Source organism: Somniosus microcephalus, chromosome 4 (assembly GCF_052327205.1).
Source record: "Somniosus microcephalus isolate GS21.2 chromosome 4, FLI_Smic_1.0, whole genome shotgun sequence".
In the NCBI taxonomy this organism is placed as follows: Eukaryota; Metazoa; Chordata; class Chondrichthyes; order Squaliformes; family Somniosidae; genus Somniosus; species Somniosus microcephalus.
The window spans coordinates 155,921,392-155,984,511 of NC_140990.1; the positions used below are offsets into that span (position 1 = coordinate 155,921,392).

A 63,120-nucleotide genomic window follows, 5' to 3' on the forward strand; every position below is an offset into this window, starting at 1 on the left:
CAATTCAGGTTTTTACCCAATAAGAAATATCTAGATTTATGTATATAGATACAGGAGGCAATCTGACATTGCCTGTATAGTTAGGAAAGGTGATCTGACCAGGTGTACAGTTAGCCCTAGCCCCTAGCCTTAGCCCCTAATCCTAACCACTAACCCAAACCCTAGTCCCTAACCTCAGGCCCTAATCTTAAACACAAGCTCAACCAAAACCCCAATCCCAACTACTACCCCAAACCCCAAACCTAATCCTAACTACTACCCCAAACCCCAACCCTAATCCTAACTACACCCACCGCAACCCCAACCTTAATCTGAACTACCCGGACCCTGACCTGTACCTGGACCTTAACCCGAAACCCTCACACTACAATAACCCAACCATGATCCTTATCCGAACCTAAGCCAGACTTAACCACTTGCAAGAATTGAACATATGCCTCAAACCCCAACTCTTAAAGCCAACTCACAAACCGCAAATAAACAGCACCCTCGAAGCAAACAACCCCATTACTATAACCAAGAACAGAAAATGCTGGAAATACTCAGCAGCTCAGGCAGCATCTGCGGAGAGAGAAACAGAGTTAACGGGGGAAAAATTGGGTTGGTTAGCACCTCTTGTTAGTGCCCCTGGGGGTGTGCTAATGGGGTGCAAATCTCCTAGCACACGGGCGCGGCACCGCTAACACCTCCCATGAAATTCAGTGGGAGGGTAGTGGCGGCAGTAGCCGGTAGTGCCCCGCGCCGCTGCGCTGCTGGCAATGATGTCATCGCCATGCGCAACGACCCGCTTGCGCCCCGGCCGCAAATGTCCCTTGCACCCACTGAACTATCGCTGCACGATAGGTCCGACAGGATCAAGGGGGCGGTTTGGCAACGGCGGCGGCACAAGTTAAAGGGCAGGTGTCAGGCGGCCATTTTTATTTTGGCCGACTGCCAGCACCTGCCCCCTGCTACTCCTCTTGAGTGCCGGGCTGTTTCCACGGCACCCCGCTCCCCGGTGGTCTGGAAGGGCCTCAGTGTGCGCAGCGCTAGGCCCCTCCCCTTGAATCAGGGGAGGAGACCTGCAATGACGTGCCGCTAAGTGACGCCGCACCGCGAAATTTAGTAGTAGCGCCCGAAGCAGGAGATGGAGCGCTACTACTGAATTTACGATGGAGGGACGCTAACTTTTTCAGCACCCATTTTGGGACACTAACTTTTCCAGCACCCATTTTGGGACACTAACTTTTCCGGCGATGTTAGCGCCCCAAAATAGGCGCCACCCAATTTTTCTCCCAACGTTTCAGGTCGATGACCGTTTGTCAGAACTGGAAAAAGTTAGAGATATCACAGATTTTAAGCAAGTGCAGGGGCCGGGAAACACTAACCTGATACATGCCCCTTACCCCAACCCCTAATACTGAAATCTAATCTCACTAACGGCTAATGAAACCCACACCACTGACACAAACTGCAGCTCTTGAGCAAATGACCCTAACACAGTGAGGCATAGTTCTGACCTTGGCCCAGACTCTGACTCTATCCCAAAACTCTAACCCTAAAAAACCCCCAACACTAAACTCCCCCAAGCCTAATCCTAACATGAACCTTGACCCTAATCCTAACACATCCCAACCCCAAAAACCCCCAACCCTAATTATGGCCTTAACCAACAATCCTACCTCAAGTTCTAACCCCAAGCACTAGCACAGGAGCTAACCGGAACTTCAAAAGCCATATTCTAAACTTGAACTAAGCCTGAACCCCAAAATCCCACTCCTAAACCTGACCCCCTAAAGTATAACCTGGAGAATACACTTCTAAACACCAAAATCCCACTGCTGAATCTAACCCCCTAAAGTATAACCCTGAGCCATAAACCTCTAAACTCCAAAACCCAAACTACTAAATTTACCATCTACCCCAGCCCCAGAATATGCCCTTAACCCTAATTCCTAATGCTAAAACCCACCCAGAAAGGGTCTAACCTAACCTCCAGCTTTTCAATAAACTGCTTCCCCTGAGCAAACAGCTTGTATACAGGAGCCATATGGCCAGGACCAACCCCGCGGAACATAAATCCAGACAGAGATTAAAGCAACCAGATATTGGCAACAACAGGACAAGAAGTAATAATAAACATGAGCCAAATAGAAGCAACTTTCTCCAGTGCAACAGAAACTCCACCAATAAATGAGAGCATGATCACAGGAAGGGACCACTGCCCTCTTGCCGCAACCTGACCCTAACCATAGCCCTAATGCCAACACCTTGAAAGGGAATGCAGTAGATGCAATGTATATGAATTTTTATCAGGTATTAGATAAGATATCTGACAGGTGACTTGTTACAAAAATGTTGGTATAGGGTATGAGAGGAAATATAACAGGGTGGTGAGAAAGTTGGTTGAAGGGCATGAATCTAAGGATTAGGGTAATTGGGTATTGCTCAGATTGGAGAAGGCTTGGAAGTGGGGTAACCCAGGGGACAGTGCTGGGGCCACTTTCATTCTCAAATATATAGATGATGACTTGGACTTAGGTATAGGAAGCACAATTTTGAAATTCCCTAATGACAAAAGTTGGATGGTTTGTCTTCTTCTTAGGCAGTCCCTTGGAACTGAGGATGACTTGCTTCCACATTAAAAATGAGTTCTCAGGTGACTGATGAGTCCAATGCAGGACCTACAGTCTCTGTCACAGGTGGGGCAGATGGTGGTTGAAGGGTGGGGTGCTTGGGTTGACGTGCACTCCTTGCGCTGCTTGCACTTGGCTTCCGCTTGCTCCCGGCGAAGAGACTCGCGGCGCCTTCCCGGATGCTTCTCCTCCACTTTGAGCGGTCTTGGGCCAGGGATTCCCAGGTGTCAGTGGGGATGATGCACTTTTTCAAGGAGGCTTTGAGGGTGTCCTTGAAGCGTTCCCTCTGCCCACCTGGGGCTCTCTTGCCATGTTGGAGCTCCGAGTAGAGCGCGTGTTTTTGGAGTCTCGTATCGAGCATGCAGACGATGTGACCCGTCCATTGGAGCTGATCGAGCGTGGTCAAAGCTTCGATGCTGGGGATGTTGGCCTGAGCGAGAACACTGATGTTGGTGCGCCTATCCTGCCAATGGATTTGTAGGATCTTGCGGAGGCTTGTAAAAGATTTTTGGAAGGGAAACAAGTTAGTGGAATGGGCAGACAGGTGGCAGATGCAATTTAATGTGGATAAGTGTGAGGTAACACATTTTAGGCGAAAACATAGAGTTCAAGAGTAAAGAAGTAATGATGAATTTATACAAAACATTGGCCAGACCACAGTTAGTGCACTGTGTGCAGTCTTGGCTGCCCCGTTACAGAAAGGACATCAAAGCCATAGAGAGTGTCGAGTATAGATTCACCAGCATGATACCAGGGACTATTTCCACTGAGAAAACCAAATGTAGATTTAACTGATTATTTTTCATCAAATTGCGAAAGAATAAATAGGGAAAAGTTATTTCTTCTGGTTGGGAGTAAATGATGAGGGGGTCATCAATTTAAAATTGTCACGAAGCGTGAGGAGAGGGGTTAGGAAACATTTCTTTACAGTGAATTGTTGGGGCATGGAATGCTTTGCCACAGGGAGTGCTTGAGGTAGAGACCATTATATACTTGTAGCAGAGGAAGATACAGGACTATGGGGAGAGTAGAATGGGAGACAACTTGTGAATTGCTCTGGTAAAAAGCACAATGAGCTGAATGGACTCCTTCTGTGTAGTAACATTCAATGGTTTGAAGGGACATATTTCAACGTAAATCTTTCAGTGCTGCACTTTTAAGCGGCTGCAGGCTCTGAAATCCTGAGTCAGGACGCAAGTTTTGGTATCACAAGTGGTGCCTTCCACATGATTGGCACTGTCTGTCAGCATGATTTAAGTTACACAGGCCTTGGACGCTCTAACTGGCTCCACCCACTTGTTGGCAGCCAGGTGCAAATTTTGCTGGCACATTTTTACACTTGGCCTTTTGCAATTGGTTGAGATCAGCTAAGTGAGCAGCGGTAGGAACGCAAACTACAACTTCTGAGCCAGATGGGCTAGAGTTATTCTGGGCAGTGATTGAAGGGCACCCATAGAAGCATTGCACAGGGAGACCACTGGATCCAAACAGGTTGGAAATATTTCACCACAGCCCAGATCAGAATGTGGCCCTCTACATCCCACCAGCTTTAACAGCAGCCGGACTGAAGGAACGGACTATCCAGTAAGTTAATCAATTTATTCCACGGCACAGTGAGTGCTCGATATCTGACAAACTTTCCTCGAGTTCAAAACATATTGGGGCATAAATGGTGCCCCGAGTATGTGTATGTTGGTGCCCTCTGCCTGTGAGTCTGTGTCAGTGAGTGGAAGTCTGTGCCTTGTGTCAGTGAGTGTGAGTCTGTGCCCTGTGTCTGTGAGTGTGAGTCTGTGCCTTGTGTCAGTGAGTGAGTCTGTCCCTTGTGTCAGTGAGTGTGAGTCTGTCCCTTGTGTCAGTGAGTGTGAGTCTGTGCCTTGTGTCAGTGAGTGTGAGTCTGTGCCCTGTGTCTGTGAGTGTGAGTCTGTGCCTTGTGTCAGTGAGTGAGTCTGTGCTCTGTCAGTGAGTGTGAGTCTGTGTCAGTGAGTGTGAGTCTGTGCCCTGTGTCAGTGAGTGAGAGTCTGTGCCTTGTGTCAGTGAGTGAGAGTCTGTGCCTTGTGTCCGTGAGTGTGAGTCTGTGCCCTGTGTCTGTGAGTGTGAGTCTGTGCCTTGTGTCAGTGAGTGAGTCTGTGTTAGTGAGTGTGAGTCTGTGCCCTGTGTCAGTGAGTGAGAGTCTGTGCCTTGTGTCAGTGAGTGTGAGTCTGTGCCCTGTGTCAGTGAGTGTGAGTCTGTGCCTTGTGGCAGTGAGTGAGTCTGTGCCCTGTGCCAGTGAGTGTGTGCCCTGTGTCAGTGAGTGTGAGTGTGTGCCCTGTGTCAGTGAGTGTCAGTCTGTGCCCTGTGTCAGTGAGTGTCAGTCTGTGCCCTGTGTCAGTGAGTGTGAGTCTGTGCCATGTGTCAGTGAGTGTGAGTCTGTGCCTTGTGCCAGTGAGTGTGAGTCTGTGCCTTGTGTCAGTGTGAGTCTGTGCCCTGTGTCAGTGAGTGTGAGCTTGTGTCAGTGAGTGTGAGTCTGTGCCATGTGTCAGTGAGTGTGAGTCTGTGCCTTGTGTCAGTGAGTGTCAGTCTGTGTCAGTGAGTGTGAGTCTGTGCCTTGTGTCAGTGAGTGTCAGTCTGTGCCCTGTGTCAGTGAGTGTGAGTCTGTGCCTTGTGTCAGTGAGTGTGAGTATGTGCCATGTGTCAGTGAGTGTGAGTCTGTGCCTTGTGTCAGTGAGTGTGAGTCTGTGCCTTGTGTCAGTGAGTGTGAGTCTGTGCCTTGTGTCAGTGAGTGTGAGTCTGTGCCCTGTGTCTGTGAGTGTGAGTCTGTGCCTTGTGTCAGTGAGTGAGTCTGTGCTCTGTCAGTGAGTGTGAGTCTGTGTCAGTGAGTGTGAGTCTGTGCCCTGTGTCAGTGAGTGAGAGTCTGTGCCTTGTGTCAGTGAGTGAGAGTCTGTGCCCTGTGTCAGTGAGTGTGAGTCTGTGCCCTGTGTCAGTGAGTGTGAGTCTGTGCTCTGTTTCAGTGAGTGTGAGTCTGTGCCCTGTCTGTGAGTGAGTCTGTGCCTTGTGTCAGTGAGTGTGAGTCTGTGCTCTGTTTCAGTGAGTGTGAGTCTGTGCCTTGTGTCAGTGAGTGTGAGTCTGTGTCAGTGAGTGTGAGTCTGTGCCCTGTGTCAGTGAGTGAGTCTTTCCCTTGCGTCAGTGAGTGTGAGTCTGTGCCCAGTGTCAGTGAGTGTGAGTCTGTGCCCTGTGTCAGTGAGTGTGAGTCTGTGTTCTGTGTCAGTGAGTGTGAGTCTTTGTTCTCTCAGTGAGTGTGAGTCTGTGTCAGTGAGTGTGAATCTGTGCCCTGTGTCAGTGAGTGAGAGTCTGTGCCTTGTGTCAGTGAGTGTGAGTCTGTGCCTTGTGTCAGTGAGTGTGAGTCTGTGCCCTGTGTCTGTGAGTGTGAGTCTGTGCCTTGTGTCAGTGAGTGAGTCTGTGCTCTGTCAGTGAGTGTGAGTCTGTGTCAGTGAGTGTGAGTCTGTGCCCTGTGTCAGTGAGTGAGAGTCTGTGCCTTGTGTCAGTGAGTGAGAGTCTGTGCCCTGTGCCAGTGAGTGTGAGTCTGTGCCCTGTGTCAGTGAGTGTGAGTCTGTGCCTTGTGTCAGTGAGTGTGAGTCTGTGCCCTGTGTCAGTGAGTGTGAGTCTGTGCCTTGTGTCAGTGAGTGAGTCTGTGCTCTGTGCCAGTGAGTGTGTGCCCTGTGTCAGTGAGTGTGTGCCCTGTGTCAGTGAGTGTCAGTCTGTGCCCTGTGTCAGTGAGTGTCAGTCTGTGCCCTGTGTCAGTGAGTGTGAGTCTGTGCCATGTGTCAGTGAGTGTGAGTCTGTGCCTTGTGCCAGTGAGTGTGAGTCTGTGCCTTGTGTCAGTGTGAGTCTGTGCCCTGTGTCAGTGAGTGTGAGCTTGTGTCAGTGAGTGTGAGTCTGTGCCATGTGTCAGTGAGTGAGTCTGTGCCTTGTGTCAGTGAGTGTCAGTCTGTGTCAGTGAGTGTGAGTCTGTGCCTTGTGTCAGTGAGTGTCAGTCTGTGCCCTGTGTCAGTGAGTGTGAGTCTGTGCCTTGTGTCAGTGAGTGTGAGTATGTGCCATGTGTCAGTGAGTGTGAGTCTGTGCCTTGTGTCAGTGAGTGTGAGTCTGTGCCTTGTGTCAGTGAGTGTGAGTCTGTGCCTTGTGTCAGTGAGTGTGAGTCTGTGCCCTGTGTCTGTGAGTGTGAGTCTGTGCCTTGTGTCAGTGAGTGAGTCTGTGCTCTGTCAGTGAGTGTGAGTCTGTGTCAGTGAGTGTGAGTCTGTGCCCTGTGTCAGTGAGTGAGAGTCTGTGCCTTGTGTCAGTGAGTGTCAGTCTGTGTCAGTGAGTGTGAGTCTGTGCCTTGTGTCAGTGAGTGTCAGTCTGTGCCCTGTGTCAGTGAGTGTGAGTCTGTGCCTTGTGTCAGTGAGTGTGAGTATGTGCCATGTGTCAGTGAGTGTGAGTCTGTGCCTTGTGTCAGTGAGTGTGAGTCTGTGCCTTGTGTCAGTGAGTGTGAGTCTGTGCCTTGTGTCAGTGAGTGTGAGTCTGTGCCCTGTGTCTGTGAGTGTGAGTCTGTGCCTTGTGTCAGTGAGTGAGTCTGTGCTCTGTCAGTGAGTGTGAGTCTGTGTCAGTGAGTGTGAGTCTGTGCCCTGTGTCAGTGAGTGAGAGTCTGTGCCTTGTGTCAGTGAGAGTCTGTGCCCTGTGTCAGTGAGTGTGAGTCTGTGCCCTGTGTCAGTGAGTGTGTGTCTGTGCTCTGTTTCAGTGAGTGTGAGTCTGTGCCCTGTCTGTGAGTGAGTCTGTGCCTTGTGTCAGTGAGTGTGAGTCTGTGCTCTGTTTCAGTGAGTGTGAGTCTGTGCCTTGTGTCAGTGAGTGTGAGTCTGTGTCAGTGAGTGTGAGTCTGTGCCCTGTGTCAGTGAGTGAGTCTTTCCCTTGTGTCAGTGAGTGTGAGTCTGTGCCCAGTGTCAGTGAGTGTGAGTCTGTGCCCTGTGTCAGTGAGTGTGAGTCTGTGTTCTGTGTCAGTGAGTGTGAGTCTTTGTTCTCTCAGTGTGTGTGAGTCTGTGTCAGTGAGTGTGAGTCTGTGCCCTGTGTCAGTGAGTGTGAGTCTGTGCCTTGTGTCAGTGAGTGTGCACACGTCTGTCCTGTAGTTTCCCATCCCTTGCATCATCCTGGTGAATTACACAATGTAGAAATGTATCATTTTCATTTTACTGCAAGTTCCTATTCATAAAAATCAAAATACCACTGGGCTATTATGATCTTTGAACCTGCATTCGCCTTTCTAGGAATTATGTCACTGGATCTTAGTTTAGCTTGACTAAATTGTCAATAGCGAGTTGCTGACGTAGACACTGAGCACCGCTGTAAAGTCTGTGGGTTGTGCAGTTAATAAATACACAGACTTCAGAAGTAACAAACAAACAGGTCTTTACTATTCGAAGGTCCGGGCGAATCTGCCCCAGAAATCCTGCTACAACACTTATATACTGGTGTGGTCACTATCGGTATTACAGTATACAGAAGCCAAACAAATAGTGCCACACCTAAAGTAGTTCCCTTAAAGGTGAACGGTTACACTCAATAGTTCCCTTAAAGGTAGACGGGTACATACACTACAATCCTCCCTTTTTAGCTTATTACTTACAGAGTCCCCGTTAAACATACATATCTTCAACTTCCTATAAAACAAATTACAGCTATAATCTCGGTGGAGTCAATGTCATATAAAACAATTTACAAATATAATCTCGGTGGAAACAGTTCACAGGTTCCGTCTCTGCGGAAACAGTTCATAGATTCAGTCTCTGATCTTGACTCGTTCCGAACAACATTTCTTTGGGGTAGCCGGTTCACCTGGCTAGCGTGACTCCTCCATAGCCTTTTTCTTGACGTAGCAGCTTGAACTTTCGTCCTGTTGAACCAGCAGTGCGGACTTTGACAACCAACTGGCTGTCTTGACATTTACCAGTTTTTCAACTAATTTAGCTCCTTTCGTAATGTCCCGCCTGGAATGGTAGAAGTGCTAATATTTTAGACAGTTATTATCTTCTGCTTCTTCTTTTTCTTTTCTGCCTTTTTGAAACTCTCGGAGCTCCTTTCTCGGCTGCCAGCTGTAGCGCCACCAACTCTCTATGTTCCTTAGACCTTAAGTGCTTCATCCGGATTTCAGCACTTTGAGAGTTTTCATCACAAGCTGGGCAGACCACATCCTCATAATATTCAGTGTCACTCAACAGGTCATGGTAATATTCAGGTTCGTCCTGAGTTAGGCCAGCGAGAGAGACTTCTTCTTCCTCCTCACCCGTCTGGACGTTAGCTGACGGTGGTTCCTTCCCTAAACATCTTTCTTGAAAAGCCTTCTTCATGCATTCATATTCATCCCGCTCTTCCTGGGTTATCTGCCATTCCTTCACGACGGACCTCATTTGTGAGTTCAATACCTTCCTTTCCACCGGTAATTGCGTTATCAGGCTATTTAACCCTTCTACTGAAGTAACGGTTTCCACCTTCTTCTGTTCACCTTGACATGATTCAACGTACTTTTGGCATCCTTGTAAAATTTGTGTTGCCACCTCAGCTATCTCCGTGACTTTTGAGAGCTCCGAACTCGTTCCCCCTGAAGATTGAAGCTCGTGTTCAGATTGTTCCCCTTGTAGAGTCTTGTCCTTCAGCATATGAAGGAGTTGGCCGACCGTTAACTCTTCCCTGGGAACACGGTGGATCAGAGTCTTCTCCATTTCATCCACCTCTTTCTCCAATACTTCCACCTTACGTTCCTCTTGAACTTTGGCTTTCAGCGCTCGGAAAAGTTGCGCCCTGATGCTCTCTAGTTCATGTTCAGGGACCATTCTTACAGTGTCCTGTTCTTCCACTGCAAGGATTCCCAGTTGAATCTGTTCTTCAAGTTGTTGAACCTCAGACATTGCCGCCTCATATTTGTCTTGGGTGTCCTTCAATGTTTTTATAAGTTCTTGGACATCCTGTCTTTCATGCTCTGCCATGATTTTCACCTCTAATTGCTCATCTATGGATGGAGCTTCTATCGATGAGTCTGTCTTAGCCTTGAGCTCATCAAGAATTTCCTGCAGCCTTTGGACTTCTTGCTCATGTTCAACCTTTAGTTGTTCATATGCTTCCACTGAAACTAGCTTTTCGGAGGCTGCCGAGTTAACCCCCTTCTGAATTGTAGCCTGGGCCTGTTCATACTGTTCTTTCAACTTCTCACACTCTGCTTGTAAGGAGTCGTAAAGAAGAACTGGAATAAAATCCTGGCTCCCTGAAGATTCCTCTTCCTTTGGTTCATTCTGTAAATATTCTAGTTCCTGAACAGCATCAGGGGAATGTGATTGGTATTTGACCATGATGGCTCTATGGTCGCTCTCTGCTTGAGCTAGCTGTCTCTGTAGTCTTTCCAGGTTCCCCCATTCGGTGTCCCAGAACTTTTCCATATTTTTCATCTCCTGTACGAGACGATCACTCAACTGTTCTAATTGTTGTCGTACTTTGACATAAGTTTGCGTCCGAGCTCGGTGTTCTTCCGTCATGGATGAATCCTTTGCTTGAACAGGCTCAGAATTCTCTGTCAACCTGGAGTTCTGCTCTGCAGCTTTATTCTTCTTGGTACCATAAGTCCTTCTGCCTGTCTTCATTTTCGACTTGGTCTTATCATCATCCATTTCAGAATCTGAGCTAATAGCTCCCTCATTATGGCTTTTAGGTAATGCCATTCCATGTCTATTTTCTTAATCCACTCCCGTCCTAGAAGTGGTGGTCCTCCCTCAGGTAATACGTACAAGCTCATTCTTGGGTGTTCTTTACCCCTATCTCTCACCTTGACTCTTATTTTCCCCACGGGGTATACGTTATGCCCCGTGTATGTCTGTAATACGAACTTGGTATTTCTTAAAGGTGTTAAGTATGTGTATTGTATTGAACAATTAACACAAAGACTTAAACGTATAACTCAAACAGGTTGGAGGTAGGGACTATACATAGGTCTTTACTTCATGCCCACAGGCGGGAACTGAGGGGAGATCAGTACCCACAGTACTATTTATACCCCTATGGCCAGGAGTGGTACTGCGTATCACTACGCCCAACAAGTAGTGCAGTCCTGTCCATAGGTTCAAAGTAGCACACATATTACATACACAACATTCCTCCCTTCCTAGCTTTACAGTCATCTCCCCATTTAACATAACGTAATAACATATATACATATATAACTTCAGGTTTACATAACAGAATAACATAGATACATAGATAACTTCATGTCAAAACAGATCACAGATTCAGTCTCTGCGGAAAACAGTTCACAGATTCAATCTCTGTGGTGGAGTCGGTTCACGTTGCTGGAGTGACTCATTCAATAGTCCTTCCATGGATTTAACAGTTTGAACTTCCGAACTGAATTGGCTCCGTTCGGAGGGACCACGTGTGTGATCTGGTAGAGGTAATAATGGTTCAGATGGGTCATCTTCTGTTTCGACTTTTCCTTTTCTGCTTCTTGGAGACTCTCTGGGCTCCACTGTCAGCTGTCAGCTGCATGCGCAGTTCCTCCTTCTCTCCCTCCTTTTTCCGTAGTAGAGCCACCTTCTCCCGATGTTCCGTAGACTTTCGGTGCTCCTCCATGATTTCTGTATGGTGGGAGTCGAAGTTACAAGTTGGGCAGGACAGGACATAGTAATATTCGGTGTCGTCCTGATCTAGGCCAGCGAGAGGGTCTTCTATTTCCTCCATACCCAGCTGGGCGTTAGCCAGCTTTTGTTCCGAGTCCAGACATCTTTCCTGAAGAGACTTCTTCATGCGTACCTCTTCATCCAGCTTTTTCTGGGCTTTCAGCAAGTCATTTACTAATGACCTCATTTGAGATTTTACTACTTCAACTTCTTTTGGAGATTGATTGATCGGACTATTCAATCCCTCTACCGGAGCAGCTGTTTCAGCGGTCTGTTGTTCTACGTTGACGTGAGTCAGCGTACATTTGGCATCCAAGGGCTGCTCTGTTGCAGTCATCTCAGTCTGTGTTGCCACCTCAGCTCTTCCAATAACCTTTGAGAGCTCCGAACCCCTTTCGTTTGAATATTGAAGTTCGTGTTCAAGTTTTTCCCATTTCAGAGTCCTGTCCTTCAGCATATGCAGGAGTTGGCTGACCGTTAACTCCTCTGACATCAGACGTTTTGTGTGCTCCTGCTCCATTTTCTCCATCAGCTGCTTCTGTTGTCTTTCCAGATTCTCCAACTCTATATCAAAGAACTCTTTCGTTGCATTCAACTCTTGCTCACAACGGCGAAGCATTTGTTCTAATTGCTGTTGTAGTTTGAAATGGAGTTGAGTTCGAGCCCGGTGTCCCTCAGAAATGGGCACATCAGTAGACTTGCCAGACTCAGAATCCACAGTTAAACTATGTTGTTGTTGCTCAGTGGAATTCTGTGCTGAAACTTTGTCTTTTGCACCTGAGTTGGGCTTACCATCATCCGTTCCAGAGTCTGGGCCGACTATCTTCACCGAGTTCTCACTCGTAGGAAATGCCAGTCCATATTCATTTTCCTAATCCACTCCCGTCCTAGTAGTGGAGGACCTCCTTCAGATATCACATATAAGTCCATTATTTGACTGTCTTCGCCCTTGTGGACCACTGCAACCTCTATTTTCCCGATGGGGTACACTCTTTGCCCCGTGTATGTTTTCAATATAATCCCCGTATCCTGTAGGGGAATATGTTGGAATAACTTTCCGTAATCTTTCTTATTTATGACCGTCAATGCCGATCCAGTGTCCAATTCCAGTTTTACTTGGACTCCTTCTATCTGAAGAGTGACCCAAATTGTCTGGAGGTCTGCACCCTTACCAGCGTTGAGTACTCTTAAGCTAGCCAGTTCATTACAGCTTAAGCTAGCCAGTTCATTACTGCTAGCGTCTGAATCGGACTCCTGTTCGGTCACCTTGTGTACCTTTGCGTATTTTCCTTGCGGTGACTTCTTGTTGCTGGTCTTCTTCCCTGACCTGCATACTCTAGCTATATGTCCAAGCCTACCACAAGTTCTACATTCTTGGTTTTTAAACCAACACTGGTTCTGATCATGCGTTGTCTTTCCACAACGATAACATTTGCCAGAACTCACACCCAATTTGTGTGCACTGAGCTCCGGTGACCGTAGCTGCATTACTGCCGTGCCTCTCGCTGCGGCTTCGTGTGCTGCTGCCATAGTGACCGCCTTCTCGAGCGTCAGCTCATTCTCCTCGAGCAGTCGCTTTTGTGTATCCTGTTTAAATAAACCACACACAAATTTGTCTCGAAGTGCCTCTGTCAGTCCCGTTCCAAACTGGCAATATTTCGCTAATTTACGCAATTCCAGCAAATAATCAGCATTGCTTTCATGCTGTAGCTGCCTTCTGTCATAAAATTTAAATCGTTCCGCTAGCATCAGCGGCGTGGGGTTTAGATGATCTTTCAGGACAGTAACAATCTCATCGAACATCTTATCCGCCGGTTCATCTGGTGATAACAGGTGTTTCAATTGCCCGTATGTCTTCGCACCCATTAAATTTAATAATGTTAGAGCTTTATCTTGGTCACGAATTTTATTGGCCTTACAATAATTTTTTACTCTTTCAACATATATGGCCCAATCTTCGAGGTCACTATCAAAGGTGCTAATATTCCCGTGTTTAGGCATTGTAGATTTGCAATTTCTCAGATTTTATTTTGTTTACTTGTTATCAAAGATGGCGGCTTCCCGCTCTTGCCGTCGTCCTCCGCCCACAAAATGGCGGTTTTCCCACGCTTGGCGGTCTTCACCCGTCCCCCGACGCCGTCTCCCTTCAGCCCCCGAGTGCGGCCCTTATCTTTGGTTCCGATCGCTGGCCCACGCTGCGCCTCGCACTTGAAGCGGCTCCCGGCCTCTGGCTCACCCGCTCGCGCGGCTCTTGCTTGCTCGCTCCCTCCCGGGCTCTGGCTTACCCGCTCGCGCGTTTCACCGCGGCTCTTATCAGGGATTGCGATCGCCCTTATCTTCTCCAACTTCCCCAGCCCTGTCTTTGCAGCCAACACTGCACGGCTTACCCCACCACCTAGGTTGAACAAGGAAACTGCAGAAAGACTTCTGTCAGTCGCTGGAAGCTGTCAGGATGTTTGCTGCACTCCAGTGCTCAGTCGCTGATGGAGGCTTCAGAGTCCTAAAGCCTGTCGCTTCTAGTGGGGTGGTGATGTTTGAAACCTCTCTTCAACTGCCGCAGGGTAAGAACCTGACTCGTCGCCAGTGTTAAACATAGAAACATAGAGATAGGAACAGGAGTAGGCCATTTGGCCCTTCGAGCCTGCTCCGCCATTCAATGAGATCATGGCTGATCTTCGTCTGAGATCATAGCTGATCTTACCAGTTCAGTACCCCGTCCCCGCCTTTTCTCCGTAACCCTTAATCCCCTTAGCCTTCAGAAATATATCCAATTCTCTCTTGAAAATATTTATTGAATTAGCCTTCACAGCCCTCTGTGGCAGGGAATTCCACAGGCTCACCACTCTTTGAGTGAAGAAATTCTTCCTCATCTCTGTTTTAAATGATTTGCCCGCTATTTTTAGACTGTGGCCCCTGGTTCTGTGCTCCCCGGCCATTGGAAACATTCTCTCTGAATTCAGCCTGTCCAGGCCTGCCATAATTTTATATGTTTCGATGAGATCCCCTCTCAATCTTCTAAACTCCAGTGAGTACAAGCCCAAACTATTTAATCTCTCTTCGTAGGTATGTGTATTGTATTGAACAATTAACACAAAGACTTAAACGTATAACTCAAACAGGTCTTTACTGGTTGGAGGTAGGGACTATACATAGGTCTTTACTTCATGCCCACAGGCGGGAACTGAGGGGAGATCAGTACCCACAGTACTATTTATACCCCTATGGCCAGGAGTGGTACTGCGTATCACTACGCCCAACAAGTAGTGCAGTCCTGTCCATAGGTTCAAAGTAGCACACATATTACATACACAACAAAAGGTATGTGAGAGAATAGCCGGTGGTAGTCCCTTCGGTTGATGACTGATAGAGCTGATCCAGTGTCCAGCTCCATTCTTATTTGGACTCCAGCTATTTTTAGTATGACCCAGATGGCCTGTAGATCCGTTTCTTTACCCACATTGTGGATTCTCAGACTACCCAGCTCCTGGTTGTTTGGGTCTGAGTCTGAATTCTGTTCGTCTGAACTCTTCTCAGCCACCTTGTGTACCTTGTTGTACTTTTCTGGTGGTGGCTTCCTTTGATTATTGATCTTTTTCCCGGACCGGCATACCTTCGCGATGTGACCCAGTTTGCCACATTTCCTACACTCTTGGTTCTTAAACCAGCATTGATTCTGGTCATGCGTTGTCTTCCCACAACGGTAGCATTTTGTTGTGCTTGAAGTAATTTGGTCCACCCCGAGTGCCGCCGCCTTTAGTTGCATTTCCGCTGTTCCTTTCGCTGCGGCTTCGTGCGATGCAGCTATAAGGACAGCCCTGTCCAGTGTGAGGTCATTCTCTTCCAGTAGTCGCTTCTGCGTCCCTTCTTTGGACAATCCGCATACGAACTTGTCCCGCAGCGCTTCTGTCAGATTCCCTCCGAACTGGCAGTATTTCGCTAGCCTATGCAGTTCGACCAAGTATTCCGCATTGCTTTCGTCTTTCTTCTGCGTTCTTGCATAGAATTTGAATCGTTCAGCCAGCATCAGCGGTGTGGGGTTCAAGTGGTCCTTCAGCACAGCCACAATCTCTTCGAAGGTCTGATCCGCTGGTTTATTTGGTGCTATTAGATGCTTCAAGAGCCCGTATGTTTTTGCCCCCATCGAGTTTAGCAATGTTATCGCCTTGTCGTCTTCCTCTATTTTGTTCGCTTCGCAATAGATCTCTATGCGTTCCACATACGTGGCCCAGTCTTCTATTTCAGAATTAAATTTGTTAATATTCCCTCGCTTAGGCATCTTTCTTCCCTTGGGAGCAGCACCAGTATTTCTTATTTATTTATTTGTTTCTAAGATGGCGGTTTTCCCGCGAAATCGGCGGTTTCCCGCTCTTTCCTTCTCTCCCCGCCCACTTCAATGGCGGTATGTCAATCAAGATGGCGGTTTTCCCGCGAAAATGGCGGTTTCCCGCTCTTCCTTTCTCGCCCCGCCCACTTCAATGGCGGTTTCCCGCTTCTGGCGTCTTCTCCGCCTAATGGCGGCTTCCCGCGTTTCTTCCCGGTGGAAGGGGTACGCTTCCCCCTCAGCGGACAGGTTCAGCCGCTGGCTGGCTACCGCACAGCTCCCCTTACTCGGCTATGTCTTTTCCTCCCGCCCGCATGGCTCTACCGGCGCTGGGTACACCCCGTTAGCGGAGGACAGTTCAGCCGCTGGACTGGCTCTCCCGCAGTCTCTCTCTCCGTACCCGGCTCTGTCTCTCTCACCCGCACGTTCGGTGCTACCAGCCCTGGGTACCCCATTGGTGGAGAACAGCTCACCGCTGGACTGGCTCTCGCGCAGTCTCTCACCCCGTTTTCGGCTGTGTCTCTCACCCACTCCCGCACGTTCGGTTTTGCCGGCTCTGAGTACCCCGTTGGTGGAGAACAGCTCAGCCGCTGGACCGGCTCCTCGCAGTCTCTCTCTCCGCACCCGGCTCTCACCCGCACGGTTCCCGTTCGCCTCCCCAGCCCTCTCGCAGACCGGTGTTTCCCTCCCCGGCTGCGGCTGGGTTTCTCTTCCCGCGCCTACTAGCAGGCTCAGCGCTTCGTGGCTGCGGTCGCTGCCCCGATTGTCCCGCCGATCGCGGTCCGGCTGTCACCCGACGCCGTTGGACCCGACTTTTGGCCGGCACAGCTCCCCCTCGACCGAGGTCGAGTGCTCTGCCCTTATCCTCCGGATGCTTCTACACCTTCCCCTACTCACAGTCTCTTCGGCCGCCTTGTTTCTTGCTGGTCGGCTCACTCCGCACCGTGGCAGAAGGGTAGTCAGTGCCTGTTGCTGATACAGCTTTTGTTGTTAGTCTTCCTGCTTTCTGTTGCTGCAGCCTCGTGTTTTCTTTTGGTAGCACGACGAGGGCGGTTGTCTCTCTTCGACGCTCTTCGTTGCTTATGGTAATCTTGCCGCAGGGTACGATCGGACTCGTCGCCACTGTAAAGTCTGTGGGTTGTGCAGTTAATAAATACACAGACTTCAGAAGTAACAAACAAACAGGTCTTTACTATTTGAAGGTCCGGGCGAATCTGCCCCAGAAATCCTGCTACAACACTTATATACTGGTGTGGTCACTATCGGTATTACAGTATACAGAAGCCAAACAAATAGTGCCACATCTAAAGTAGTTCCCTTAAAGGTGAATGGTTACATTCAATAGTTCCCTTAAAGGTAGACGGGTACATACACTACAACCGCCATTTGTGAAAGGCCTTGTTGGTGGACAGCCGAGCCACCTGCGGGTTAGGTTGATTGGCTATGATAAATTGACCCTTAGTGTTAGGGGGATTATATACGTGGGGTTACGGGGATCGGGTGGAATATGTGTCGGTGCAGGCTCGATGGGCCGAAATGGCCTCTATCTGCACTGTGGGGTTTCTGTGATTCTGTGATTCTGTGAGTATGTTTATTACGCAAATCAGGATCCTGTGGCGTACTTGGGCCACCGATTGCTATTTTGGGAGACAACTGGGCAAAGCAGGCCCCACGTACACTTTGCACGGTGTTCCTGGTGGTGCAGAAAAAGATTCAAAAAGGTAAGTTTAAAATATTTTTGTGGGGCAAGGAGGAGCAGGAATGCTCCCCCAAGAAAAATAATATAGGGCGCCGCTGCCCCTGGCTTCGTCTCCACGATCGCGACCCCCCGTCCCAAATAAGGCCAACCTTGCTGCTTGCCAGGCGGCTTATGGGCTGTCCAATTTTGCACCAGCCTAAATCCAGTGAGCTACATCAGAACTCTCGCTTGTGCCAGTTCTATTTAAATGCCGAGCCTCAAAATCTTTGGCCTCTTCGCTCCTGGCATGGGCGGCTTGCCAGTCTGGTCCACCAGTTGGTACTTAAAAATTAAAATCAACCCCTCTCTCTCTCTCTCTCTCTCTCTCTCTCTCTCTCTCTCTCTCTCTCAAACAGCCATTGTTTTCGGTCCCCGCCACAAACTCCGTTCCCTAGCCATTGACTCCACCCCTCTCCCTAACATCTGTCTGAGGCTGAACCACACTGGTCGCAATCTTGGTGTCATATTTGACCCTGAAATGAGCTTCCGACCACATATCCGCCTGTTTCCACCTCCGTAACATCGCCCATCTCCACCCTTGTCTCAGCTCATCTGCTGCTGAAACCCTCATCCATGCCTTTGTTACCTCTAGACTTGACTATTCCAATGCACTCCTGGCTGGCCTCCCACATTCCACTCTACGTAAACTTGATGTTATCCAAAACTCGCCTGACATGTCCTAACTCGCACCAAGTCCCGTTCGCCCATCTCCCCTGTGCTCGCTGACCTACATTGGATCCCGGTTAAGCAGCGCCTGGGTTTCAAAATTCTCATCCTTGTTTTCAAATCCCTCCATGGCCTCGCCCCTTCCTATCTCTGTAATCTCCTCCAGCCCCACAACCCCCCGAGATATCTGTGCTCCTCTAATTCTGCCCTCTTGAGCATCCCTGATTATAATCACTCAACCATTGGTGGCCGTGCCTTCTGTTGCCTCGGCCCTAAGCTCTGGAATTCCCTGCCTAAACCTCTCTGCCTCGCTACCTCTCTTTCCTCCTTTAAGACGCTCCTTAAAACCTACCTCTTTGACCAAACTTTTGGTCACCTGCCCTAATATCTCCTTAAGTGGATCGGTGTCAAATTTTTGGTCTTAAAATACTCCTGTGCAGCGCCTTGGGATGTTTTACTATGTTAAAGGAGCTATATAAATACACGTCGTTGTTGAGATACTGCGCTCCTCCAATTCTGACCTCTTGAGGATCCCTTATTATAATCGCTCCACCATTGGTGGCCGTGCCTTCAGCTGCCAAGGCCTTAAGCTCGGGAATTCCCTACCTCAACCCCTCCGCCTCTCTTTCCTCCTTTAAGAGGTTCCTTTAAACCTACCTCTTTGACCAAGCTTTTGCTCATCTGCCCTAATTTATCCTTATGTGGCTTGGTGTCAAATTTTGTCTGATAACGCTCCTGTGAAGTGCCTTGGGATGTTTTACTATGTTAAAGGCGCTATATAACTATATAAGTTGTTTTACTCTCTCACTGTCACTTGCTCACACTCATTCAGTTGTTCTAATTTTGCAATTTACCTTTAGATGAACATAATAAAGTTTGGGTAAATTATTGGACTAAATCAGCTCAAGGAAACCACAACTTACGAAGGGAATCCAAGCAATGTCCACTCATCTCTGACAATGCAGCACTCCCTCAGTACTGGACTGAAACACCAGCGTCAATTATGTGCTCAAATCCTGTGGAGTGGGGATGGAACCCATTACTACTGACTCTGAAGAGAAAGTTGCAACTGATCTCAGATGACAGATGTAGGATAAACTTAGGAGCCTGATAGACAGCAACAGGTGAATGCTCAAATTACAGCACATAGCAAACAACATCACAAGTTACATTCAGATGAGAGCAGCCACTGTAGCTCATCAACTCATATATTTAGCACTATCTTTACTGTTTTTTTAGTCTAGGGTTGAGAAAGTCTGCCATGCAGTGCCCATTTTTTGGGCACTCAGTAGACTCATAAGCCTCCCATATGGCGGCAGGAAGCACAGGCTCACTAGGAGCAGAAAGTGTGCCGCCCACCATATTGGTAAAGGCCAATAAATCGGCATGCAGTGCCCACGCCTGAAACAAGCGTTAAGCACTTTGGGGGCAATATGTGGCATTGCATTCGGGCGCTAAAGATCCTCCGAGGTGGCCAAGTTGAGGTCTTTACCTGAAACGTCGGTTTAGCCCACGTTTAACACAAGACGCCATCTTGGTAAAGGAGTTGAACCGAGTGCTAGGAACGGCCGCCCGGAGGGTCGTTAAGGGGCTGATTGCCACTTAAAATGTCTACTAGTGCTCACTAAGGAGACTGCATGGCATTTTGGTGGCTCGTGCTTGTCCTGATGCCCTCTCATAACAACGACCAGTTGTTTGGGAGTAAACACAGCACTGATGTGGATTTCAAGTACTATTTAAAGTGATACTCACCATATTATGTTCACTTGCTGCTGGAGCTGTGAAAAGGAGCTCTGAAACACATTGGGAGACTTTCTGGGACACGTCGTCAAGACTTCACCAACACTTGAGCAACATTTATTCCGCAAATTCTCTGAAGACTTCACCTAAAAAAAGTAAGTTCTGTGCTACTCCAGCTTATAAGAGTCACCAGGAAAAAGGGAGTGGTTGGTCATCAGCATCTTGATGGGGTTCCCCTTGGTTTGGATGAGGAATGGGAGGAGGAGATGAGGCCAGGCAGAGCAGGAGAGAGGAACAGGAGGGCAAGGTGGCCTCCTTCCTCCTGCAGGTAAAGGACATCCCTCCTGCTCTGGACCTCCTCCACCAGGACCTCCAGTGCCGTGTCCGAGAATCTGTGCGCCCTCTCCCTTGGCCCCTGAGCCATCCTGCAATGCGCTGCTGTGTGTCAGCCAGCACACTCCACTCCTTCAGTGGAAGTGGGTGCGAGGAGCCCACATATACAGCTCCACGAAAATTGCGTTTAATCAGCACTTGCGTGCTAACCCTGCGGGTTTCTGGATGTAGAGGCACTGGAGAAGGTGCAAAAAGATTTACTAGAATTATACCAGAACTAAAAGGTTATATCCTTCAGGAAATATTGAACAGGCTAGAAAAGAGTATACTGGCGGGTGACCTGATAGAGGTCTTTACTATTATGAAATTGTTTGATAGGGTAGACGTAGAGAAGATGCTTTCACGTAGAGAAGATGCTTTCACTTGTGTGGAGACCAAAACTAGGGGCCATAAATACAAGATAGTCACAAATAAATAAAATAGGGAATTCAGGAGAAACTTCTTTACTCAAACAGTGGTAAGGTGGAACTTACTACCACAGGGAGTAGTTGAGGTGAATAGCATCGATACATTTAAGGGGAAGCTAGATAGACACATGAGGGTCGAAAGGAATGGAAGATTATGTTGATGGGGTGAGATAAAGAGGGTGGGAGGAGGCTCGCGTGGAGAATATACACCGGCATGGACCAGGTGGGCCGAATGGCCTGTTTCTGTGCTGCAAAATCTATGTAATTCTATGAATTTTATATATTATTAAAACTCTTGAATATGCAAGATCTTCTATCCTGTCCAAATCTTGCTACTGTGTCAATATTTGATGTCGACATTCATAGTGGAGAAGCTGCATAGGAACATGTCAAGATTTTAACCATTAATATTTGTTGATGAACCAATTCTACCTGCCATTTTTATCACTAACTGAAAATTGGCCAAAATAATAGATCAAAAAATTACATGTTTTGCAATAGCAGGATTACATTTACCAATTCAGTGGTATTTTAAATGTTTTAATATTGTAATTAAAGTTCTTTACTTCAAGGCCTCAGCCTCTTTCTAAAGCCTGAACTATGACAGCATAGTTTCACCTGACACCACATTCTGAGCGTGTGCAGTTTGCAGACTTTCCCAGCATGTGATTTGTGGAGGGGTCCAAAGATGCGTCCCCTCAGCCTGCAAGAATTTAAAAGTTGCTTTGCCTATTCCAAAAGAATTTCCCCCAAAAATCTGGAAATTGAATGGGCAAAGTTGTTATTTCAGGCAAGGTTGATATTTATATTAAAATGTATTAGCAACAGGAAATGGAGGTCATAGCACCTGCTGGGGACAGCAACCACTGAATCATCAAGTTCATCATGATCTGAGGTTCAGAAATACCAAAAACCAGGAGTCATGCATATATAAAATTAAAAGGGCCAAATTCAAAGAAATTAGGGAACAACTAAAGCAAGTGGATTTTTACACTTTAGTGGAGGGGGATGGGCTGAATGGCTTCCTTCTGTGCTGGATCATTCTATGAAATGGATCACCTTTAAAGGAATGATGCTGCACCTGCAGGGCAGAGTCATCAGTAATCTCAGGCTAAATAAGCAAAACCATAAATGGATTAACAAACAAATTAAAAGATTGAAATAAAGAAGAAAAATTAGCTGAACAAATCTTGCAGGGAGAAAGGGGGAGAGAGGCCACTGAAATCATTACAGGAACATTTAAAAACCCTGATCAGAGGGGTACTGAGAGACATAGAAGGAAATTTGGCAGCGGGGATAAAATCCAACAGTGAAAAATTCTTTCAGTAACATAATGAGGCGAGGGCCGTCAGGGAAGTGGTGAGAAACTTAGAAGATGCAAAAGGGAAATAGTAATGGTTTTTATAATCAAATATATACAACAATTAAAGATAGGTTATGATATCTTAGAGATGAAAACACGATTCTAGTTGTGGAGGATCAAGATATGACAGAGATACTAAATAAATACAATGGCCCCACATTCTCTGAGGCAAAGCAACAAGCACTGCCCACCATTAGTTAGACTTCCCCATTTAATCTCCATGATACTTTGCACTGCAAGTTGCTGGAAGTGGGAGCTGGAAGCAGCATGGTGTCCTCTATAAGGACTGGACCCGAGTGAACAGGGCAAGCAACTGTGTAACTCTTTAAGCAATCAGATGAAACGAGAGGGCTGACCTATGATGAGAGATTGTGTAGAATGGGCCTATACTCTCTGGAGTTTAGAAGAATGAGAGGTGATCTCATACAAGATTCTGCGGGGGATTGACAGGGTAGATGCTGAAAGGTTGTTTCCCCTGGCTGGAGAGTCTAGAACTAGGGGTCACAGTCTCAGGATAAGGGGTCGGCCAATTAAGACTGAGATGAGGAGGAATTTCTTCACTCAGAGGGTGGTGAATCTTTGGAATTTTCTGCCCCAAAGGGCTGTGGAGGCTCAGTCATTGGGTATATTCAAGGCTGAGATAGATAGATTTTTGGACTCTAAGGGAATCAAGGGATATGGGGATAGTTCAGGAAAGTGGAGATGAGGTCGAAGATCAGCCATGATCTTATTGAATGCAGAGCAGGCTCGAAGGGCCGAATGGCCGACTCCTGCTCCTATTTCTTATGTTCTACTTGAGAAATAAACAGTGGAAGGACTGAGGTAGAAGTATAAATTAGAGTGGGTGATTTCAATGTCAAATCAGGTACGGAAAGAGAAATAAAGAGAGGGAAAGAAAAATTGGATTAAGAGAAAAAGAAAAATGACAGAAAGGAAAAGTAAAAAAAATAATTTTAAATTTCACATTTAAAAAATCTCCAACAATAATTAAATCCTGAAGGAATGAGAATCCACACTTGTAATAGTTAATTTTCAGTGCCATTGAAGTTGATTGGCAGTCATTAACACTTAGCACATCATTAAAAAAATCCCAGTCAGATAATCCAGGCTCCAAAACAGGCTCATTGCGTCACTTCAGACCAGCTCTAACTTTCTGTGGCGAGTTTAGTTTAGTTTACCGCACAATTACTGCAACATCACACCGTTCAATGCATTTCAATGGGGAGACAGACAGCGAGATGTCCTTTTCACGAAACTAATGGCGGAGTGGCACAACTCGGACAGCATATTTTGGTTTCCGCATTTAATCGCTCATCTGCCCTTCGCCTGAAGTTGCTGTGGCGTTAGTGTATAAATAACAGCTCGCACTATTAGCGTCACTGTTATTTTGACAACAGATTATGGGCCAGTACTTCAGTCTTCACAAACAGTGGTGGGTGTGAGAATGTAGGAGGAAGACACAGAGCAATTGTTCAATCCTCCTCAAATATGCAAATTGTGCTGTGGGACTGGAGAGTTGCTGATGTAACACCGTTGTTCAAAAAGGAAGAGAGATTAAACGAATAACTATAGAATCCATAAGTCGAGATAAAAATAATGAGCATTTAGAAATACATGGGTTAATCAAGGACAGACAGCATGGATTTTTTAAAAGTAAATTATCTGTGACACACGCAATAGATTTCTTTGAAGAAGTGACCAATTAAATAGAAAAAGGGAACGCAGTAGATGCAGTGTGCATCTTTATTTCAGAAGGTGTTTAATAAGGTTTCTCATGAGAGGCTTTCTGGAAAAATTCAAGCAGATGATATCAGAGGAAATGTAGCAACATATATAGAAAGTTGGTTTGATGGATAAGATAGAAAGAGTTAGGGTAAATGAATGTTGCTTAGGCTGTAGAAGGGTTGCCTCCGTCGCCTCCAGTCCAGATCCAAGGTCGTCCCATCCTCTGTCGTCGAATTACAGTATGCAGACGATGCTTGCGTCTGCGCTCACTCGGAGGTCAAACTCCAAACCATCGTCAACACCTTCACCGAAGCGTACGAGAGCATGGGCCTTACACCAAATATCCGTAAGACAAAGGTCCTCTACCAACCTACCCCCACCACACAGTGCTGCCCCCGGATTATCAAAATCCACAACAAGGCCTTGGACAACGTGAACCACTTTCCATACCTCTGGAGCCTACTGTCAACAAGGGTAGACGTCGACGATGAAGTCCAACACTGCCTTCAGTGGCCCAAGACCGCACACAGTGGAGGAGAAGCATCCGGGAAGGCGCCGAACACCTCGAGTCTCTTCGTCGGGAGCAAGTGGAAGCCAAGCGCAAGGAGCGCACGTCAACCCAAGCACCCCACCCACCTGCCCCTTCAACCACCGTCTGCCCCACCTGTGACAGAGACTGTAGGTCCCGCATTGGATTAATCAGCCACCTGCGAGCTCATTTTTAATGTGGAAGCAAGTCATCCTCGGTTCTGAGGGACTGCCTAAGAAGAAGAAGAAGAGAAGGGTTGGAAATGGTGTGGCCCAGGGGTCTGGGCAAGATGCACAAGGAATGGGTGTATACATTAAATGGAAAGCTACTGAAGGGTGTGGATGAACAGAGCGCTCTAGGGGTTCAAATACATAATTCTCTGAAAGTGTGAGTACAGGTCGATAAACCCATTAGAAAGGTCAATTTAATTGAGTTTTATAAATAGGGTTGTAGTGTACAAGAGTAAAGTGGTAATGATAAGTTCATACAAAATATTGGTTAGGCTACTGTGTACAGTTTTGGGAACTCCATTATAGAAAGGAGATTAAAACCACAGAAAGCATACAACATAGATTCTCCAGGGATGGGAAACTATAGCTATGAGGAGAGATGGGAGATCCTGAGGCTATTTCCACTGGAGCAGGGAACGTCAAGAGGAGATTTAATAGAGGTTTTTAAAATTATGAAGAGTTTTCATTGAGCAAATAGGGAAAGTCAATTTCCTCTGATTGGGGAGTCAGTGAGGTGGGATGATCAATTTACAATGATCTCTAAGGTAGTGAGGAGAGGGGTCAGGACACATGTCTCATACAGAAAGTTCTGGAACATGGACTATTTTGCCACAGTGAGTGGTTGAGGTGGTAGCCATTGCATCTTTTAAGGAAAAATTGGATAAATATTTGAAGCAGTGAAAGGTACTGGGCCATGTGTTATTCAGTGGGGTTAGTTTTGGATTGCTCTAGCAAAGAGCTGGCACAGACACAATGGGCCAAATGGCCTCCTCCATTGTTCTACAAAATGTCACAAAATGTCACTGCATGAAATCATCGTACATACATTACAATATATAAAATATCAGTGCGTGTTATCATTGCCCATACATTGCCGTATATAAACAGTCGCTGTGTGAAATGACTGCATTTTAAATTATTCTTTACAAATTATTACTGTGTTGATTCATTGCACATTCTTTCATATAAACTCACTTTGTGTCATCATAGTCCATTGTATATAATGTCAGCTGTGGCTCAGTGGGCAGCACTCTCACCTCTGAGTCAGAAGGTTGTGGGTTCGAAGTCCCACTCCAGAGACTTGACTACATGAAGCTAGACTGACACTCCAGTGCATTGCTGAGGGAGTGCTGCACTGTCGGAGGTGCTGTCTTTCAGATGAGACATTAAATTGAGGCCCCATCTGCTCTCAGGTGGACATAAAAGATCCTATGACACTATTTCAAAGAGTAGGGGAGTTATCCCTGGTGTCCTGGCCACTATTTATCCCTCAACCAACCTAACAAAAACAGATTGGCCCAGAAATTCGGGTCCCAACGCATGAGTACGGACGGAGTACTCACGCGTGGACCCGATGGAAGTGCCGGAATCTTGCATGCACTACGCATGCGTGGGAAACCGGCACTTCCGATCCTCTGAACCCAGGGGTTCAGAGGTCGAACGCGTGCGCGCGGGAATCTGCGCGTGCGCGTTGAACTTCCTTTTTTTTTTACAGGTTTTAACGTGAGGGTAAGTCTGTACATTTTAGAAATGTAAAAAGCAGCCATAAGGACTTCATTATCATAAGTTAAGTGGTCAATTATTTAAAATTAAAACATTTTTTCCACAGGTTTATTACTTTTAAATACTTTAAAGAAGGTAAGTTTATTTTTAGCCCCGTTTTTTTATAAAATTATTTTTTTCAAAAATTTAAATTTTTGTTTAAAATAGTTATTTAATGTCATTTATAGTTTATTTACAAAGTGTGATTTAAAAATGTTTTTATTTGAAGGTAAAGTACAGTTTTACAGCCTCAGCATTTATACGTTTTGACAGGTCTATCTGTCAAGACTTATGAATGGAGCATTCCCTGCTCCGATTGGCTGCCTGTTGCTCACGTGATCCCAGGGGACGCTTCGCACTAACTACGCCCCTGGGACACGCCAGCATAGCGCGCCGGCCTCTGGGACAGGCCTCGGAGAGGAATTCCACGCAGGCATGGTGCTTGCCGTTACTTATGTGTAAATGGTACAGCAACTTCAGGCGAGGGGCAGATGTGTGGTTAAATGTGATTATCTAAAAGTTGATGTCCGAGTTAGGCTGCTCACGAAAAGGGCATCTCGCTTTCTGCCTGGCGTGAAGTTGCTGTATTTGCATGGTAGATACGAACTAAGCACGCCACCGTATGTTAAGTCTTGTCCAATTCAGTCTAAGTACCCTTTTAACAATGTGATAAGTGTTAATTACTGTTAAATAACCTCTGCACTGAAAATTAAATAACCTCTGCACTGAAAATTAATTATTACAAGTGTGGGGTCTCATTCCTTCAGGTTTTAATTGTTGTTGGAGAGTTTAAAAATGTCAATTTTTTTTTTTTTTTAACTTTTTGTCAATTTTATGCCCTCTCTCTTGACCCATTCTTTCTTTCACTCTCTTTGGCCGGAAGTTTCTGCACCTGGGCGGCCGGGTGTGGGCAGTCGCCATGGCAGGCCGTGACCCCGTTCTTCATACCATGTTGCTCCTCAGATCGACTTTCCTTTAATGGCACCGAAGAAGCCCGCCCTGCACGTTACCCAGCCCAATTAACTGGTGCGAGTCGGATGACGTCAGCGATGATGCACTTTCAGCCGGGATATTTAAAGGGGCCGTGGCCACATTGCATTTGAAGGTTCATCTAGGGGTGTGCAGGCAGCACACTGCACAATTGGACTGCTGCAAAGAGCGCCAAACATCACTACGCCGAGACAGAGGGCTGCACCCAGGTTCTCCGATGACTCCCTCCATATCCTTGTGGAGGGAGTGAGAGCATGCAGGAAGATCCTCTTCCCTTCCAATGGGCGGAAGAGAGCTGCCCAGGAGACAAAATGAGCCTGGCTCCAAATTGCAGAGGAGGTGAACAGCAGGGATGTGTTCAGGAGGACCTGGGTGTAGTACCACAAATGTTTCAATGATCTCACTAGATCAGGAAAGGTGAGTACAAAGCCACACTCAACTTCATCCTGCTGTGCCTCTCATCACATCCTCATCACTCTGCCTTCCCAACCCTACTCCTACACATTCTTACTCACACCAACATACCTTGCACATCCACCCATCCCTCTCTCTCTATCTACATTATCACATCCCCATCTCATTAGCCACCCTTCAAACTCAGCTTCATCCTAATGCAACCACACCAACTAACAACACACAAGGAGCCCACTTGGCATTGCCACCCCACTCCATCATAGTCTCCCTCTAAAGATGTAACCCATCCATTCCTTACACTCGTTCCATCACTGTCATTCAACCTTCTCTTCTTTCTCTCCTTGCAGGAAAAGAGAGCGCACAATAAGAGGGAGAGGGAGAGAACTGGAGGTGGGCCTCCATCATTGGCCAGCCTAACATCAGCAGAGGAGGCTGCGTTAGAAGTATCGGGAGTGGCCGAGCAGCTGGAGGTGGGAGATGAGAGCAGGGGACACCTCAGCAACCTGGTGACAGAATTACATATCATACAGCTACATGGCATACATCAGACACTCATATGGGGACTGATGTCATCAGTCACTGAATGGTCATCATGTGCATAATGGTATCTATACCCACTCTTCATATGGTATATCTAACTCATCTCTTTACTCTCCCACAGGTCCAGCAAGAGCCCCCTCCCCCACTGTCCAGGAGGAAGAGCAAGATGACTCCTCAGAGGAGCCTCCAGCCTCTGAGGGCGCAGCGTTACCAGACATAAGCGCACCCAGCACCAGTGCAGGCACGCACACCTCGGTGGGTGCCACGTGAGATAGATTTGTGTTGTCAATGGGTCCGTTACAAGTCAGAAGTGAGCAAGAGCAGATGGTGGAAACTGGGATAGCAGTGGAGACTCCTCACCGGAGGGTGCAGGATGCTCCTAGCTCTGCTCAGCTGCATGCAGACGCTGAGCCTCAGGGGCCATCCAGAAAGAGGGCGATCCTGGAGGTACAGGAAGAAGTGCAGGAGGCTCTGACAGGTTTTGCGAACGCGATGTCTGCAAATGTTCAGAGAATGGAGGAGTCCATCTCCAACATGAACACCACCGTGTCGCAGGCGATGGCGACTGTAGGCTCTTCCATGGAAAAGATGGCCACCTGCATGGAGCAGTTAATGCGCCACTCACAGGAGCACATGGTCTCTATGGAGAATAGGTGGCAGAGGCTCATAGACCACTTGTCTAGGAGGGAATGTCCGCGTAGACGTGGGTCCTCATGGCCCCATTGCTGTGCAGCAAGGTGCTCTCCAGCTCTTTGCTAGCAAGGAAGTGTGGGTGGCTCATGAGGGGGATGACGGTGAGAGGGGACATGGAAGTGGGGGCTCCTCTCAAACACTTACACTTCTCCCCTGTTGCCACCCCCTCAGTCAGAGCCCCAGATGGCTGCTTGGATCACGATGGCTGAGTCTGCCCCTGCACAGTTGCAGGAGGAGCAGATTTAGGCGGGGCCATCACAGGTTCCAAAACCCAGAGGACTTCCGCCAAGAGTGTCTAAGCAGTCACAGCAGGGAAGTGAGCAGGCTGCCTCTACCTCTGCTGAAGCCACAGGGGTAGCACCTCGTAGAAGCATGCGGAAAAGCAAGGTGACACACAAGTAGATACACAAAGGTAGTGACTTGGGCGTTTTATTCAATGATTCTGTAAGTGTTCCATTACTGTGATGTCACAGATAAAAATAATTATTTTCACCATTTTCCGGTCATGGACAAATGTGTGTGCACCTTTGGAAGTGGCTTAGTGAGTTGCAGTGAATGGTGAGACATAGCGTTACCTCCAGCAATGATGGTCAGTGTGAAAGGAATGGCTTGGTCACTGTAGGGATACTTTATGGTGTTGGCGTGGGGTGAACATAAGAACATAAGAAATAGGAGCAGGAGTAGGCCATACGGCCCCTCGGGCCTGCTCCGCCATTCAATAGGATCATGGCTGATCTGAACCTAGACTCACGTCCACTTCCCTGCCCTCTCCCCGTAACCCCTAATTCCCTTATCTGCTAGGAAAATGTCTATCTCCATTTTAAATTTATTTAATGTTGCAGCTTCCACAGCTCTCTGGGGTAGCAAATTCCATAAATTTACTACCCTCTGAGTGAAGAAGTTTCTCCTCATCTCAGTTTTGAAACGGCAGCCCCTTATTCTAAGATTATGCCCCCTAGTTCTAGTCTCACCCATCAGTGGAAACATCTTCACCGCATCCACCCGATCAATAAGATCGCCTCTCATTCTTCTGAACTCCAATGAGTAGAGTCCCAACCTACTCAACCTTTCCTCATACGTCAACCCCCTCATCTCTGGAATCAACCGAGTGAACCTTCTCTGAACCGCCTCGAGAGCAAGTATATCTTTTCTTAAATATGGAAACCAAAACTGCACGCAGTATTCCAGGTGTGGCCTCACCAATACCCTGTATAACTGCAGCAAGACTTCCCTGTTTTTATACTCCATCCCCCTTGCAATAAAAGCCAAGATCCCATTGGCGTTCCTGATCACCTGCTGCACCTGCATACTAACTTTTTGTGTTTCATGCACCAGGACCCCCAGATCCCTTTGTACTGTAGCACTTTGCAGTTTCTCTCCATTTAGATAACCTGACACAGTATGTGGCAGCCTTAACTGTACTGCATAAAGTTAAATAAATCTGGCCATGATGAGGCCATCCCTGGCCTCCCGGGCAGCAATGTGCTTGCGTGCTGGTGGGATCTGGCCCGCAGCTTCCTCCAGCTCCAGCTCCTCCTCATCTCCAGCTGATGCTCCTCCTCCTCTGGCTCTGAAGAGGCTGTGCACTCAGAGCCTTGCTTCTCATACAGCGCTAATTCTAACTGCTGCACTATGTTGTGCAGGGCACAGCAGACCACGACGATTCTGGAGACCCTGGCTGGTGCATACTGAAGGGATCCTCCTGATCTTTCAAGGCATCTGAAGTGCATTTTCAGCATGCCTATTGTCTGCTCAATGACACGTGGTGGAAATGTGGCTTTCATTGTATCTCTCCTGGGCCTCATTGCTTGGCTTTCTCAAGGGTGTCATGAGCCATGCCTTTAGTGGATAGCCCTTGTCTCCAAGCTGCCAGCCGAAAGTCTGTATGGTGGTGGGAAGAGCTGAGGGAGGGTAGACTGGCGAAGGACGAAAGAGTCATGGCAGCTGCCAGGGAATTTGGCACATACATACATGATGATCTTCCTATGCTTGCAGACCAGCTGCACATTGAGGGAATGGAAACCCTTGCGGTTGACAAAGAATCCTGGGTTATGATGGGGTGCCCTGATGGCCACATGTGTGCAGTTGATGCTGCCCTGCACCCGTGGGAAGCCAGCCAGAGTGGCAAAGCTGAATGCCCGCTCAGTAACACTGGCTTCATCAGTGGCAAAGTTGATATAATTGGCTGACTTGTCAAAGAGGGCATCGGTGATCTGTGTGATGCATCTGTGGGCGGCCGACTGCGAGATGCCACAAATGTCTGCTGCAGATCCCTGGAAGGAGCCTGAGGCGAAGAAGTTGAGGGCGGTGGTGACTTTGACAGCCACTGGTAAGGCGTGTCCAACTGCTCCTCTGGGCTACAGGTCTTTCTCCAGCAATCTGCAAATGTCTGTGATAGCCTGAGCCTCCTTTGGCACTGCTGCTCCGTCATGTTGAGGAAGCTCATCCTCTGCCTGTATACCCTGTGTTGGGGTTATCGCCTCCGGCGCAGTGCAGCCCTGTGCTGATGCCCTCTGTTGTGTGGAGCATCAGGGCATTGAGAAGAAGGTTGGTGGTGTTGTTGTTGGTTTTGCTGGTATGCCTGGTGCTGCTGGTGTTGGGGCTCATCGTGGTCCAATAAACAGCACCCATGCTGATGTACTAGATGGCAGGCCAAGTAGAGATGACAGAAGCAATCTGTCAATGGTGTGATAGGTTCTACCAAGGAGGTGAGACTGGATGGCGACGTTGCTGTAAACACTTGCAACCTCTGGAAAGCTAAATCTGTGCTGACCATGCACTCTCACACACTCGCACTCTCACACACACACACACACACACACACACACACACACTAGTTGAAGGAAGCATCAGTGGACAGCAATAAGGAACAGAAACCCTCGCACAGACTAAATGTAGGATTCCATTACTGCCCTTGGTGAGATCGGCTAACTCAGCATAAACTGGGGATGGAATCTGGTATCTTTCGCAATGCATGGTGTAAGGTGCCATGGGAAAGTTCTAGCTCCTCTTCCTCAGTGGAGGTGATTCTGTCCGCATTGAGGTAATAGACCGAAAATCACAGTGCACTACTTATCACCCCATTCCATCAACCTCTGCCCCCCTGGGAGCAGGTCGGGATACAGGAATACAGTACCCCTGCCTGAAACAGGCAGGAGACTACTTGAATATGCAAATTGGGATCCTACGTCCCTTTTCAATTTTAATGTTGCTCTGGATCACACACGCCGCTCATTCCATCCAGTGGAACTGTGAGTTGATGGGCATGTATGCACAACACTGCCAATGGTAACTAAACAAAGAAAATGACTCTTTAATGGTGACCACCATCACCCCCCACCCCTCTACCTCGTCACCTCCCACCCACCCTCACCGCCCCAGCCCTCCACCCCACCCCCACACCCCCCACTCCCCACTCCCCCCACACCCCAATCCACTGCAGTTGGGATGTTCAGAGTCTGAAGAAAATATTGCTTCCGAGAGAGAAAAATCGCCTCTCTAACACCAAGATAACTAAGAGCTGATAATGATCTTTGATTTTAATCTCATTCTATTACAGGCATCAAAGAAAGGTTTCTTCTGACCTGATTTGTGAAAGAAACACAAAAGTTGCAAGAAAGATTCCAAGAGATCAAAATGAGGTGTCTGAATTTCATTCTGATTTTTATCCTGAGTTATTATTGTAAGTATGGAAATCCACTTCATTAAAAAATGAAACTACAGGTTTTAATAATCTGTTTTCTACCTTTCCTGTTTGGTAATTGTTTTATCATCTCACCACTTCTGCCATTTTTCTTCCTGCATTGCTCAGTATTTGCCCTTGAGTACACAGGCAGCGATGCTGCTACCCTAGCAGTTCACAAGTTGGTATCACATTTACTGGCTTTACTGGAACAAGGGCAAATGCCTCACTTAAAATGAAAGGGACACCAGATTCCAGACAGAAGGTGTGGCCAAGGACCACAGGAACAGGAGGAGGCCATTCAGCCCCTCCAGCCTGTTCCGCTATTCAATTAGATCATAGCTGATCTGCATCTTAACTCCATCTATCCACCTTGCTTCTGTAACTCTTAATAGCCTTGCCTAACAAAAATCTATCAATCTCAGGTTTGACATTTTTAACTGACCCCCAGCCTCAACAGCTTTTTGGGGGAGAGTTCCAGATTTCCACTACTCTTTGTGTGAAGAAGTGCTTCCTGACATCACCCCTGAACGGCCTGGTTCTAATTTTAAGGTTAATCCCCCTTGCTCTGGACTCCCTCACCAGAGGAAATAGTTTCTCTCTATCTACCTGATCAACTCCTTTAATCATCTTAAACACCTGAATTCGATCACCCCTTAATCTTCTATACTCAAGGGAACACAAGTCCCAAGGAGGATAGGAACAGACTTCAGGAGGACAAAGACAGATTGGTGAAATGGGCAGGGCACATGGCAGATGAAATTCAACGCAGAGAAATATGAAGTGATTCATTTTGGTAGGAAGAATGAGGAGATTTACGTACACGAGCCTTTGAAGGTGGCAGGACAAGTTGAAAAGGCTGTTAAAAAGGCACAGGGGAGCCGTTGATTTAGAAATAGAGTACACAAGCAAGGAAGTTATGCTAAACCTTTATAAATCACTGGTTAGGCCCCAGCTGGAATATTGTGGCCAATTCTGGGCACCACACTGTAGGAAGGATGTCGAGGCCTTGGAGAGGATGCAGAGATTTATTGGAATGGTACCGGGGATGAGGGACTTCAGTTACTTGGAGGGACTGGAGCAACTGCTGCACTCCTTAGAGCAGGAAGGTTAAGGGCAGATTTGAAAGACATGTTCAAAATCCTGAAGGTTTTTTATAGAGTAAATAAGGAGAAACTGTTTCTAGTGGCAGAAGGGTCGGTAGCTGGAGGATTCAGATTTAAGGTAATTGGCAAAAAAAAATCTAAAGGCGACATGAGGGAAACATTTCTTTTACGCAGCGAGTTGTTATGTTCTGGAATGTGCTGCCTGAAAGGGTGGTGGAAGCAGATTCAATAATAACTTTCAAAGGGAATTGCATAAATATTTGAAGGGGAAAGATTGCAGGGCTGTGGGGGAAGGGCAGGGAGTGGGACTAATTGGATAGATCTTGCAGAGAGCCGGCACAGGCACGTTGGGTCGAATGGCTTTCTTTCGTGATGTATCATTCTATGAATCTATGATTCTACAATGTAGGCAAGCAAACCTTTAGCACAATCCCAGTGCACAAGCATAGACTGGGACACGACTAAAAAAAACTTTGTTGAGGACAAATGAATGAAAGGCAATCTCGGCTCTTTAGTCTCAAAAAGAAACACCTAAGAAGAGAACTTTAGAGGTATGTATAAGTAAAAGTATAGAGGAAACAAATCCAGAACAAGACTATCAGCATCATCAGGGCAGCTGGACAGGAGAACATGGGGACAGAGATGTAAAGGACAAGCTTAGAACAGACTAATTTCTTGACACAAGGAGGATTTACAGTTTTATAAGGGTTATACTTGGATGGATGGTGGAGGCCAGGGCGCTGGACTCATTGTAGAAGCAGCTGGATGCAGTAATAAAGGGACAGTAGGGTTCATATTCACAGAGGATGAGATCAAATAGGCCAGGCCTTTTGCATTGGAACCAGTCTTGATGTGATGTGGTGCGGTGTGTTGTGATCTATTTGTATTTTATTCTCAGATTGCTGCTTTGTTTTTTTCCAAGGGGCAAATGCCTTTTTGCAGAGTTCAGAGCATCACCTGTGCCGTGTTTCAGAAAAAACAGACAACATCCAAATGGATATGGCTATAAGCTCAGCCGATTACTATTTCTCTCATAGCCCCGAATCTGACAGGATAGCAGTAGACTACGTTGAAGTGGAACGCAAGAATAACGCAACTTACTATAACCAAGCTTGGCTCCGAGCCTACCATGAATGGCAGCAGAGAAAGTGGGAAGTCAAGGTCCCAGATGGTCTATTGGAGGAGCACGTCATAGCAATTCTGTGCTACACCTTAGACCGCCCACCTCTATACAGATATTTCAATAAAGCTATTAGAAACTATGGCGCAAATGATGAAATATATTCAGAATGTTTCCACTACAAAAGTCTGCACTATCTTTTATCTGTAGCTCTGAGTCTATTACACAATAGCTCTTGGAGTCCTGATGCAGGAACACAGGTCTACAGAGGAATGGATAGAAGGGTTCTGGTCAGCGAAGGAGCAAATGTCCGCTTCGGGCAGTTTGCTTCAACATCTTTGAACGCGATGCAGTCAGTCTCAGCATTCACAGATGAGGAAAATGATAGTAACACACTCTTTAACATCACTACCTCCCATGGTGTCGCCATCCAAAACCTTTCCTTCTTTCGTAAGGAAGAAGAAGTGCTCATCCCACCTCATGAGGTGTTTAATGTTACCAAGGTAGTCGATTGGGATGACAATGTTGGGGTACGAGGTGTCAACATCGTCCTTTCATCAATTGGGCGGAAACAAACTGAGGTGAAGCTGCAGTCGGATGGTCCTGGACATCTTCGGGTGGTGAGGAAGCTGGAGCCAGTATCTCCATGGTGGTTCTCCATTCTGGCCATTTTGGTAATTCTGCTGCTCGCTGCTTGTGTCTTCTTTCTGAAGAAACAGAAATACATCTAAGTTCACGGTTGATCAGAATCTACAGTATTTCAACACTAGAGATGCTGCCCTCGCATGACAAGATGATGCCTCTTGGTTCCACTTATTTCCCGACCTTAGGCAGAGTAAATTTGGCATCCATTGGCTGTTTTTGGATTTGTTCAATTTAGGATTCTACCCATTCTGACACTTTTCATTGCAAAGTGTCCTGATAAATATCATTGAAAATGAACAGAGGATGCAACCGATCCATTTATGACTTTGAGTAAAAATATATTGAATAAGCCGATAATCATTACGTTGGTTGAGACACAAAGACAAATGATAGAAAAAGCCATGGACAGCCCAGACAGAGCCAGACATAGCTATAGACAGAGCCATGGACAGCCCAGACAGAGCCAAACATAGCTATAGACAGAGCCATGGACAGCCCAGACATAGCTATAGACAGAGCCATGGACAGCCCAGACAGAGCCACACCATAGCTATAGACAGAGCCATGGACAGCCCAGAGAGAGCCAGACATAGTTATAGACAGAGCCATAGACAGCCCAGACAGAGCGAGACATAGTAATAGACAGAGCCATGGACAGCCCAGACAGAGCCAGACCGGAGCTATAGACAGAGCCATGGACAGCCCAGACAGAGCCAGACATAGCTATAGACAGAGCCATGGACAGCCCAGACAGAGCCACACCAGAGCTATAGACAGAGCCATGGACCGCCCAGACAGAGCCAGACATAGCTATAGACAGAGCCATGGACCGCCCAGACAGAGCCAGACATAGCTATAGACAGAGCCATGGACAGCCCAGACAGAGCCAGACCAGAGCTATAGACAGAGCCATGGACAGCCCAGACAGAGCCAGACATAGCTATAGACAGAGCCGTGGACAGCCCAGACAGAGCCAGACCATAGCTATAGACAGAGCCATGGACCGCCCAGTCAGAGCCAGACATAGCTATAGACAGAGCCATGGCTCGCCCAGACAGAGCCACACCAGAGCTATGAACATATCGGTAAATTAGAGCTAAAGGCAGAGCCATAGACTGAGCTGAAGGTAGTGCTAAATAGATAGAGCTAGCCAAGGAGCTATTGACAGAGCCATGGACAGAGATAGAGGCAGAACCATACACATATTCACAGACAGAGCTTTAGGCTGACCTATGTATAAAATCGTAGATAGATCAATGGACAAAGTCACGGAGAGAGCTATAAACAGAACCAAAGGCATAACCGTGGGTCAATCTATTGAACAGCCATGGAGATAATCATACCCAGAGTCACAGAGAGTCTTGTAGAGAAATCCATAGACAGAGCAGTAGACAGAGCCATAGGCTCAGCCGCAGACATAGTTATAGGGAAAGCGATAGGCAGACCCACAGACAGAGCCATAGACAGACCCACAGGCAGAGCCATAGACAGACCCACAGGCAGAGCCATAGACAGACCCACAGACAGAGCCATAGACAGACCCACAGACAGAGCCATAGACAGACCCACAGGCAGAGCCATAGACAGATTCACAGGCAGAGCCATAGACAGACCCACAGACAGAGCCATAGACAGACCCACAGGCAGAGCCATAGACAGATTCACAGGCAGAGCCATAGCCAGACCCACAGACAGAGCCATAGACAGACCCACAGGCAGAGCCATAGACAGATTCACAGGCAGAGCCATAGACAGACCCACAGAGAGAGCCATAGAGATGGTCAGAGACACAGACAGAGCCATAGAGATGGTCAGAAACTGACCCACAGACAGAGCCATAGAGATTGTCAGAAACTGACCCACAGACAGAGCCATAGAGATGGTCAGAAACTGACCCACAGACAGAGCCATACAGAGGGTCATAGGACCGTAGAAGTTTGCAGCACAGAGGATGGGTTTACAGCCCATCATGTCTTTTCTAGAGCAATCCAAAATAATCCCATTCCTCTGTGCTCTCTCCATAGCTGTGTATCTTCCTCTGTGTCAGTATTTAATGGGCTCTGCCACAACTATATACTGCAAGCATTTTATGCTCCAAAAATACTCTGCATTAAGACATTTATCTTATTCTCTTAGTAATCATTTTAAATTGATGATCCTTTGTCTGCCCAACCAAAAGTATTAGCCTTTCACTATCAAAGCACTTGGTAATTTTAAAACCTCAACCCTGTTTGTCTGCCCTGCTGCAGTGGAGATAGTCCTAGTATTTCAAACCTCTCCTCAAAGCTACAGTTTCTATCCCTAGCAGCATCCTGGTGAGTCTATGCTTTTTATGGCTTTAGTGCCCAAAACAAAGTATAGTAGACTGCTACAGCCTAACAAGTGGTTTCTATACATTTATCATTGCTTCCTTACTTTTTTCCTCTAACCCCTATTTGTAAAACCCTTAATTCTATTGGCTGGTTCATGGCTTTATTTAACTGCTCTCACACTTGTATTTGAAACCCTGCATCTTTCTTATTATCAGCACCCTTCAGTTTCTTTCCATTAAGTGTATACTCTTAGTCATTGCTTTTTCTCTCAAAATGTATTATCTCATATGTATCTACATTAAATTGCATCTGCCATCTATCTGCCAATTTCAATAACCTGTCTGTAGTGTATGTACCTTTAAGAGAGAACTACTTTTACAGCTCCTGTATACTGTAGTACCGGCAGTGACCACACCTGTATATAAGCCTTGAGCATGCCTCTGTACCCTCAGTCTTGAGACTACCCTCCTCCAGTAAATACCTGTTGATTGTTAAGTTACAGCGTCCGTGTAGTTATTGAAAAACATCATACTCTCAGAATCACGGATCTAACAGTGGCGACGAGTGTCGATTCGAATCTACCTGCAACTCTGTATTTCCCTTCAAGGATTCGCTCCGGGAGGGCGGTGGAAGAAAGTCGAGGCCAGAAGCACGGGCGTCGACCACGAGCAACCGCCCAGTCGTCCGGCAGAGAGTGAACATCGCAGGGGAGGCTGTGGAGAGCCGGGCTTGGTTCCCCAGCCACGACAATCAGCAACAGACTGACGACAGGTACAGCGCAGACCCTTCCCGGACAGCGGTGGCTGGAGCCGACTGACGGCAGAGAAAAAGCTGAGCAGCGTCGATGGGGTAAGATAGAGGGTGAAGTGCACAGGGCACAGCCGGGGGTTGAAAACCGAGCGGCGTCGAGGAAAAACAAAACGGAGAGAGAGAGGGTAAAGCAGCAGCAGGGTTCAGGACCGAGCGGCGGAAACGGGAAAGGCGCACAGAAAAAAACCCCAAAACGCGCAGAGCACAGCCAGGGCTCAAGGGCTGAACAGTGTCCGCGGGAAGAAGAAGGAAGAGCGCGGGAGACGCCATTTTTAGAAGCCACAGCGGAGAAGAAGGACGAGCACGGGAAGAAAGGAAAGCGCGGGAGACGCCATTTTGTGCCAGCGGAGAAGAAGGGAAAGCACAGGAGACGCCATTTTTGACAGTTAAATCACACCCAGGGATGCCGAAGAGTGGCAGTATCTCTACGTTCGACAATGAAGTCGAAGATTGGGCGACATATGTGGAACGTATTGAAGTGTACTGCAGGGCGAATGAAGTGCCAGATGCTAGGAAAGCACTGGCTTTGTTAAATTCCATGGGTGCAAAAACTTATGGGTTACTGTGAAACCTATAAACCCCAGAGAAGCCTGTGAATAAGAATTTCGAAAGCATAGTAGAAATCCTACAGGACCACTTAAACCCCACACCACTGCTGATAGCAGAATGATTTAAGTTCCATAAAAGGAACCAACACAAAGACGAAAGCAATGCTGAGTACTTAACGGAACTGCGCAAGCTATCGAAACACTGCCAGTTTGGAGTGGGACTAGCAGATACGTTAAGGGACAAGTTTGTGTGTGGGCTTCAAAGTGAAGGAACCCAGAAACGGCTTCTATCAGAAAAGGATCTTACGCTGGACAAGGCTTTCAGTATGGCAGTATCACACGAAGCAGCCGCAAGGGGCACTGCAGAGATACAATGGAGACCGCAAGAATATGGCACCAATGAAATGTCCTATGGAACAGGGAAGTGTTATCGCTGCGGCAGAACAACACACGACCAGAAGGATTGTTGGTTCAAGGACCAAGTGTGCAGACAGTGTGGAAAAGCAGGACACATAGCAAGAGTCTGCAGGTCTGGGAAGAAAACCAACAGCAAGAAATCTCCACAGGAGAAGTACAAAAAGGTACACAAGGTGATGGACAGTAGTTCAGACGAACAGAAAAGTGACACAGACTCCGGAAGCAAGGAGCTGGGTTGTCTGAAACTACATAAGGTAACCAAAATGGAGGATCACCAGACTATCTGGGTTACACTCAAGATAGACAGAGTCCAAGTGAAAATGGAATTGGACACAGGATCGGCCCTAACAGTCATAAACCAAAGGGACTACAAGCGGCTATTTTCACATATACCCTTGAAAGCTACAGAGATTGTCTTGAAGACATACACGGGGCAAAAAGTCTACCTCAAGGGAAAAATAAGGGTGAAAGTGATATACAAAGGCCAGGAAATACCTAAAATGGACTTATATGTATTTCCAGATGGAGGACCACCACTGCTAGGACGTGAATGGATCCGGAAGATACAATTAGATTGGTATTCCATACAGGCACTGAAGGTTGAGGCCAAAAAGGATGACGATGTCACACCTGGACGACTGTCAAAAATGCTAACTGACGCAAAAGAAGTGTTCCAGGAGGGACTCGGAACACTAAAAGGCATAACAGCAACGATTAAAATAGAGGAAAATGCAAGCCCAAAGTTTCTTAAGGCCAGACCAGTGCCTTATGCGATCCGACCAGCCGTTGAAGCAGTGCTGGAAGGGTTGGAACGTTCAGGAGTACTGTCCAAAGTAGACTGGAGCGAGTGGGCTACACCCATCGTTCCTGTAATGAAGAGGTCATTGAGTAATACGCCTGGGGAACCAAAGAAGGTCTGCATCTGTGGGGATTTTAAGGTGACAGTGAACCCAGTCCTTCACACGGTACAATATCCGCTTCTACGAATTGAGGATATTTTCACCTCGCTATCTGGAGGTAAACGCTTCACCAAAATTGATCTAGCCCAGGCGTACTTGCAAATGGAGGTAGAAGAAGCCTTGAAACAATACCTCATGATCAACACTCATAAAGGTCTCTATCAATACAACCGGCTGGTGTTCGGGGTAGCATCGGCTCCGGCTATTTGGCAAAGGGCGATGGATCAAGTCCTGCAAGGGATTCCAGGGACCCAGTGTTATTTGGACGACATCCTGGTCACGGGCGAAAATGACAGTGATCACCTCGCCAACTTGGAGAAGGTGCTCACCAGATTAAAGGAATATGGGCTACGAGCTAATCGCCACAAGTGCGAGTTTTTCCAGAAGCAAATCTCATATTGTGGCCACGTCATCGATGAAGAGGGGTTACATAAGCCCCCTGAAAAGATTGAGGCAGTAGTCAAGACTCCAGCACTGGAAAATGTGTCACAACTGAGGTCGTTCCTCGGGCTGGTAATTACACCCACTGAACACCCTACTGCAAACAGGGGTACCGTGGAAGTGGAATGACGAACGTAGATGAGTTTTCCAGAAGTGCAAAGAATTGATCACATCAAAAGAGGTGTTGGCCCATTTCAACCCAGCACTACCAATTCGTTTGGCATGTGATGCATCACCCTATGGTATTGGAGCGGTGCTGTCGCACAAATTCCCAGACGGGTTGGAGAGGCCAGTAGCCTTTGCGTCTCGGTCACTAACCTCAGCCGAGCGCAACTACGCCCAGATTGACAGGGAGGCCCTCAGCCTAGTATGGGGAGTAAAAAAATTCAACCACTATCTGCATGGGCAGAAGTTCACCTTGCTGACTGACCACCAACCACTTGTCTCCATCTTTAATCCTAAGAAGGGCGTTCCAGTGATGACTGCACAACGGTTACAAAGATGGTCCCTGTTTCTAGGGACGAATCAATATGAAATAGAATATAAAGGCACGAAACAGCATGGAAACGCTGATGGGCTATCACGCCTGCCACTGCCTACTGTGGCGGAAGCACCAGCAGTGGACCCTATCGAGATATTTTATTCGTCAATAATTGAACGATTGCCAGTAACGAACGCGGATATAGAGAAGGAGACCCGCAATGATCCGACGCTGTCTCGGGTATATGATTTGACGGTGAGGGGATGGCCAACACATGGCGACTCACTGTTGCCAGCATTCTCATCCAGAAGAGAACAGCTGTCAGTATGCCAGGGGACAGTGATGTGTGGATCCAGAGTGGTGATTCCACCCAAGTTAAGGGAGAGAGTGCTAAATGAGCTTCATGAAGGTCATCTGGGGGGAGTGAAAATGAAAAGTCTTGCTAGGGCTTATGTGTGGTGGCCGGGAATCGATCAACAAATCGAAGACCTAACCAAGAGCTGCTCAGGATGCCAGAAGGTCCAAAATGCACCACCACATGCCCCTCTACACCCATGGGAGTGGCCCGCCTCTCCATGGCAACGGGTGCATATTGATTTTGCTGGTCCATTCATGGACTCAATGTTCTTAATAGCAGTGGATGCTCATTCGAAATGGCCTGAGGTGATAAAAATGTCCTCAACCACTACAGAGAAAACGATCGCAGTCCTACGGACCATATTTGCCAGGAACGGCTTGCCAGAGCAGATTTGCTCTGATAATGGACCACAGTTTGTGTCCGAAGAGTTTCGAAAATTTATGAGAAGGAATGGGGTAAGGCATTACACATCCGCCCCGTATCATCCAGCCACAAATGGATTGGCTGAGAGGTTCGTACAAACCTTTAAGAAGGCGGTAAAGGCCATGTGCGACGATGAAATTCCACTACAGCATAAGGTGGACAATTTCTTATTATCCTACCGAAACGTGACACATGCAGTTACCAACCAGACCCCGGCCATGATGTTCTTTAACCGAAGGTTGAGATCTCGTCTGGACTTGCTTAGACCAAATGTGCGAAGAAATGTTGAGGATAAACAATTCCAGCACATCAATGAGAAGCTGACAAGGAGCTTCAACATAGGACAACCAGTCTTGGCCCGTGACTACCGAACAGAGAAATGGCAACCCGGAACGATATGCACAAGTCAGGGGCCATTAATGTACACAGTGGATGTCGGGGAGAACATTGTGAGACGCCACGTCGATCAGATCTTAGCGTCACAGGAACGAGTCAACCGCATGTCTCGCGTACCTGGGGATGAACCTGACATACCGGTAGCATCTACCTCCGAACCAGTAGCAGTGGAAACCGATGAACTAACCGACGAAAAGGGGCCAGAATCACCTCCGCACCAAGAACAAGAACCTCAGGAAAGGCGCTATCCCGAAAGGATCAGGAAGCCGCCCCAAAGACTGAATCTATAAATGGACTATTGTTGTTTAATGTACATGTTAAAGTGTTAATTGTTATTTGAATATTATGGGTACTGCTAATCTAAAAGGGGAGGAATTGTAGTGTATGTACCTTTAAGAGAGAGCTACTTTTACAGCTCCTGTATACTGTAGTACCGGCAGTGACCACACCTGTACATAAGCCTTGAGCATGCCTCTGTACCCCCAGTCTTGAGACTACCCTACTCCAGTAAATACCTGTTGATTGTTAAGTTACAGCATCCGTGTAGTTATTGAAAAACATCATACTCTCAGAATCACGGATCTAACACTGTCTATGTCTTCCTGAATTATTTTACTTTGCCAAAGCATTGCCAGAGTTATTGACAGAGTCACATGCAGAGTTTCAAACAGAGCATTAGATAGAGGCATGGCTAGAAGCCCAGACAGAGCTGTAAGCAGAACCATAGGCAGAATGCTGTGGTCACGAATATTGAATAAGACTGGCATTACTGATATTGCATAGCATTGTCATTCCTAATATTGTACCGTGTGCTCATTATATATATTGGACAGCATAGAAGTGACTAATAATGCAGTCAAATTGATTACGAACAATGTACGGAAAAGTCAGCCAGCACTGTCATTATTACACTGCACAGCACTTTCATTGCTAACAATGCATAGTGCTGTATAATTAATATTGTACTTGGCATTTAAAAGGAAAGAAAGACTTGTATTTATACAGCTCCTTTCACGACCTCAGGACATCCCAAAGCACTTTACAGCCAATTAAGTCGTTTTGAAGTGTAGTCCTTATTGTAATGTCGGGAAAATAGGCAGCCAATTTGCCCACAAACAGCAATGTGATAATGGCCAGATAAGAACATAAAAACATAAGGAATAGGAGCAGGAGTAGGCCATTCGGCCCCTCGAACCTGCTCCGCCATTCAATAATATAATGGCTGATCGGATCTTGGTCTCAACTCCACTTTCCTGCCTGTTTCCCATAACCTTTGACATCCCTGTAGCTCAAATATCTGTCTATCTCAGCCTTAAATATATTCACTGACCCAGCCTCCACAGCTCTCTGGGGTAGAGAATTCCAAAGATTCATGACCCTGTGAGAGAAGAAATTCCTCCTCATCTCCGTCTTAAATGGGTGACCCCTTATTCTGAAACTATGTCCCCTAGTTCTAGATTCCCCCACGAGGGGAAACATTCTCCCTGCATCTACCCTGTTACGCCACCTCAGAATCTTATATGTTTCAATAAGATTGTTGTGTATGTACCTTTAAGAGAAGAACTGATTCTATACTGCAGTACCGGCAGTGACCACCCCTGTATATAAAGCCATAGCAGGCTTCTGTACTTCAGTCTTGAATTACACTCTGTTCAGTAAATACCTGTTTGATTGTTCTCCTGCAGTCTGAGTATTATTGATCCTCGGACACTACACTGGCGACGGGCAGGTTTGAACTCACCTGCAGTACTGCATCACCTCACGGGGATCTTTTCCCTGAAGAGAAGCTTCTTGGAGGTCGAAGTCAGAATGGCGGGCATCGACCGCGGGCAACCGTCCAGGGATCCATCGGAGAGTTGCAGGGGAGGCTGTGGAGAGCTGGGCCTGGCTCCCCAGTCGAGGTGTTCCAGCAAGTCGTGCTGGTAGCAGGTAGTGCGCTGACCCTTCCGGACTGCGGCGGGCTCGGGCTTGACCGAGCGGCTCTGCAAAGGGGCCATGCAGCGTCGTCGGGAGGAAGAGAGAGGGTGGAGCGCACAGGGCACGGTCGGTGCTCAAGAACAGGGCAGCGTGGAGAGGATAGAACGCGGGGAAGGAAAAGTGATATGCGCCGAAGCCGCGGGTCGCCGCCATTACCCTGTAGAACGCTAGGAGCAGCGTGGCAGCAACGAGAAGAAGGAAAAGCGCGGGAGGTGCCATTTTATTCCATTGGGGAAGAAGGAAAAGCGCGGGAGGCGCCATTTTATTCCATTGGGGAAGAAGAAAAAGCGCGGGAGGCGCCATTTTAAATCACTCAAGATGCTGAAGAGTGGCAGTATCACTGCTTTCGACAACGAGGTAGAAGACTGGACCACGTATGTGGAAAGAATTGAAGTGTACTGCAAGGCAAATGAGGTGGCCGATGGAAAGAAGGCGTCGGTATTATTAAATTTGATGGGCGCGAGAACGTACGGCCTATTGCGGAATTTAATTACCCCAGCTAAACCAATGGAGAAAAGTTTTGAAGAGATTGTTAATATCTTACAGGAACACCTAAACCCTACACCACTGCTGATAGCAGGAAGATTCAAGTTCCATAAAAGAAACCAGCACAAAGATGAGAACAATGCTGACTATCTTACGGAACTACGCAAGTTATCGAAGCACTGCCAGTTCGGAGCAGGACTGGCAGACACCTTACGGGATAAGTTTGTCTGCGGGCTCCAGAGTGAAGGAACCCAGAAACGACTACTTTCGGAAAAGGACCCGATGCTAGAACAGGCTTTCAGCGTGGCAGTATCCTACGAAGCAGCAGCACGGGGAGCTGCGGAAATACAACAGAAACCACAAGAATACAGCGCTAACGAAATGGCGTATGGAGCAGATAAGTGCTATCGCTGCGGCAGAACAACCCATGATCAGAAGGACTGCTGGTTTAAGGACAAAGTATGCAGGCAATGCGGGAAAATGGGACATATAGCAAGAGTCTGCAGGTCGGGAAAGAAAACCAACACTACAAAAACTACTAAGGAAAAGTACAAGAAAGTAAAAAAAATGACAGACAGTAGTTCAGAAGATCAGGAGAGTTATAATGACTCCGGGAGCAGGAGACTAAGTTGTCTAAAGTTACACAACGTGATCGCAAAGGAGGATCACCGAACCATTTGGGTCACCCTCATGATAGCAGGGTCCCAAGTAAAGATGGAATTGGATACAGGATCAGCCCTAACTGTCATGAATCGACGAGACTATGAGCGGCTATTCTCACACATACCCTTGAAGGACACGTCCATTGTATTGAAGACATACACGGGGCAAAAAGTCTACCCCAGAGGAAAAATAAGGGTGCCAGTTGAATACAACGGCAAGGAAACACAGAAGCTGTATCTATATATACTACCGGATGGAGGACCACCACTATTGGGACGTGAATGGATCCGAAAAATACAATTGGATTGGCATTCCATTCAGGCGCTAACTGTGACTGATAAAATGGATGATGACGTCACACCTGGACGACTGTCAAAAATTCTAACTGACGTGAAAGAGGTGTTCCAACAAGGACTTGGGACTCTAAAAGGAGTAACGGCAATGATAAAAATCGAAGATAACGCAAACCCAAAATTTTGGTACCTTACGCGATCCGCCCAGCCGTTGAAGCAGAGCTGGAGAGTCTGGAGCGTTCGGGTGTGCTGTCCAAGGTGGACTGCAGCGAGTGGGCCACACCCATCGTTCCTGTAATGAAGAAATCATTGAGCAGCACGCCTGGGAGCTGAAGAAGGTTCGCATCGGTGGGGATTTCAAGGTAACTGTGAACCCAGTCCTGCACACAGTACAATATCCACTTCCACGGATAGAAGATATTTTTGCCTCTCTATCTGGAGGGAAACGCTTTACAAAGATTGATCTGGCCCAAGCGTATCTACAAATGGAGGTGGAAGAAGCGTCTAGGAAATACCTCACGATAAACACTCACAAAGGCCTTTACCAGTACAATCGACTGGTATTCGGGGTAGCATCAGCCCCGGCTATTTGGCAGAGGGCGATGGAACAAGTCCTGCAAGGGATCCCGGGGACCCAGTGTTATTTGGACGACATCCTGGTTACGGGCGAAAATGACAGCGAACACCTTGCCAACCTGGAGCAGGTGTTCACGAGATTACAGGAATATGGGCTACGAGCCAACCGCCCCAAATGCGAGTTCTTCAGGAGACAAATCTCGTATTGTGGCCACGTGATTGATGAGGAAGGGTTGCATAAGTCACCGGACAAGATTGAGGCTGTAGTCAAGGCTCCAGCACCGGAAAATGTGTCGCAACTGAGGTCGTTCCTCGGGTTGGTGAACTACTACCATAAGTCCTTGCCGAATTTATCTACAATTCTGCACCCACTGAACGCCCTACTGCAAACTGGAGTAACATGGAAATGGAGTGATGAGTGTAAGCATGCCTTTCAGAAATGTAAATGCCTAATCACTTCAAAAGAAGTATTGGCCCACTACAATCCAACACTACCGATTCGGTTAGCATGTGATGCGTCTCCCTATGGCATCGGAGCGGTGCTGTCACACAAATTCCATGACGGTTCAGAGAGGCCAATAGCCTTTGCGTCACGCTCGTTAACCTCAGCCGAGCGTAACTACGCCCAGATTGACAGGGAGGCCCTCAGCCTGGTGTGGGGGGTGAAGAAGTTCAATCACTATCTGCACGGGCAGAAATTCACCCTACTGACTGATCATCAGCCCCTGGTCTCCATTTTTAACCCAAAGAAGGGCGTTCCGGTGATGACGGCGCAACGGCTGCAAAGATGGTCACTTTTTCTAGGGGCACATCAGTACGACATAGAGTACAAGGGTACGAAACAGCATGGAAAGGCTGATGGGCTGTCACGCCTACCATTGCCTACGGTAGAGGAAGCACCTGCAGTGGACCCTGTTGAGATATTCCATGCGACCATAGTCGAATGTCTACCTGTTACAAACTCAAGTATAGAGAAGGATACCCGAAATGACCCGACACTCTCTCGGGTCTATGATTTGACGGTGAAGGGATGGCCAGCACATGGCGACTCACTGTTGCCAGCATTCTCGCCAAGGAGCGAACAGCTGTCAGTGTGCCGGGGGACCTTGATGTGTGGATCCCGAGTGGTAATTCCACCCAAGTTGAGAGATAGAGTGCTCAATGAGCTTCATGAGGGTCATCTGGGAGGGGTAAAAATGAAGAGCCTAGCCAGGGCGTTTGTGTGGTGGCCGGGAATCGATAAAGAAATCGAGGATATGACCAAAAGATGCACAGGATGCCAGAAGGTCCAAAACGCTCCACCACAGGCCCCGCTACATCCATGGGAGTGGCCCTCATCTCCATGGCAACGGGTACACATTGATTTTGCTGGTCCATTTATGGACTCAATGTTCCTAATCGCTGTGGACGCCCATTCAAAATGGCCAGAGGTCATCAAAATGTCCTCCACCACCACGGAGAAAACTATTGCAGTCCTACGGACCATCTTCGCCAGGAATGGCTTGCCAGAACAGATTTGCTCCGACAATGGGCCACAGTTTGTGTCCGAGGATTTCCGGAGGTTTCTGAGGAATAATGGGGTGAAACATTACACATCTGCCCCATATCATCCAGCCACAAATGGATTGGCTGAGAGGTTTGTTCAGACCTTTAAAAAGGCAATAAAGGCAATGCATAATGACGACATACCACAACGCAAGGTGGATAATTTCTTGTTTGCTTACCAGAATGCGACACATGCAGTCACCAACCAAACTCCAGCCATAATGTTCTTCAACCGAAGGCTAAGATGTCGCCTGGATTTGCTCAAACCAAACATAAGACGAGATGTTGAGGATAAGCAATTCCAGCACATAAATGAGAAGCCAACCATGAGCTTCAAAATAGGGCAACCAGTCTTGGCCCGCGACTACTGAACAGAAAAATGGCAGCCAGGAACGATATGCACACAGCAGGGACCACTAATGTACACAGTGGACGTTGGAGAGAGCATCGTGAGATGCCATGCTGACCAGATTCTAGCGTCACAGGAACAAGCCAAACCCATACCACGAGCAGGTGCACCTGGTAATCAACCCAAAGTACAGATTGCGTCTACCTCAGAAGCAGTGGTATTGGAAGCTGACGAACCAACCAATGGCAATGAGCCAGAATCAACTCCGCCGCAAGAACAGGATACTCGAGAAAGGCGTTATCCAGTCAGGATCAGGAAGCCTCCTCAAAGACTGAACTTATAAATGATTATTTCAGTTGATGTATATAGTACAGAGAAAATTGTAATTGTAATTAGTTATTATTTAGTTGTTAAATGAATGTTATGTACTGTTTATCTAAAAGGGGAGGAATTGTTGTGTATGTACCTTTAAGAGAAGAACTGATTCTATACTGCAGTACCGGCAGTGACCACCCCTGTATATAAAGCCATAGCAGGCTTCTGTACTTCAGTCTTGAATTACTCTCTGTTCAGTAAATACCTGTTTTATTGTTCTCCTGCAGTCTGAGTATTATTGATCCTCGAACACTACAAAGATCACCTCTCATTCTTCTAAACTCCAATGAGTATAGGCCCAACCTGCTCAACCTTTCCACATAAGACAACCCTTTCATCCCAGGAATCAACCTAGTGAACCTTCGCGGAACACCCTCCAATGCAAGTATATCTTTCCTTAAATAAGGTGACTAAAACTGTATGCAGTACTCCAGGTGTGGTCTCACCAACGCCCTGTACAGTTGTAGCAAGACTTCCCTACTTTTATATTCCATTCCCTTAGCAATAAAGTCCAATATTCCATTTGCCTTCCTAATTACCTGCTGTATCTGCATGCTAATTTTATATGTTTCATGTATGAGGACACCCAGATCCTTCTATACCACAACATTCTGTAGCCTCGCTCTATTTAAATAATATTTTGCTTTTCTATTCTTCCTACCAAAGTGGATAACCTCACATTTTCCTACATTATACTCAATCTGCCAAATTTTTGCCCACTCACTTAGCCTGTCTATATCCTGTTGCAGACTCTTTGTGTCCTACTCACAACTTGCTTTCCCACCTATCTTTGTATCATCAGCAAATTTGGCTACAGTGAAGGGTTAATTACAGTCCTAGCCCTTTTGGGCCATCCCAGATCAGGCATATTCCCCAGACGTTCACTCTCAACTTAAGTTAGAGATAGCTGAATTCTATAAGACGCTTAAATGGGTCTAAAGGTTCAGGCTATCTCTCTCTAAAGGAAAGGGATGACTAAAGATGTTACCGTCCTCCGGATAGTACTTGAACTAGACTGTAACCTTCCGGATATTATAAGGGTCCGGAATATCCCCCAGATTTCTGCAACTCCTTACAAAAGAGTGTACAGAGATTGTGGGCTCGCGAGTCTATACAGATTCACTCTTTGAGGCAATTCTAAAAATATATAGTTTTATTTAAGAGCCGGCATTCAGTTAACATCTGTTGAATCAGTCGCAACATTAACAATTCAAAGTACAATTAGCTTACATTTCTTATTTCTCAGAGATCCTTATTCTCAAATCTTTACTTCTTTATATTTCTTATTTCTTACTTATTTCTAAATCCAGAACATTTCTTATTTCTTATTTCTAAATCCAGAAGCTCCACCAAAAATCAATCACTTTGATATACCCCGACACTCATAGTTAAAAACTTACAGAGATGCCTCTGGAAAGTTGAGAATCACCCTGCCCGTTCAGCGAATTCTCACTTTCTGATAAAAAGGTCTCATTTTTATACCCTTTTGGCATTGGTCTCTTCTTTGATGTTCTCTGCTGATGTCAGCTAATTGTATTTATTGATCCCTCTGTTTGAATGCTTCCTATGTTACTATCAATTCAACTATTGCATGCATAATTATTTCTCTACTTTTAGGTGTTCCAAAAACTATCATAAAAACAATGACAACTATGGTTTTTGTTTGATGCCTTTCTTATCGAAGATTCTTAATATTGGCTTAACTGCTTTTTAGCAGACATTTTGACTCCGTCCTGCTTCAAGTTTAATACAAACACAATGCAATTGCTTGGTGTCATCTATTGAAGTTATATCTTCAAAGTCTTGTTGGTATGGTTTTTATTATATGTAAATCAAAACCACTTTAACTGTGTGTTTGCTTGTTTTCTAGCTATCTCAATTGGTTGCATATTTAATCGTGTTTCCTGTCATCCAAGTTTAACATAAAACTATTTGACCAGCAGGTTTCTTTACTTGATGTCATGTTTTCAAAGGCACATGCCTCTTTTAATGTTTGTATTTCTGTTTCAATCGTGTTGGTTTTTCACACTTAAATTGGGTCTTCCCATTGTGTTCATTGCAAACCGTAGACCTCTCGGAACCACCAATGGTTTGCTTCAATCTTTCATTGTTTTAGAATATTTAACTAATTCCCATTTCAAAGCTTGTTTACAGCTTTGTTATCAACTGATCTTTTCTCAGAAGCCTGTATTTCTGTTTACAGCCTGTCTGCTGAGACTTGTGTCTTTTAAACCCAGTATGTCTCTTATTAATAATATTAGAAATCTCTTCATAGTATCGTGTATTTCTCTGAATCATGGCTATTCCTTCACAACAGTACACTCGGTCACTTCATCCAAGTCATTAATATAGATTGAAAATAGTTGAGGCCCCAGCATTGATCCCTGTGGCACCCCACTAGTTACAGTTTGCCAACCTGAAAATGACCCATTTATCCCGACTCTCTGTTTTCTGTTATTTAGCCAATCCTCTATCCATGCTAATATATTACCCCCAACACCGTGAGCTCTTATCTTGTGCAGTAACCTTTTATATGGCACCTTATCAAATGCCATTTGGAAATCCAAATACACTACATCTACTGGTTCCCCTTGATCCACCCTGCTCATTACATCCTCAAAGAAATCTAATAAATTTGTCAAACACGATTTCCCTTTCATAATTGACTCTGCTTGATTGTATTATAATTTTCTAAATGTCCTGCTACTACTTCCTTAATAATGGATTCCAGCATTTTCCCAATGACAGATGTTAGGCTAACCGGCCTATAGTTTCCTGCTTTCTGTCTCCCTTCTTTCTTGAATAGGGGCATTACATTTGCAGTTTTCCAATCTGCTGGTACCTTTCCAGAATCTAGGGAATTTTGGAAGATCACAACCAATGCATCCACTATCTCTGCAGCCACCTCTTTTAAGACCCTAGGATGCAGGCCAACTGGTCCAGGGGACTCGTCAGCCTTTAGTCCCATTAGTTTGCCTAGTACTTTTTCTCTAGTGCTAGATTCAATTCACTCCACGTGATATCAAGAAACGGCTGAGCGCACTGGATGCAGCAAAGGCTATGGGCCCCGATAACATCCCGGCTAGTGTGCTGAAGACTTGTGCTCCAGAACTAGCTGTGCCTCTAGCCAAGCTGTTCCAGTACAGCCACAACACTGGCATCTATCTGACAATGTGGAAATCTGCCCAGGTATGTCCTGTCTATAAAAAGCAGGAAAATCCAACCCGGCCAATTACCGCCCCATCAGTCTACGCTCAATCATCAGCAAAGTGATGGAAGGTGTCATCGAAAGTGCTATCAAGTGGCACTTACTCACCAATAACCTGCTCACTGATGCCCAGTTTGGGTTCCGCCAAGACCACTCGGCTCCCGACCTCATTACAGCCTTGGTCCAAACATGGACAAAGGAGCTGAATTCCAGAGGTGAGGTGAGAGTGACTGCCCTTGTCATCAAGGCAGCATTTGACTGAGTGTGGCATCAAGGAGCCCTAGTAAAATTGAAGTCAATGGGAATCAGGGGGAAAACGCTCCACTGGCTGGAGTCATACCTAGCACAAAGGAAGATGGTTGTGGTGACTAAAGGTCAATCATCACAGCCCAAGGACATTGCTGCAGGAGTTCCTCAGGGCAGTGCCTTACGCCCAACCATCTTCAGCTGCTTCATCAATGACCTTCCCTTCAACATAAAGTCAGAAATGGGGATGTTCGCTGATGACTGCACAGTGTTAAGCGCCATTCGCAAGTCCTCAGATAATGAACCAGTCCATGCCCACAAGCAACAAGACCTGGACGACATTCAGGCTTGGGCTGATAAGTGGCAGGTAACATTCGCACCACAAAAGTGCCAGGCAATGATTATCTCCAACAAGCGAGAGTCTAACCACCTCCCCTTGACATTCAACAACATTACCATCGCCGAATCCCCCACCATCAACATACTGGGGGTCACCATTGATCAGAAACTTAACTGGACCAGCCACATAAATACTGTGGCAACAAGAGCAGATCAGAGGCTAGGTATTCTGCGGTGAGTGTCTCACCTCCTGACTCCCCAAAGCCTTTCCACCATCTACAAGGCACAAGTAAGGAATGTGATGGAATACTCTCCACTTGCCTGGATGAGTGCAGCTGCAACAACACTCAAGAAGCTCGACACCATCCAGGACAAAGCAGGCCGTTTGATTGGCACCCCATCCACGATCTTAAACATTCACTCCCTCCACCACCGGCATACCGTGGCTGCAGTGTGTACCATCTACAAGATGCACTGCGGCAACTCACCAAGGCTTCTTCGGCAGCACCTGCCAAACCTGTGACCTCTTCCACCTAGAAGGACAAGGGCAGCAGACGCATGGGAAAACCACCTCCTCCAAGTTCCCCTCCAAGTTACACGCCATCCTGACTTAGAAGTATATTGCCGATCCTTCATCGTTGCTGGGTCCAAATCCTGGAACTCCCTACCTAACAGCACTGTGAGAGTACCTTCACGACATGGACTGCAGAGGTTCAAGAAGGCGGCTCACCAGCACCTTCTCAAGGGCAACTAGGGATGGGCAATAAATGCTGGCCTCGTCAGCGGCACCCAGATCCCATAAGCGAATTTAAAAAAAGTAATTGTTTTAAGTTCCTCCCTCCCTTTTGCCCCTTGATTATCTACTATTATTGGGATGTTTTTAGTGTCTTCTACCATGAAGACAGATACAAAATATTATTTCAAAGTCTCTACCATTTCCTTGTTTCCCATTATTAATTCACCAGTCTCATCCTCTAAGGGACCAATGTTCTCTTCCTTTTTATATACTTGTAGAAGCCCTTGCTGCCTGTTTTTACATTTCTTGCTAGTTTACTCTCATAATCTAATTTCTCCCTCTTTACAATTTTTTTAGTCATCATTTGCTGGTTTCTAAAAATTTCCCAATCTTCTGGCCTACCACTAATCTTCACAACATTGTATACCTTTTCTTTCAATTTGATACCATCCTTAACTTCCTTAGTTAGCCATGGATAGTTCATCCTTCTCATAGAGTCTTTCTTTCTTACTGGAATATATCTTTGTTGAGAGTTATGAAATATCTCCTTAAATGTCTGCCACCGCTTATCTACCATCTTACCATTTAATATATTCTCCCAGTCCACTTTAGCCAACACTGTCTTCATAAATTTGTAATTGCCTTTATTTAAGTTTAAGACACTAATTTCAGACCCAAGTTTCTCACGCTCAAACTGAATGTGAAATTCCAGCATGTTATGATCACTCTTCCCCAGAGGACCCTTTACTATGAGATCATTAATTAACCCTGTCTCATTACACATTACCAGACCTAAAATAGTCTGTTCCCTGGTTGGTTCCACAATGTATTGTTCTAACAAACCATCCTGAGTACACTCTATGAACTCATCCTCAAGGCTACCATTGCCAATTTGATTTGTCCAATCAATATGAAGATTAAAATCGGCCATGATTATTGCAGTCCTTTCTTATAAGCCCCCATTATTTCTTGATATATACCCTGTCCCACAGTGCAGCTACTGTTAGGGGGTCTATAGACTACTCCACCAGTGACTTCTTTCTCTTACTATTTCTTATCTCCACCCAAACTGATTCTACATTTTGATCTGCCGAGCCAAGATCATTTCTCACTACTGCACTGATCTCATCCTTTATTAACAGGGCTGCCCCACCTCCTTTTCTTTTCTGCCTATCCTTCCAAAATGCCAAATACCCCTGAATATTCAGTTCCCATCATTGGTCACCTTGCAACCACGTCTCTGTAATGGCTATTAGATCATACCCATTTATTTCTATTTGTGTCGTCAATTCATCTATCTTGTTACAAATGCTGCATGCATTCAGATAAAGAGCCTTTAATTTTGTCTTTTTAACATTTTTTCCTACCCTGGCCCTATTTGCTGGTATACGCTGAGAATCATAGAATCATAGAAAGTTACAGCACGGAAGGAGGCCATTTCGGTCCATCGTGTCCGCGCCAGCCAACAAAGAGCTATCCAGCCTAATCCCACTTCCCAGCTCTTGGTCCGTAGCCCTGCAGGTTAGAGAACCCCAAGTCCACATCCCCCAAGTACTTTTTAAATGTGGTTAGGCTTCCTGCCTCTACCACCCTTTCAGGCAGTGAGTTCCAGACCCCCACAACCCTCTGGGTGAAGAAATTTCCCCTCAAATCCCCTCTAAACCTTCCCCCAATTACTTTAAATCGGTGTCCCCTGGTTTTTGACCTCTCTGCTAAGGGAAATCGATCCTTTCTATCCACTTTATCAATTCAATTCAATTTTATTTGTCATATATGCAGCAGACGTGTGCACTGCACAATGAAATGTTGATTTTTACGAGTCCTCCCAACATATATATATATCTATACCCCTCATAATTTTATACACCTCAATAAGGTCTCCCCTCAGCCTCCTCTGTTCCAAGGAAAACAGACCCAGCCTATCCAATCTTTCCTCATAGCTAAGATTCTCTACTCCCGGTAACATCCTTGTAAATCTCCTCTGTACCCTCTCTAGTGCAATGACATCTTTCCTGTAATGTGGTGACCAGAACTGCATGCAGTACTCTAGCTGAGACCTAACTAGTGTTTTATACAGGTGAAGTATAACCCCCCCGCTCTTGTATTCTATGCCAGGGCTAATAAAGGCAAGCATTCCGTATGCCTTCTTAACCACCTTATCTACTTGGCCTGCTACCTTCAGGGATCTGTGGACATGCACTCCAAGGTCCCTCTGTTCCGCTACACTACTCAGTGTCCTACCATTTAATGTGTATTCCCTTTCCTTGTTAGCCCTCCCCAAATGCATTACCTCACACTTCTCCGGATTGAATTCCATTTACCACTGTTCTGCCCACCTGACCAATTTATTGATATCTTCCTGCAGTCTGCAGCTTCCTTCTTCAGTATCAACCACACAGCCGATTTTAGTATCATCTGCAAACTTCTTAATCATACCCCCTATATTCACATCAAGATCATTGATATATACCACAAAAGCAAGGAACCTAGTACTGAGCCCTGCGGAACCCCATTGGAAACAGCTTTCCAGTCACAAAATCACCCATCAACCATTACCCTCTGCTTCCTGTCTCCGAGCCAGTTTTGAATCCAACTTGACACTTTGCCCTGGATCCCATGGGCTTTTAACTTCGTGACCAGTCTGCCATGTGGAACCTTATCAAAAGCCTTGCTAAAGTCCATATAAACTACATCAAATGCACTATCCTCATCTACCCTCCTTGTTACCTCCTCAAAAAATTCAATCAAGTTTGTCAGACACGACCTTCCCTTAACAAATCCACGCTGACTATCCTTGATTAATCCGTGTCTTTCTAAATTAAGATTTATCTTGTCCTTCAGAATTCTTTCCAGTAATTTTCCCACCACCGAGGTTAGGTTGACTGGCCTGTAATTACTCGGTCTATCCTTTTCTCCCTTTTTAAATAAGGGTACCACATTAGCAGTCCTCCAGTCCTCCGGCACCACACCTGAAGCCAGAGAGGATTGAAAAATGATGGTCAGGGCCTCTGCTATTTCCTCTTTTGCTTCGCTTAACAGCCTGGGATACATTTCATCCGGGCCTGGGGATTTATTCACTTTTAAAGCTGCTAAACCCCTTAATATGTCCTCTCTCACTATGTTTATTTCATCTAATATTTCGCACTCCTCCCCCCTGACAGCAATGTCTGCTTCGCCCCTCTCCTTTGTGAAAACAGACGCAAAGTATTCATTAAGAACCCTACCGACGTCTCCCGCCTCCACACACAGATTACCCTCATGATCTCTAATAGGCCCTACCCTTTCTTTAGTTATCCTCTTACACTTAATATATTTATAAAACATCTTTGGGTTTGCCTTGATTTTACTTGCCAAGAATTTTTCATGCTCTCTCTTTGCTTTCCTAATATCCTTTTTAATTGCACCCCTTGCACTTTCTGTACTCCTCTAAAGATTCTGGAGTATTTAGTCCTCGGTATCTGTCATACGCCTCCCTTTTTTTCTTTATCCTACCCTGTATGTCTCTAGACATCCAGGGGGCTCTAGATTTGTTAGTCCCACCTTTTTTCTTTAAGGGCACATATTTGGTCTGAACCCTCCGGATCTCCTCCTTGAATGCCTCGCACTGCTCTGACACTGATTTACCTTCAAGTAGCTGTTTCCAGTCCACTATGGCTAAATCCCCTCTGAGCTTAACAAAATTTGCTTTTCCCCAATTTAGAATTTTTATTCGTGGTCTAACCTTGTCCTTTTCCATAACTACCTTAAATCTAACAGAATTATGGTCACTAGCACCAAAATGCTCCCCCACTGATACGCCTTCTACCTGTCCAGCTTCATTCCCTAAAACTTAAGTCCAGAACCAACCCCTCTCTTGTTGGGCTTGCTACATACTGGCTAAAAAAGTTCTCCTGGATGCATTTTAGGAATACCGCACCTTCTATATCCTTCACACTAATTTTATCCCAGTTACTATTGCGGTAGTTGTAATCCCCTACTGTTACTGTCCTATAGTTTTTGCATTTCTCAGAAATGTGTCTACATATTTGTTCTTCTATCTCCCTCTCACTGTTTGGGGGTCTGCAGTACACTCCCAGCAGTGTGATCGCCCCTTTTTTGTTTTTCAATTCGACCCATATGGCCTCGTTTGATGATCCCTCCAACATATCATCCCTCCTCACAGCTGTAATAGTTTCTTTAACCAATACCGTGACCCCCCCTCCCTTTTTACCTCCCTCTCTATCCCATCTGAAAATCCTGTAACCAGGAATGTTGAGCTGCCATACCTGCCCCTCTTTCAGCCACGTCTCTGTAATAGCTATAATATCATAGTCCCAAGTATCTACCTGTGCCCTCAGCTCATCTGCCTTGTTCGCTATACTCCTTGTATTGAAGTATATACCAATTAGTACAGGCAAACCTCCTTGTTGACTACTATCTAGCCCTTGATTCCTCTGTCCTTCCAATTTACTTTCTACTTTTTTGTTTTCCAATTCCAGTTTTTCTTCCCTCCCTATTGACTCTATACTTAGGTTCCCACCCCCCTGCCAAGCTAGTTTAAACCCTCTCCAACAGCACTAGCAAACCCTCCCATGAGGATATTGGTCCCGCTCCCAGTGAGGTGCAACCCGTCTGGCTTGTAGAGGTCCCAACTCCCCCAGAAATGGTTCCAATTCCTCAGGTGTCTAAAGCCCTCCCTCTTACACCAACTCTCCAGCCAGCCATGCTCTATCTTCCTATTTCTGAACTCACTAGCACATGGCACTGGTAGTAATCTGGAGATTACTACCTTTGAGGTCCTGCTTTTTAACCTCTTTCCTAGCTCCCTAAACTATGCCTGCAGGACCTCATCCCTCTTCCTACCTATGTCGTTGGTACCGATATGGACCACGACCTCTGGCTGTTCACCCTACCCCCTCAGAATGCCCTGAAGCCATTCAGTGACATCCTAGACCCTGGAACCAGGGAGGCAACATACCAACCTGGAGTCACATCTGCGGCCGCAGAAACGCCTGTCTGCTCCCCTAACTATCGAATCCCCCATCACTATTGCTCTCCCACTCCTCTTCGCCCCCCCACCGCCTGTGCAGCTGAGCCTTCCATGGTGCTGTGGACTTGGCTCTGGCTGCACTCCCCAGAGGAACCATCGCCCTCACCCGTACTCAGCACCGAATACTGGTTAGTGAGCAAGATGGGCTCAGGGGACTCCTGCACTACCTGCCTGGTCCTCCTCTTCTGTCTGACGGTCACCCATTCCCTCTCTGCCTGCACACTCTTAATCTGCATGGCGACCACCTCCCGAAACGTGCTATCCACGTAGCTCTCAGCCTCGCAGATGCACAGCAGTGACTACAGCCGCCACTCAAGCTCCGTAACCCAGTGCTCGAGCTGCTGTAGCTGGCGACACTTCCTGCACATGTGGTCATCCAGACCACGGGAGGTGTCCAGGACTCCCCACGTGGCACAGGATGTGCATTCCACGGGTGTAAGCTGCCCTGCCATACCTCTAATTAACAGACTATTTACTAACCTAGCTGGAATAAACTTAAAACTTTAAGAAAGTCAAGTAAAAACACTTACCAGATGCTCACCAATCAGCTCCCTCCCCTTGTGCCGACGTCACTTTTGACTTCTGACATCACTCTTTGAAAATTCTGCCTGTGCTGAGTTTATACCGCCGCTGCCGCCTTGCCGCTCCTCCCAGGTCCGCTCTGCTGCCGCCGCTGCTGCTGCTGCTGCTGCTGCTGCTGTGGGGCCTACCTGCACCTCAGGCTCTCTTTATACCACCAGCGCCGTCTCGCCGCTCCTCCCAGGTCCGCTCTGCCGCCGCCGCTGCTGCTGTGGGGCCTACCTGCACCTCAGGCTCTCTTTATACTGCCGCTGCCGCCTCGCCGCTCCTCCCAGGTCCGCTCTTATGTTTGTACACTCTGTCCCTTCCTGTCATACTCTGGTTATCATTACCCCTATCGCTACCCTGCACTATTGCCTTGTAATTTCTCTTTAACTTTCTAAATTTCCCTCACCTGACCCCTCCCCCTCCCCCTCACTATTTAGTTTAAAGCCCTATCTACAACCCTAGTTATTCGATTCGCCAGGACACTGGTCCCAGCACGGTTCAAGTGAAGCCCATCCCAACGGAACAGCTACTTCTTTCCCCCGTACTGGTGCCAGTGATCCATGAATCGAAACCCATTTCTCCCACTCCAATCCTTGAGCCACGCATTCAACTCTCTGATCTTATTGACCCTATGCCAATTTGCTCGTGGCTCAGGTAGTAATCCAGAGATTATTACCTTTGTGGTTCTGCTTCTTAATTTAGCCCCTAGCTGCTCATACTCCCTCAGCAGAACCTCTTTCATAGTCTTACCTATGTCATTGGTGCCTACGTGGACCATGACAACTGGATTCTCCCCTTCCCACTCCAAGTTCCTCTCCAGCCCCGAGGAGATGTCCTTAACCCGGGCAGGCAACAGTTTTTGGGACTCACGCTCTTGGCTGCAGAGAACAGTATCTATCCCTCTAACTATACTGTCCCCTACAACTACTACATTCCTTTTTACTCCCCCAACTTGAATGGCCCCCTATACCACGGTGCTGTGGTCAGTTTTCTCATCCTCCTTGCAGTCCCTGCTCTCGTCCACACAGGCTGCAAGAACCTCGTACCTGTTGGACAAGAGCAAGGGCTGAGACTCCTCCAATGCTATCTTCTGGATCCCCATACTTGCCTCACTCGTAGTCACACACTCCTGTCCCTGACCATGGGCCAAATTCAATTATTTAACCTAAGGGATGTGACTGCCTCCTGGATCAAAGTGTCCAGGTAACTCTCCCCCTCCCTAATGCATCGCAATGTCTGAAGCTCGGACTCCAGCTCATCAACTCTGAGCCAAAGTTCCTCAAGCTGCAGATACTTACTGCAGATGTAGTCACCCTGGCTCTCACTGGGGTCCACCAGCTCCCACATGCTACAACTGCAACACATCACCTGCCCTGCCATCTCTATTGTATTTTATTTAACTAATTAATTTTTTAAAGTTTTGAAATATCACTCAATTATCTATGTATAGTTTTTAATCTTTAATCACAGCTCTTAATTTAAACCAATGCTCTAGCTTAGGGAAAAAGAGAAAGCAAGAGAAAAGGAGAATCAAGTTTTTAGTGATGATATATGTTACGAATATTGCACAATGTGGTAATTGCCAGTGATAGGAACATAGGCAGAGAAGTAGGCCATTCAGCCCCTCAAGCCTATATCATAGAATCAGTGCCAGCTCTTTGTTGGAGCTATCCAACTAATCCCATTCCCCTGATCTTTCTCCATAACCCTGAAATTTATTTCCCTTTAAGTAGATATGCAATTCCCTTTTGAATGTTACTATTGAATCTGCTTCCACCACCCTTTCAGGCAGTGCATTCCAGATCATCATAACTCGCTGTGTAAAAAAAAGTTTCCTCCTGTCGCCTCTGGTTCTTTTGCCAATCACCTTAAATCTGTGTCCTCTGGCTACCGACCCTTCTGCCACTTTATCAAAACCATTCATGATTTTGAACACTATCAAATCTCCTCTTAACCTTCTCTGCTCTCAGGAGAACAACCCCAACTTCTCCAGTCTCTCCACATAACTGAAGTCCCTCATCCCTGGTAACATTCTAGTAAATCTCTTCAGCATCCTCTCCAAGGCCGTGACATCCTTCCTAAATTGTGGTGCCCAGAATTGGACACAATACTCCAGCTGAGGCCCAACTAGTGTTTTATAAAGGTTTAGCATAACTTCCTTGATTTTGTACTCTATGCCTCTATTAATAAAGCCAAGGATCCCACATGCTTTTTAACAACCTTGTCCTGCCACCTTCAAAAGCTTGTGCACGTACATCCCTAGATCTCTCTGTTTACAGATGTCTTCAGCTGTGTTGTGTATGTACCTTTAAGAGAATAACTGGTCTCAGACTGCAGTACCGGCAGTGACCACCCCTGTATAAAAGGCGCTAGTGAGCCTTTGTTGTTTTCAGTTCACTATTGACTTCCATCAGTAAAGACCTGTTTTGTTCCACTCCTGCTGTCCGTGTCTCAATCATTCACGGACGTAATACTGGCGACGAGCAGATACGAACCTACCTACAGTCTGCACCACCTCCTGGGATCCATTCCAACAGCGAAGTGAGCAGAGGTCGAGGCCAGAAAGAAAAGAAAGTAAGAGGCAGTAGAAACGGGCGTCGACCGTGGGCATCCGCCCCTGTGTTTGCAGAGTTGAAGATTGCTGGAGAAGCTGTCGGAAGCGGGGCCTGGTTCCTGTCGACGGTGCTTCAGCTAATCTGGCTGGTGGCAGGTAGTGCACTGATCCTTCCTGGGCTGCGGCGGTCGCGAACTCGAGCGGGTGGTTTGCAACGGGGCCGAGCAGCGTTGTCGGGAAGAAGAGAGAGAGAGGGTGGAGCACACAGGGCGCGTCCGGTGCTATGAAGCCGGGCTGCGTATAGACCCGCGAAGAGGGAAGCAAGAGTCCCACAGGGATGTTCCACGATGGGAAAATAATAAAAAAAAGAAATATTAAACGCGCAAGAAACCGCGGAAAGCAGTGCTAACAACAGCGGGGAAGAAGGCAAAGCGCGGGAGGCGCCATCTTAATCAGCGGGGAAGAAGGCAAAGCGCGGGAGGCGCCATTTTGTTCAATCGGGGAAGAAGGCAAAGCGCGGGAGGCGCCATTTTAGATTTGCAAGATGCCGAAGACTGGCTGTATCACTGCTTTTGATAATACAATAGAGGACTGGACCACGTATGTGGAAAGAGTCGAGGTATATTTCGAGGTAAATGAAATAGCGGAGGAGAAAAAGGCATCGATATTGCTAAACTTAATGGGCGCTAGAACGTACGGCCTATTGCGGGACCTGATTACTCCAGCCAAACCGAAGGCGAAGAGTTTTAACGAAATTGTTGCTGTCCTACAGGAACACCTAAACCCTGCACCGCTGTTGATAGCAGAAAGATTTAAATTCCACAGGAGAACTCAGCATAAAGATGAGAGCAATGCTGAGTACCTTACGGAACTACGCAAGCTATCAAAGCACTGCCAGTTCAGAGCAGGACTGGCAGATACCCTACGGGACAAATTTGTCTGTGGACTCCTGAGTGAAGGAACACAGAAGAAGTTACTCTCAGAGAAAGAGCTGACGCTAGATAAGGCTTTCAGCGTGGCAGTATCGTATGAAGCAGCAGCCAGGGGAGCTGCAGAAATTCAACAAAAACCACAGGAATACGGCACCCGCGAAATGCAACGGGGATTTGCAAAATGTTATCGCTGCGGCAGAACTAACCATGACCAGAAGGACTGCTGGTCCAAAGACAAAATATGCAGGCAATGTGGGAAGATGGGACACATTGCACGAGTTTGCAGGTCTGGGAAGAAGACCAGCGACAACAAAAAGGCTACTAAGGAACTGTACAAGAAAGTACAAAAGATGACGGACAGTAGTTCCGAAGACCAGATGAGCGATAGTGAATCCGGGAACAGGAGACTAAGCTGTCTCAAACTTCACAATGTAATCGCAAAAGAGGATCACCGAACCATTTGGGTCACCCTCACGATAGCAGGGTCCCAAGTTAAAATGGAATTGGATACAGGATCAGCGCTAACCGTCATGAATCAACGAGACTACGAGCGGCTATTTTCACACATACCCTTGAGAGAGACATCCATCATCTTGACGACGTATACGGGGCAAAAAGTATACCCCAGAGGAAAAATAAGGGTGCCTGTCGAATACAACGGCAAGAAAATACGGAAATTGTATCTCTACATACTGCCAAATGGTGGACCACCGTTATTGGGACGGGAATGGATCAGGAAGATAAACTTAGATTGGCACTCCATTCATGCAATGACGGTGGACGGTAAAAAAGATGAAGACGTCACTCCTGGACGATTGTCAACAATCTTAGCTAACGCCAAAGAGGTATTTCAACAAGAACTGGGCACGCTTAAAGGCGTAACCGCCTCAATAAAAATAGAAGAGAATGCAGTTCCCAAGTTTTTCAAAGCAAGACCGGTACCATATGCAATTCGCCCAGCCGTCTAGGCAGAGCTGG

General features: G+C 46.7%; 1 protein-coding gene across 5 annotated transcripts; it reads left to right on the forward strand.

Moving 5' to 3' along the window:
* Nucleotides 1–4,031: 4,031 nt before the first annotated feature.
* LOC147119939 (ecto-ADP-ribosyltransferase 5-like) lies at nucleotides 4,032–37,929 on the forward strand. 5 transcript variants are annotated; one of them, XM_085985380.1, is made up of 5 exons: nucleotides 4,032–4,199; nucleotides 18,864–19,127; nucleotides 19,782–19,898; nucleotides 32,129–32,251; nucleotides 34,280–37,929. In XM_085985380.1, exons 4-5 carry the CDS (start codon nucleotides 32,206–32,208, stop codon nucleotides 35,206–35,208), a joined length of 975 nt encoding a protein of 324 aa, XP_085841506.1. In that variant the 5' UTR covers nucleotides 4,032–4,199; nucleotides 18,864–19,127; nucleotides 19,782–19,898; nucleotides 32,129–32,205; the 3' UTR covers nucleotides 35,209–37,929. The 5 variants fall into 5 exon arrangements, with proteins under 5 accessions (XP_085841506.1, XP_085841507.1, XP_085841505.1 ...); XM_085985381.1 differs by lacking the exon at nucleotides 18,864–19,127 and adding an exon at nucleotides 27,998–28,131; XM_085985379.1 differs by lacking the exon at nucleotides 18,864–19,127.
* The last annotated feature ends 25,191 nt before the right edge of the window (nucleotides 37,930–63,120 follow it).

Bases quoted from the DNA above. Each gene is read 5' to 3' on its own strand.
- LOC147119939 (XM_085985380.1), top strand. From the start codon at position 32,206: ATGAGGTGTCTGAATTTCATTCTGATTTTTATCCTGAGTTATTATT. The intron at 32,252-34,279 runs GTAAGTATGGAA...TTTTTTTCCAAG, and splicing joins TTTTATCCTGAGTTATTATT to GGGCAAATGCCTTTTTGCAG.